Source organism: Tursiops truncatus, chromosome 13 (assembly GCF_011762595.2).
Source record: "Tursiops truncatus isolate mTurTru1 chromosome 13, mTurTru1.mat.Y, whole genome shotgun sequence".
NCBI classification, from domain to species: Eukaryota; Metazoa; Chordata; class Mammalia; order Artiodactyla; family Delphinidae; genus Tursiops; species Tursiops truncatus.
Window position 1 is genome coordinate 249,284 of NC_047046.1, and position 58,727 is coordinate 308,010.

General features: G+C 44.9%; 2 protein-coding genes across 16 annotated transcripts; one reads left to right on the forward strand and one right to left on the reverse strand.

Moving 5' to 3' along the window:
• Positions 1–2,365: 2,365 nt before the first annotated feature.
• Positions 2,366–15,099, reverse strand: ZNF26 (zinc finger protein 26). Of its 5 annotated transcripts, none has more exons than XM_033836647.2 (4): positions 14,966–15,099; positions 6,328–6,454; positions 5,963–6,058; positions 2,366–4,320 (listed from the first exon to the last, which is right to left on the reverse strand). In XM_033836647.2, exons 2-4 carry the CDS (start codon positions 6,425–6,427, stop codon positions 2,969–2,971), a joined length of 1,548 nt encoding a protein of 515 aa, XP_033692538.1. In that variant the 5' UTR covers positions 6,428–6,454; positions 14,966–15,099; the 3' UTR covers positions 2,366–2,968. The 5 variants fall into 5 exon arrangements, with proteins under 5 accessions (XP_033692538.1, XP_073646975.1, XP_004331495.1 ...); XM_073790874.1 differs by having other exon boundaries at positions 14,844–15,078; XM_004331447.4 differs by having other exon boundaries at positions 14,633–14,986.
• A 13,480-nt stretch (positions 15,100–28,579) lies between these two features.
• On the forward strand, positions 28,580–56,262 carry ZNF605 (zinc finger protein 605). Of its 11 annotated transcripts, XM_073790867.1 has the most exons (8): positions 28,612–28,656; positions 32,694–32,793; positions 32,893–33,022; positions 34,562–34,698; positions 35,032–35,199; positions 39,577–39,697; positions 39,928–40,020; positions 43,439–48,709. In XM_073790867.1, the coding sequence occupies exons 5-8, from the start codon at positions 35,185–35,187 to the stop codon at positions 45,232–45,234; spliced, it is 2,025 nt and encodes a 674-aa protein (XP_073646968.1). In that variant the 5' UTR covers positions 28,612–28,656; positions 32,694–32,793; positions 32,893–33,022; positions 34,562–34,698; positions 35,032–35,184; the 3' UTR covers positions 45,235–48,709. The 11 variants fall into 11 exon arrangements, with proteins under 11 accessions (XP_019798188.1, XP_073646968.1, XP_033692534.1 ...); XM_019942629.3 differs by lacking the exon at positions 32,694–32,793 and having other exon boundaries at positions 28,580–28,656; XM_033836643.2 differs by lacking the exons at positions 28,612–28,656; positions 32,694–32,793 and adding an exon at positions 28,691–28,853.
• Positions 56,263–58,727: the final 2,465 nt, after the last annotated feature.

Genomic DNA, 58,727 nt, shown 5'->3' on the forward strand with positions numbered 1-58,727 from the left:
TTCTGAGATTCTACAGGCAGGAAACAGGCTGGAAACAGGCTGTGAACATAGGTTATCCTTAAAGCAAAGGGAAGAATGACCCTGAGGGCAGGGCCACTTCCTTGGTTCCAGAAGGTGAAGCCTCCTTTTTAATTCCAGAGGGCTGGTCCACCATCCAGGGTTGAAGGGGCAGGGCCATCACCCCAGTGGGCTCAGAGGACAGAGTATTTAGCCAAAGAGGGTTATTCTCAAGCCTTAACATCTAATGGAATTTACCCTGCTAGTTTTTGGACTTGGTTGGGACTCATAACACCCTTTTTCCTGATTTCTTCCTTTTGGAATGGGAATGTCTATCCCATGCCTATCTGATTATTGTATTTTGGAAGCAGATATCTTATCTGGTGTCACAGATTCACAGATGAAGAGGAATATTGCCCCAGGATGAATCATATCCCAAGTCTCACCCATACCTGATTTAGATGAGATTATGGACTTAGAGTTGATGTTGGAGTGGATTAAGATTTGGGGGGATGTTGGGCAGGGGTGAATGTATTTTGCATGTGAAAAGCATATGAATTTGGTGGGGTGGGGAGGGGCAGGAGGGCAGACTGTTATGGGTTGAATTGCATCCTGTCAAAAAAGACGCTGGATTCCTAACCCCCAGTATCTCAGAATGAGAAGTTAATTAGAGACAGGGTCTTTACAGAGATAATCAAGTTTAAATTAGATCACAGGGTGAGAACTAAGCCAATATGACTGGCATCCTTAAAAGAACAGGAAATTTGGACACAGAGCTGGTAACAGCGAGGCATGGGGTACTGCAAGAATAAGCTGCCTCCTACAAGGTATGGTTCACTTTTTCACTGAAGGGAAGGGCCTCTACATCAGGAGTTAGTGGGTTCTGTGGGTAATACCGTGTCTGCCTCAACCATTCAACTCTGCCACTGCAGTGCAAAAGCAGCCGGATAGCAATACACAGATTGTGTCTGCCTGTGGTCCAAGGAAACTTGATGGATGGACACTGATATTTGAATTTCAAATAATTTTCTCATTTCATAAAAGTTTGGCTCTTTTTAACCATTTAAACATGTAAAAGCTTCTTACTTGCCATCCATACAAATATGGGCTGCAATCTGTATTTGGCCTGCAGTCTGTAGTTTGCCAACATCTAGACCATATCCCCGAGTGAAGAGCATACAGTGCAAAGTATACCACGAGTTTGCTAGGCTGAGTCCTCGGATACTTCTCAGATATCGCTACTCCAATTATCAATTATCAAGAGACAACTTTTCTAATGCATGTTTACATAAGGGATTAGTGCGCACTTAAGGTAGATGACTCTAATTCAGCAAGCCAACTGTGTATTTGGTGTCCACCATCTCAACGCTACAGCTCTGAGTAAGCAATTGTTTCAGCAATGTCAGAGCGTGGCTCAGTTCAGTACTCTGCCTTGAGATGAGATTCCAGGCCTTCAAGTCTGTCCTTGTTGTGTTTAAGAGCCGATGTAACCAGAATGAGCCATCTCATCTCCTGCCCCAGATTTCCTCATTAATTTAAAACTCTTCTAGGACAATAGTTCCTCAGTATTCCCAGAATCTTACCAACAGGGGCCACAAGGTTCTTGGTGTACACAAGCAATAACACTATTTCATACTATGTACTAAAAAGTATCCACCTTGGAATATAAACAGGAATCTGAAAGACTTTCTTCTTGTCTCAGGAAAAAACCTAAACCACACACCCAGCTATTCTTCAACAGTGTACTACCTACAGCTACTCCAGAACAACGACTTACCAGTTAAAGCCCTTCAGTGACAAAAAATAGGAACTCATTCTGCTTAACTTCAGCAGAAAACAATATTTATTGAAAAGATGAGGAAGCACACAGAAGACCAGAAAACCAGGTTCAAAAGGGGCAGTATCCAAAGTTATTCTGAGAAATCAAAACAGCAAGAACTAACTGATGGTCTCAGTAGAATTCTGGGACAAGAATGGGTTCCAATATTTCCCTGCTGGTTCATGGGAGACTGAAATCGAGATGCAAACTCCTGGAAAAGAGGCTCCCATTTCCCAACAACGGCAGAGTGCTCACCTGTGACTGGTGGAAAGGACACCCTGAAAGACCCACCGCAAGGGTGCACACACACAGGAGGGGTATTTCTTCAGAGAGATCTAAGCCGCTCTTACAAATCTTGCAGAACAGACACTGAACTGGTAAATATAATCAATGTTCATTATGGTGAGTGCTCTTAGGAAGCACCCCTGTTAACAACTGCCAGACCCACTTGCTGGATATGTAAATTCATTTGGAATGAGAACTGAATCCTTTCATTTATTAAAAACTATATTATTTTAGTTATATTGCTAAGAAATAAAGAGACAACACTGATCCTTAGCATTTAATGTGGAGAATATTAGAGGGTGTTATTCCACAAACTATCAAATATAACAAGTTACATTTTAAAATAAAATACCAAAAATTTTTAAAACACTATTCAGTGTTACTCAGGAAAGTCACACTCCATACCCCTTAACCTTCAGAGTATGTTCCTTGCCATTTTCCTGCTATTACTCTAGATACATATTAAAATAAAAAACAACTTTACTCTCTACCAAGACTTTCTTCAGCAACACATCTGGAATGCGACTCCCCATGTAACACAGCTTCCACGGGAAGTGCTTTCTTGATTTATTAAAGTTACAAGGGTTTCTCAATATGATTCCCCATGTTAAATCTTCATAATCAGGCTACCACTTCTGATACAGTTACTGCTCTGTACTCCTGCAACTATTCTCTTGTATATAAAGATTTGTATGACTTACTTCTGAAAGCTTTTGCACATTCATTCCAAATATGATTGGCCTCTCTCTCATATGACTAATTTGATAAAAGAGTATTTTTAGGACTTCCTGCCTCTATTATCCTCTGAAGTCTCCTGTGGATCAGCTTCTGTGAGAATGATTCTAACATCTACTCCGCTCTGATTTCTCACTTGTGAGTTTTTCGATGTATACGAAGCCCTGAATTCCAGCAGAAGGATTTCCCACATTCAGAGCATTTCCATGGCTTCTCTCCTGTATGAACTCTCTGATGTTCACTGAGAGACGACTTTTGAGTGAAGGCTTTCCCGCATTCACTGCATTTGTGGGGTTTTTCTCCTGAATGAGTCTTCTGGTGTATCTGAAGTGACGCCTTCCTAGGATAGGCTTTCTCACATTCGCTGCATTCATAGGGCTTCTCTGTTGAATGAGTTCTCTGATGTATAATTAGCTGTGATTTCCCACAAAAGGCTCTCTCACAGAAGCTACACTCATAGGGTCTCTCTCCTGTGTGTGCTCTCCGGTGTATAACGAGGTATGACTTGCTGCTGAAGGCTTTCCCACACTCACTGCACCCATAGGGCTTCTCTCCCGCATGAGCTCTCAGATGCGCGGTGAGCTGTTCCTTCCTACCGAAGGCCTTCCCACATTCACTGCACTGATAAGGATTATTTCCTGTGTGAATTCCCTGGTGCACAACAAGTTGTGTCTTCATGCTAAAGGCCTTCCCGCAATCCCTGCACTGATAGGGCTTCTCTCCCGTGTGCATCCTGATGTGAACGAGGAGATACGACTTACTCCTGAAGGCTTTCCCACAGTCACTGCATTTATGGGGTTTCACTCCTGTGTGAGTTCTCTGGTGCACAATGAATGGGGACTTCAGACTAAAGGCTTTCCCACATTCACTGCATTCATAGGGTTTCACTCCTGTATGGCTTCTCTGGTGTAAAATCAGCTGTGATTTCCAGCTGTAGGCTTTCCCACATTCACTGCAACCATAAGGTTTCCCTCCTGAGTGAATTTCCTGATGGACAATGAGCTGTGACCTGAATGAGAAGACTTTCCCACACTCGATACAGGAGTAGGGCTTCTCTCCTGTGTGGACTCTCTGATGAGCATTGAGGTTTGACTTGGCACTGAAGGCTCTCTCACATTTAGTGCATTCGTATGGTCTCTCTCCTGTATGAATTCTGAGATGTACAATGAGCTGTGATTTACAACGAAAAGCTTTCCCACATTCGTTACATACACAGTTTTTTTCTATACTATGAGTTCTTTGATGCTTAAGAAAATATGATTCATCATACCCATGAAACTGATCAGGATTCTGTCTTAGATAGCTTCTGGCTGAAGCTAAGTTTTGTGTCAAGCTTTTTCCAAGTGTATTATATTTAAGGAGACTTTGTCTTGAAGAAATGTGGCTTTTGCTCAGATGAAGCTTTCCAAATGCATTACAAGCATAGCTTCTCTCAACACTTTCGAGTTCATCTTGATTTTTCTGGTACCATTCTTTCCAACCTTCTAGAAAAAAAAAAAAAACACCATATATTTAAAATCATAACACAAACCGAATATAGAACTAAAGGGCTTTAGAACTGCCATGTAATGAGTGTTTTTCTTTTGGTCCAGGCCTCTGACACACTGGTTCAAAAGAAATACTTGCCAAGTGCACACACATCACATAACCAAGCATGAGGGCAAGGGGAAGTGAATCAAACCAAAATAAGTCCCTTTACAGAAATGGGTAGCCGATTAGCAGTGATCAAAAATGTTTTTTTAAAAATAGAAGTTTAAAAAATTTAGCCTGCACTTAGAAGCCAATGCCAACTATTTATGCCAATTTTATTATTGCAGGAGTTTACTCATAAAGTTAATTCACAGGATACAGAATAGCTAGGCATGACCTGTAGGTAGGTACAAAGAGACATTAAAAGAGAGACTGAGTGAGCCATAAGGAAAGTAAGGCAAAAGCATTCCAAACAGAAGGAAGAGCAAGTGCAAAGCTCCTGGGGAAGGAACCTGCGTGGCATGGTTAAGGAACAGAACAAAGGCCAGGACAGCTGAGACCCCCTGAGTGAACAGAGTGACTCTGAGTGAACAGAGTGAAGGCAGGAACCAGATTAGGCAAGGCCCCGTACACACTTCTGTGTGTCAGCACCCGTCAGACACATAGCCTCAGTCACCCCCGTACACGACTGCTGTGCTGGGGGCCTCAGTAGCTGTCCTGCTTTCTCAGGACTGCTTGCTAAACACTTTTCTCCCCAAAGTGGTGGGAAACTGGAGGAAGAAGAGCAATTTCAGAAGTGCCTTCCCATTTCTACCACTGAGAATGCAGAGTGGGAAAGCCCAGGGGCACTCTCCTGCAAGCATATAAAGCTGGGACCAGAGCACATGAGGAAAGGAGAAGGAGGATGGCGATTCTGCTGTTACAACACTGGGAGGAAAAAAGCTTTGATTTTCAGGACAGAAGAGCCTTTCCACAGTTACAATATAGAAGAGAAGCCCAAACTTGGACAACTCAAAAGGGAAGAGTAAGCGGGGTCAGGGAAATAAAAGCAGGGTGATAAAAACCACCTAAGATACAGGTGAGATTAGGCTAGGTTTCAGAATTCTTTTAAGAAAAGAGCCCAAGGGACTTCCCTGGTGGTCCAGTGGTTAAGAATCTGCACGTACACTGCAGGGAGCATGGGTTCCATCCCTGGTCGGGGAACTAAGATCCCACGTGCTGTGCGGTGTGGCCAAAAAAAGAAAAAGAAAAGTGCCCAAGAAAGTAACAGATGTAATTTCCAAGTGACTGGTGTGAGAAGAGAGAAGGAAGCAATGAAATCTCCTAAAACAGTCAAGGGGAGAGAATGAAATGAAAAACTATGGGTAAAGTCAAGGGACTTAACTGCAGAGGCAAGAGAGAAAACAAGGCCCATGACTACGGGAAGGAAGGCAAAGAAAAAAGGTGCCAGAAGGAAGGAAACTAACCCAGAAAGCAACCTTTCAGAGCCACGGGAGGAAACCGAGGGCCCCATCCTTACCTGAGGACTCACGGGCTCATCCCGAGTCCACCCGGTGGTTCAAGGACTTCAAAGAACAGTTCGCGCACACAACACTCCCTGAGTGCCAGCCCCGGTTCACTCCAGACCTCCCCTCTCCATGGTTTCTGCTCACCCACCTGGACAGCTCTGACGGGAAACTTCCGCGTTTATTATCCATGGCTCTTCTCCTTGCTCCAACTTGAAGACTAAATCAGGTTTGGTACCATGATACCCTGTTAAGGGAAAATCACAAAGGATGTGGGCCAAACTGCTGGGGACTAGAAAAGGAAGCTAGGAGCTCAGAAAGGAAGCAGCTCGTTTGCACTTGCAGAAAGATTACAATGAGGGGGTGAAGACAGAATAGGGACTAAGAACGTATGACCTCCAGAGCTCAAGTCCATAATCATTAATTACTTCAGAGACCCCGGGATAGAACAACAAAAGAAAAAGCAGTGGCAACTTATGACTCACGACCTGAGCCGAAAAGAGAAGCTGTACTTACCCACAGACACCAGGTTACTATAGTTTTCCAGAGTCACATCCCGGTACAGGTGCTTCTGCGCAGAATCCAATAACTGCCATTCTTCCCAGGTGAACTCCATAGATATATCCTTGAATGACGACAATCCCTGTAACAATACACACACCATTCCACAGGCTGCAATTATACTGGGAGACATGGAAAAGATGTAGAGGACCCAGGAAAGGAGAATGTCCCTCCACAGACTGCATCCTGAACCCACCACTTGCTTTGAGAGAGAATTAAAAAATAATAATAATAAGTGAGCCTCCGTGTGCTAGATACTCTTTTGGGTCCTGAAGACTTCAGGATGAGTGAAGCCCACTCTGGCCTTCAGAAGCTTTTAGTCTTGTAGAGGGAAATGAACAGCTATGCATGCAGACAAAATAAGGTGTTTCCAGTCTGATAAGAACCTATTCAGGGAGACCTTGCACGGGGTGGTGAGCACGACTCGAACTACAGGCACCAGACACACAAGGTCTGACCCTCCGGAAGTGCCTGCCATCTGGCCGGCTGCTCAGCCCACCTGAGTCTCAGTGGGAGCGAGCACATGAAGAAAACATTCCAGGGACTTCCCTGGTGGTGCAGTGGTTAGGAATCTCCCTGCCAATGCAGGGGACACAGGTTCGAGCCCTGGTCCGGGAAGATCCCACATGCTGCAGAGCAGCTAAGCCTGTGCGCCACAACAACCGAACCTGCACTCTAGAGCCCACGAGCCACAACTACTGAGCCCGCATGCCACAACTACTGAAGCCAGTGCACTCTAGGGCCCGCGTGCTGCAACTACTGAGCCCACATGCCACAACTACTGAAGCCGCGCTCCTAGAGCCCGTGCTCTGCAACGAGAGAAGCCACCACAATGAGAAGCTTGTGCACCGCAACGAAGACCCAACGCAGCCAAAAATAAATAAATTTTTTAAAAAAAGAAAGAAAGAAAAGAAAACGTGTCAAATAGGTAACTTCCCAGGCTTCTTCTAAGAAAATAAGTGGTCCACAACCGAGTCAACCAGGGGACACCCAGCACAGACTGTGAACCTAAAGCCCAGGTCGCGGAGCCACAGGCCACAAACCAGTGCAGGGGGGTCTGCTCCCCGAGGTGCGCGGGTCCTACCAGGTGGCCCTGAGGCAGTGTCAGCCATGCAGCCTGCATGACTGGTGCTTGATGCCTCTGAGAACTACCCAGTGTACTCACAATAAATTCCTCTCACAGGACCAAAAGATAGCAGCAAGCCACAGACCCTCAGGGGATCATTCAATAAGTGCTTATTAGGCACCAACTGTGGACACAGTCCCTGTCCTCAGTGGGTTTCCATTCCTGCAGGGGAGATGCCAGTAAACACACAGCCACCTAGCACGCAAGCGGTGACAGTGCTCTGACAGGCCTCCAGCAGCTTCATGGGAGAGAGGCGGGGAGGAAGACACAGGCGCTATCTCAGATGGGTCATCAGGAGCCCCCTGCTGAGGCGACATTTGGGCAGAAACACAAGCAGTGTGAGAACGAGCTCTGAGATTTCTTCGGGAAGAGCCTTCCACGCAGCATGAAAACAAAGGCACAGGCCTGCAGGGCTCAAGGACGTGGTAAGGACTTGGATTTCATTCCACAGGAGGAGAAGCCCCCGGAAGGCCTTGGACAGGGTGGTGCGCTCTGACCCCCACCTGAGACCATTCTGACTGCCACGGAGAGGGCAGGGGTCCTAGTTCCAGTGAAAGATGAAGGTCCCTGGGGCTGGAGTAAGAGCACTGGGGTAAGGAGCCGTGGTTGGGTCCCAGGCATCCAGTGAAGCCAGAGGCAGAGACGCCCCGGTGGAGACGACAGCGCAGAGAGAGAAGGACGTCGAGGAGAACGCAAGGATCTGGCCAAGCAAACGGAAGACACTGCCCTCTACAGGTTGGGAAGCCTGCAGGACGAGAAAGGGAGGGATGGGGGCTGAAGACAAGGAAGCAGCAGCTAGAGGAGCCCCGACTGATGCCCTAACAGGCTCCTCCCCAAGAGCGCTGCCTGCAGCGAGGGGGACCCCGGGGAAGACACAGTGAGTGCAACTCTGGGGGAGCCTCAGAGGCCAGTGGAAATACAGGGTAGAGCCCTGTCACAGGCTCCAAGCGATCCCTGTCGTGCTGGGGACTGACCGCCAGATGACAGGAGCTTCCCATCCCAACCCACGAGGAACTCCCACAGGGACAAAAAGTGAAGTGGGAATAAAGAGAAGAGCCTCCCATCTCCCACAGCCTGAGTCGGGGAAGAAGAGGGGTTGGAGTGTAGCCTGGACTTTCCAACGCCTCGAAGTTAACTGACATCCAAATACTTGGCTCTTGCCAAGATGACTGCCAGGGCCGGGGAGGGACAGCTGACAGGGCACGTCTGAGGTCGTGATGGAGAAAAATGAAGCCATGACATCAAGCCCAGGGCATTCATGCAGGGGGGAGGAGAAACAGGAAGCAAGGCCTGAGGCAGATGCCACAAGAGCAAACACAGACCAAAGAGACAGGATGGAAGAAGAAAGGGGTAGAGCAGAGAGTGTATTTTATTTTAAGCCTTTTGCTATTTTTAAGCTTGATAAGAATAAAAACAAAATACAAAGGAAATACTACAAAAAAATTTAATTGGGCAAGCATAATCAAGAAATGAGGAGACTTCCCTGGTGGTCCAGTGGTAAAGAATCCGCCTTCCAATACAGGGGAAGTGGGTTCGACCCTTGATCGGGGAACTAAGATCCCACATGCTGTGGGACAATTAAGCCCGAGCTCCGCAACTACAGAGCCCGCGTGCCCTGAAGCCCTCGCACCACAACTAGAGAGAAGCCCGGGAGCTTCCCTGCTGGCACAGTGGTTAAGAATCCGCCTGCCAGTGCAGGGGACACGGGTTCGAGCCCTGGTCGGGGAAGATCCCACATGCCACGAAGCAACTAAGCCCGTGTGCCACACCTGCTGAGCCTGCGCTCTAGAGCCCGTGAGCCACAACTACTGAGCCCGTGTGCCACAACTACTGAAGCCCGTGTGCCTAGAGCCTATGCTCTGCAGCAAAAGAAGCCACCACAATGAGAAGCCCACGCACTGCAATGAAGAATAGTCCCTGCTCCCCGCAACTAAAGAAAAGCCCTTGTGCAGCAGTGAAGACCCAACGCAGCCAAAAATGAATAAATAAATAAAATTAAAAAAAAAAAAGAGAAGCCCGCGTGCCACAAGGAAGAGCCTGCCCCACAATGAAAGATGCCGCAGCTAAGACCTAAAGCAGCCAAAAAGATAAAGAAAATAAATAAATTTTAAAAAAAGAAAAGAAAGAAAAGAGGGAATGACCAAGACAGGGTGCATAACTCTAAGATAGAAAAGGGATTTTAAAATTCATAAACGATCACTATACACAAGCAGTTCTGCTATAATGTGATGTTACCAAAAAAAAAAAAAAAAAATCACCACTATGCAAAGTCTCCGGCTTATGGGAAGAGCAGGGTTGGGGTGTGACACCTTTGTAGCACACATGAAAAAAGAAAATCAGGAACCTTAATAAAAACAGTAGCAGTTTTATACATGTTTGATTTGAGAAATACTACCATAAATATGGCACTGTACCTTGAAAAACGCCTGACGTTTGGGTGTCAGAAGGGCCGTAGGTTAGTATAAAGTGGTGAAAAGAGGCTTGCCTGAAATCAGTCAGAAAGCTCACATTGTTCCCTAAGATATCAATCATGTTGAAACAAATTTACATCCTTAAAGCAAACATGATAGCAGAACTGACTGTATTTACAAATTTCTTCCAGTAAATTTGAAAACTTAGAAGAAATGGAAAATTTCCTAGGAAAATAAAAGTAACCAAAATTTGCCCAGAAAGAATTAGGAAGACCAGACTGACTAGCCCATGGTCATAAAATAAACTGAAACAGTAATCAAAGGTATACCCTCTCCATAAACACAACAGTCCCACACTATCTTGAAAAGTAAGTTCTATCAGCATCCAAGGAACAGAAAATTTCTCCCATATCTAACCTGATGTAGAGCCAGGAAATGATAGGAAACCCATCACACAAAACCTGTATAACCCTACAGAGCAGGCAAGGACCGCACAAACTGTAGTCCAATCTCATTTATTAAAAATACCTAGATAAAGACACTAATAGAGTAAAACAAATCCTGTACATATATACATAGCAAACTATGAATGAAGTTTATCCAGAAATTTAAAGGACAGTCCAAACTTTAAAAAAACAAAACACAACCGTATCAAAGAAATAAGTAACGTTAGTACATTAATGGAGGACAATCATCTCAATAGATGAAATAAAGTACTATGAGGAAATTTAACGCTTTTAAAAATCAGAATTCAGTTTGTTACAGGTAAAAGTAATTTCCCTAAGCCTATAAAAAAAATCATACTTTGTGTGAAACTAAAATCAGGAACAAGACACGGACGCTCACATCAACTCTGCTAGTCAGCACTGTCCCAGAGGACCCAGCACAGCAGGAACAAAGCAAAATGCCAGCGATAAACACTAAGCAAGGAGAAGAAACTACTGTCATTATTTACAAACATCTGATTTTCTGACTAAAAAACCTAACAGAAACAGCTGGCATAACATGAGAACCGATAAGAAACATCAGCAGGGTGGCAGTTAAAAAAAAAAAAATCAACATGTAACAGCTCTTTCATACATCAACAGTAACCAACTTGAAAATGTAATAAGAACCACAACAAATCTAGAAAGTACTCAGGAATAAAGCTTAAAAATAGAGAAAAACAACGAAAAATACACATGTGATAAAATACATAAATGCAGAGGCAAAGAAAACACAATAGCCCAGATATGGAAGCAACGTAAGTGTCCAGTGATAGATACAGAATATGTGCTACACAAGCACACACACACACACACACACACACACATACACACGAACATTACTCAGCCATTAAGGAAAACCCAAAATCTTGCCATCTGTGACAACTAGAACTAGAGGGTATTATGCTAAGTGAAATAAATCAGACAGAAATACAAATACCATATGACCTCACTTATATGTGGAATCTAAAAAATTAAATGAACAAATAAACAAAACAAAAACAGACTCATAGACACAGAGAGCAAAAGGGTGGTTGCCAGAGGTAGAAGGGTGAGTGAAATAGGTAAAGGGGATTAAGAGGTACAAACCTTCATTTATAAAATAAATTAGCCACGGGGATGCAGCATAAGGAATATGGTCAATAATACTGTAATAACTTTGTACTGGGACAATTACCAGCCTTGGGGCAGTGATCATTTCATAATGTATGTAAATGTCAAATCAGTATGTAGTACACCTGAAGCTACCATAATATTGTATATCAACTAAATTTCAAACATTTTTATAGTTTTTAAAAAAAGAAAAAAAAAACAGAGGCCTGAGTAGTCGAGTAACATTTATGATATGTACACTCAATGTGGTATAAAGATATTAATTTTCAACAAATTAATTTATAAATTCAATGAATTCTCAATCAAAATGCTAAGAAGATATTTCTTTTCTAACACTTATTCACAATAAATAAAATCATACGTTTGGACTACCGCTGCTACAACTAAAAAATTAATGGTAAAGTACAATCCTCATGAACATCAGAGACCCACGGAAGCAAGGAGGACTAAATGAACCAAATTTCAGAGAGAGGAGAGCTCTTTCCAGGTGAGCTAAGAGCTGGCTGGCTGTTTACTTCGCCAAGGGCATTTGTCCAGCCTGAGAACAGGTGGGACGGGGTCAGCTGAGACAGAGGACGACACCAGGAGAAAGAGAAACCAGTGGAGCCTTCGATGTCCCCCTGGACAGCAGGCTGTCCCCCTGGGGCATTTTCTGAGTGCGGTCAGTACAGGAACTGGGCGGGAATGGCAGACTGACTCTCCCATAGTCTCAAGGCACTTAGGACACAAAGTACTGCGAGGGAGGTGCCTGCGATCGGCACACCCCGCTGAAAATACAGGTGAACCGAGTCGAACTAAAGCAGCACCCCAGCCCCAAACCAGCTCAATGTCTGTTTAGATGAGGTGATCAGTCACTCCCCAACTGCACAACAGAGGAGAGGGGAAAGAGGCTCTGGTAGAAAGTAACATTGAACTTCAGTCTCTGTGGCTGTTCCCTTTATACCAATTCATGTACACACACACACAAGTAAAGAGAGAACGACAGAGCTAATCTGGGGAATCTGGGTGAAGGGTGTGTTTTTTTTTTTAATACAATACAGATTATTTTATACTATTCTTGTAACTTCTCTAGTTTGGAAATTATTTCAAAATAAAACATAAAATGTAATAAACTTTAGGGCTTTCCAGATGATCCTTTGCCTACTGAAAGGGCCCTACACAATCTGGCCTTGCTCTCGCACGCTCCCTCCCCATTCCTGCCGCACGCCTTCTTTCCACTAGACAGGGCACCTGCTGGTTCTCACCTTAAGGCCACTGACTTAGCTGCTTCCTGTTCTGTGCCCCCATACTCCCATGATTATCCAGCTGTCATTCAGATTCTGCTTAAATGCTGCCTCAAGACAAGGTTGCCAGTCTGAAGTAGCCACCCAGCCTCTCAGTGCATGAGCATTCACAACTTTGTTTATGGTGTTCCCCTGGTATGTCTTACCGTCTCCCATACCCTTCATGGGGTCATGGGCCCTGTCAGTCTTGTTCACCCCTGCATGCCCTAGAAAATTACCTGGCATAATAGTCAATAAAGGCTTGCTAAACACGTGCACTCAAAAACAAGGAAATACTGTCTACATTTGTTCAAGTCTTTTAGGTCTTAAGAGGCAATAAGAGCACAGGCTCTGAAGACACTCTGCATGGGTCTGAATCTCAGCTCTGCCACCCTCGTGTCCTTGTTTCCCTTACTAGTTTGGGACCTGGCAGGCTCCCCAGTTTCCTCAGCTGTAAAATGGGGACATACTTGCCTCACAGGGCCGTGAGGTGCTAATGACATCACACACACAAAGTGGCTAGGCCAAGAGTGGTGCCTATTAATATTATTCAACAGTTGTGAAGTCTTCTTTTTTCAGGTCCTGTACCCTTATGGTCACTTATTTTACCTTTTCCAATTGCTATTGCAAATACGTTTTCTCTCGTTGTACTCTCTGTATAGTTATTGTTTAAAAGCAAAAAGTTCATTGATTTTGAGGTTAACTGTACCCCTCCGGCCGCCCCGGTGAAATCCCTTCTCCCCTGACACCCAAACTCTTCCTGTCACACTTGATCACCTAAAAAAGTGTCTATACTATTACTAATCGCTTCTCTACATCCTGCTGCCCACAGTCGCACGCAATCCCTTCGCCTCTCAGGAACTGACCACCTGCACCACCCCCGACATTCTCTCTGCTCTGGAAAAGCTGCTTAAGACCCACATTCTGAAGTCCAGGCGGCACCTTTCGGCCTCATGAAATACTTCTGAGGCATTTCGTATCATGGCTTCTAGGAAGCTCTCTTCTCAAATTTGCAGCGGAAGAAACCACTCTCCAAATGTTCTGTCACCTCCCTTGCACCCCAGCCCTTCGGCACCGCCGTCCTGGTTGCCCCCGAGTCCTCTACTGGTCCCTCCTGGGGCTCTACTCGTCGTACCCTGCGCTCCCCCGAACACAGGCGCCTTTAATCTGCACATGTTAGTTGAAAACCCCTACCCAAGCCTACAGACCCGACGACAGGCACTGCGCTTCGAACACCTACAAGCCCGCTCGGCCCCCGGATACCTCTTCCAACAGTGTTCTCCAGGCCGGAAACACGAGCAGCGCGCCAACGGCTCGGTCCACTGGCCCTCTCCCCTCGCGACGCGGATCCTTCCGGCTCTGAGCCCTCGAACCCGCCCGCCACCCTGCCCAGCGACCACCCTCCACAAGGGACCGCAGCTCCTCGAAAGCAAGAAACGTACGTAATTCTTCGCACTGCCAGCGCCAGTCTCAGCGTCAGCACACAAAGACACTCGGTGTATGAGCATCTCAACAAGTGAATGAACAAAGAGGAGGTTAATTTCCCTGATGGGGCCCGAAAGGGCTGGACACGAAGACAACTCCGTACTTGTGTGTGAGAAACCTGAAACGACAGAGGATCACTTCCTTCACGAGGACCCTCGCTGCCCTCAGAATTCAGGGGCCGCTGTAGACCATAAAACAGGGTACCTGCCGAAGGACAGGGCACCGGACACAAAATGCCCGAAGACGAGGAACGTTCCTGGAGACCCAGGCGGACGGCGGCGAACACGCGAGTTCAGGCCCTGGCGTGGCCGTCACGGGATGAACACGGCTACGCTCACGGCCCAGTCAGCTTGCGCAAGGGAGAAAGTCCCGACTCACCCAACACGAAGCTGTCCGGGACCTGCTGGCCATCCCGCGCTGTTTCGTGCAGGGTCTCCCGGCTGCTCCCACCCCGCCCACCCAGCAGGGGCTTCGCGCCCCACGGAGGGAGGGTCCGCGGGCACCAGGCACCTGCCCGTCGGGGCTGAGTCCCTCGCAGGGACGCGGGCTCCGGGACCGGGCGGAGGGAACCGGGGCGATGAGTTTGTACCGTTCCGCAGCCGTGAGGCGGGAGGGACCGAGGCCGGGCTGGCCGCCTCCACGCCCGGATCGACCGTGGGGGTTCAGGCGGCCAAGAGCCTGGTGCGCACAAGACGTTCCGGGCCAGGGTACCTTCGCGTCTCCGCCAGCTCCGCGGCCAAGGAAACAGTATGTCCCCGGCCCGCCTCTGTGCACAGTCGCCCCGCAGGCTGCAGCCCGCTAGGCGCGTACTCCGCTGAGGCGGGGGTGCGGCGCACGCGGAAGTACGTCACGCGACCAGGAGCGGCCGGCAGAAAACGACATCTCCCAGAACACTCTGCGGAGGAGGCGGAGGGCTTGGGGAGAGCGGCGGAGGCTGACGGGGAAGGCGGGCTGGCTGGCTTTGCAAGAGCCCGGTGTTCCTCCCTGCCAGCGCCTTCCCGGGCAGAGTCCCTCTCCGTGCAGGGGCTGGCGCTCGGGTTTGGACGCCACACCGGGTAGAGTTCCGACCGGAGGGCACAGCGGAGAAGAACACCGTGTGAGGCTGCAAGCTGCAGTGCACAGGGTTATAAAACAGTTGTGAATATCGGTAGATGAAAAGAGAGATAGAAGTACATCACTAATGGGAGACATGAACATGCTAACTCTCCGTCCGAGACAGAGCAAACAATAGCCGACTGAAAAAAAACGCACAACCTAAACGTTGAGACTTAATGTTTTATTTTATGGCCAAAACTGAGGACTTAATCTTGGGACACAGCATCTTAGCTCTGAGGGGCTGCTCCAAAGAGGCAAATGGGGAAGCCAGGATATTATAGGAGTTTTTGCAACAAAGAGCAGGTAGTCGGAACATCAAAAGATTACTGTTGATTAAAGAAAACCACACATCTCAAGTTAAGGAATTCAGGGCTTTTTCTTGTTGTTGTTGTTACTTTTACCATAAGGAAGAGATTTATTTATTTATTTGTTTTGGTAACTTTTACCATTAGGAAGAGATTTTTTATTTTTATTTTTTTAATTTTTATTTTATTTTTGAATTTTACTTTATTTTTTTATACAGCAGGTTCTTATTAGTCATCCATTTTATACATATTAGTGTATTCATGTCAATCACAATCTCCCAATTCATCATACCACCACCACCACTTTCCCCTCTTGGTGTCCATACGTTTGTTCGCTACATCTGTGTCTCAATTTCTGCCCTAAAACCGGTTCGTCTGTACCATTTTTCTAGGTTCCACATATATGCGTTAATATACGATATTTGTTTATCGCTTTCTGACATACTTCACTCTGTATGACAGTCTCTAGATCCATCCACGTCTCTACAAATGACCCAATTTCGTTCCTTTTTATGGCTGAGTAATATTCCATTGTATATATGTACCACATCTTTACCCATTCGTCTGTCGATGGGCATTTAGGTTGCTTCCATGACCCGGCTATCGTAAATAGTGCTGCAATGAACATTGGGGTGCATGTGTCTTTTTGAATTATGGTTTTCTCTGGGTGTATGCCCAGTAGTGGGATTGCTGGGTCATATGGTAATTAGATTTTCAGTTTTTTAAGGAACCTCCATACTGTTCTGCACAGTGGCTGTATCAATTTACATTCCCACCAACAGTGCAAGAGGGTTCCCTTTGCTCCACACCCTCTCCAGCATTTGTTTTTTTACATTTTCTGATGATGCCCATTCTAACTGGTGTGAGGTGATACCTGATTGTAGTTTTGATTTTCATTTCTCTAATAATTAGTGATGTTGAGCAGCTTTTCATGTGCCTCTTGGCCATCTGTATGTCTTCTTTGGAGAAATGTCTATTTAGGTCTTCTGCCCATTTTTGGATTGGGTTGTTTGTTTTGTTAATATTGAGCTGCATGAGCTGTTTATGTATTTTAGAGATTAATCCTTTGTTGATTCATTTGCAGATATTTTCTCCTATTCTGAGGGTTATCTTTTCATCTTCTTTATAGTTTCCTTTGCTGTGCAAAAGCTTTTAAGTTTCATTAGGTCCCATTTGTTTATTTTTGTTTTTATTTCCATTACTCTAGAGGGTGGGTCAAAAAAGATCTTGCTGTGAATTGTGTCAAAGAGTGTTTTTCCTGTATTTTCCTCTAAGAGTTTCATAGTGTCCAGTCTTACATTTAGGTCTCTAATCCATTTTGAGTTTATTTTTGTGTATGGTGTTAGGGAGTGTTCTAATTTCATTCTTTTACATGTAGCTTCCAGTTTTCCCAGCACCTCTTATTGAAGAGACTGTCTTTTCTCCATTGTATATCCTTGCCTCCTTTGTCATAGATTAGTTGACCATAGGTGCGTGGGTTTATCTCTGGGCTTTCTATCCTGTTCCATTGATCTATATTTCTGTTTTTGTGCCAGTACCATATTGTCTTGATTACTGTAGCTTTGTAGTATAGTCTGAAGTCAGGGAGTCTGATTCCTCCAGCTCCGTTTTTTTCCCTCAAGACCTCTTTGGCTATTCGGGGTCTTTTCTGTCTCCACACAAATTTTAAGATTTTTTTTCCCTAGTTCTGTAAAAAATACCATTGGTAATTTGATGGGGATTGCATTGAATCTGTAGATTGCTTTGGGTAGTATAGTCATTTTCACAATATTGATTCTTTCAGTCCAAGAACATGGTATACCTCTCCATCTGTTTGTGTCATCTTTGATTCTTTCATCCGTGACATACAGTTTTCTGAGTACAGGTCTTTTACCTCCTTAGGTAGGTGTATTCCTAGGTATTTTATTCTTTTTGTTGCAGTGGTGAATGGGATTGTTTCCTTAATTTCTCTTTCTGATCTTTTGTTGTTAGTGTATAGGAATGCAAGAGATTTCTGTGCATTAATTTTGTATCCTGCAACTTTACCAAATTCATTGATTAGTGCTAGTAGTTTTCTGGTGGCATCTTTAGGATTCTCTATGTATAGTATCATGTCATCTGTAAACAGTGACAGTTTTATTTCTTCTTTTCCAATTTGTATTCCTTTTATTTCTTTTTCTTCTCTGATTGCCATGGATAGGGCTTCAAAACTATGTTGAATAATAGTGGTGAGAGTGGACATCCTTGTCTTGTTCCTGATCTTAGAGGAAATGCTTTCAGTTTTTCACCATTGAGAATGATGTTTGCTGTCGGTTTGTTGTATATGGCCTTTATTATGTTGAGGTAGGTTCTCTCTATGCCCACTTTCTAGAGAGTTTTTATCATAAATCAGTGTTGAATTTTGTCAAAAGCTTTTTCTGCATCTCTTGAGATGATCATATGGTTTTTATTCTTCAATTTGTTAATATGGTGTATCACATTGATTGATTTGTTAATATTGAAGAATCCTTGCATCCCTGGGATAAATCCCACTTCATCATGGTGTATGATCCTTTTAATGTGTTGTTGGATTCTGTTTCCTAGTATTTTGTTGAAGATTTTTACATGTATATTCATTGGTGATATTGGTCTGTAATTTTCTCTTTTTGTAGTATCTTTGTCTGGTTTTGTTATCAGGGTGATGGTGGCCTCGTAGAATGAGATTGGGAGTGTTCCTTCCTCTGCAATTTTTTGGAAGTGTTTGAGAAGGATGGGTGTTGGCTCTTCTCTAAATGTTTGATAGAATTCACCTGTGAAGCCATCAGGTCCTGGACTTTTGTTTGTTGGCAGATTTTTAATCACTGTTTCAATTTCATTATTTGTGATTGGTCTGTTCATATTTTCTATTTCTTCCTGGTTCAGTCTTGGAGGGTTATACCTTTCTAATAATTTGTCGGTTTCTTGCAGGTTGTCCATTTTATTGGCATAGAGTCGCTTGTAGTAGTCTCTTAGGATGCTTTGTATTTCTGTGGTGTCTGTTGTAACTTCTCCTTTTTCATTTCTAATTTTATTGATTTGAGTCTTCTCTCCCTCTTTTTCTTGATGAGTCTGGCTAATTGTTTATCAATTTTTTTATCTTAAAGAACCAGCTTTTGGTTTTATTGATCTTTGCTATTGTTTTCTTTGTTTCTATTTCGTTTATTTCTGCTCTGATCTTTATGACTTCTTTCCTTCTACTAACTTTGGGTTTTGTTTGTTCTTCTTTCTCTAGTTCCTTTAGGTGTAAGATTAGATTGTTTATTTGAGATGTTTGTTGTTTCTTGAGGTAGGATTGTAATGCTATAAACTTCCCTCTTAGAACTGCTTTTGCTGTATTCCGTAGGTTTTAGATCGTCATGTTTTCATTGTCATTTGTCTCTAGGTATTTTTTTATTTCCTCTTTGATTTCTTCAGTGATCTCTTGGTTAGTTAGTAACATATTGTTTAGCCTCCATGTGTTTGTGGTTTTTATCTTTTTTGCCCTGTAATTGATTTCTAATCTCATAGCGTTGTGGTCAGAAAAGATGCTTGATATGGTTTCAATTTTCTTAAATTTACTGAGGCTTGATTTGTGACCCAAGATGTGACCTGTCCTGGAGAATGTTCCATGCACACTTGAGAAGAAAGTGTAATCTGCTGTTTTTGGATGGAATGTCCTATAAATATCAATTAAATCTATCTGGTCAATTGTGTCATTTAAAGCTTGTTTTTCCTTATTAATTTTCTGTTTGGATGATCCGTCCATTGGTATAAGTGTGGTGTTAAAGTCCTCCACTATTATTGTGTTACTGTCGATTTCCTCTTTTATAACTGTTAGCAGTTGCCTTATGTATTGAGGTGTTCCTATGTTGGGTGCATATATATTTATAATTGTTATATCTTCTTCTTGGATTGATCCCTTGACCATTATGTAATGTCCTTCCTTGTCTCTTGTAACATTCTTTATTTTAAAGTCTATTTTTTCTGATATGAGTATTGCTACTCCAGCTTTCTTTTGATTTCCATTTGCATGGAATATCTTTTTCCATCCCCTCACTTTCAGTCTGTATGTGTCCCTAGGTCTGAAGTGGGTCTCTTGTAGACAGCATGTATATGGGTCTTGTTTTTGTATCCATTCAGTGAGCCTGTGTCTTTTGGCTGGAACATTTAATCCATTCATGTTTAAGGTAGTTATTGATATGTATGTTCCTATTACCATTTTCTTAATTTTTGGGGGTTTGTTTTTGTAGGTCCTTTTCTTCTCTTGTGTTTCCCACTTAGACAAGTTCCTTTAGCATTTGTTGTAGAGCTGGTTTGGTGGCGTTGAATTCTCTTAGCTTTTGTTTGTCTATAAAGCTTTTGATTTCTCCATCGAATCTGAATGAGATCCTTCCTGGGTAGAGTAATCTTGGTTGTAGGTTATTCCCTTTCATCACTTTAAATATGTCATGCCACTCCCTTCTGGCTTGTAGAGTTTCTGCTGAGAAATCAGCTGTTAACATTATGGTAGTTCCCTTGTATGTTGTCATTTTTCCCTTGTTGCTTTTAATAAGTTTTCTTTGCCTTTAATTTTTGTCAATTTGATTACTATGTGTCTTGGTGTGTTTATCTTTGGGTTTATCCTGCCTGGGACTCTCTGCTCTTCCTGGAATTGGGTGGCTATTTCCTTTCCCATGTTAGGGAATTTTTCAACTATAATCTCTTCAAATATTTTCTCGGGTCCTTTCTTTCTCTTCTTTTTCTCGGACCCCTATAATGCAAATGTTATTGCGTTTAATGTTGTCACAGAGGCCTCTTAGGCTGTCTTCATTTCTTTTCATTCTTTTTTCTTTATTCTGTTCCATGGCAGTGAATTCCACCATTCTGTCTTCCAGGTCACTTATCCGTTCTTCTGTCTCAGTTATTCTGCTATTGATTCTTCTAGTGTATTTTTCATTTCAGTTATTTTATCGTTTTTCTCTGTTTGTTTGTTCTTTAATTCTTCAAGGTCTTTGTAAAACATTTCTTTCATCTTCTCAATGTTTGCCTCCATTATTTTTCCAAGGTCCTGGATCATCTTCACTATCATTATTCTGAATTCTTTTTCTGGAAGGTTGCCTATCTCCACTTCATTTAGTTGTTTTTCTGGGGTTTTATCTTGTTCCTTCATTTGGTACATAGCCCTCTGCCTTTTCATCTTGTCTATCTTTCTGTGAATGTGGTTTTTGTTCCATGGGCTGCAGGATTATAGTTCTTCTTGCTTCTGCTGTCTTCCCTCTCCAGTGCTTTTTTTATGTATGGGAAGATGCAAAGTCTGGACTCACTGAAATCGTTCTTTTGATATGCACCTCAGCTATCTGGGGCCAGGATCCTCCGTTTTCTCATCCTGAGTTTCCTCAAGGCTCACAATCAGGGCAGCTGTAATGTGATGGCTTGATGGCTACAACATCCTTTGTTTACTGATATGGCAGGCAATATTTAACTATAAATTAATAGCATAATTTCAAAAGGTCTTTCTGCCTGAAAATCTTTTTTTAAAAAAATCTTTCTATTCAACAAATTGTGAGGGAAATACAGACAAAACCGTATACAACCCGGTACAAGAATTTGTGGGAGAAACTTAAAGCGGTGATGACAGGGAATTTCATAATCTTAAGTAATTATAACAGTAAAAACAAAACAATAAGTGAGTTGAATTCTCAAAAAGCTAAAGAACAAAGTAAATCTAAAGAAGGCAAAGGAGAGGAACTATTAAAGATAAAAGCAAGAAACTATCCAAAATTAGCAGGAACAGAAAAGACTGAAATAATACTATGAATCCACTCAAAGTAACTAACAAATATAGAACACTGTCTCTAAAGATTGTTAAATATGCAAAAATTTTACATTTTTACATGTGCATGGATCATTCTGCAAGATAGGTCCTATGTTGGACCACAAAAAAGTCTTAATAAATTTGAAAGGATTGAACTCATAAAAATTATGTTTTCTGACAACAGTGGAACTAAATTAGAAATCAACCCCAGAAAAATTGTAGGAAATCCCCAGGTTTTTGGAAATTTAAAAAAAAAACATTTTTAAGCAATCCCTAACTCAAAGAAGAAATCATAGGAAAATTAGAAAATACTTTGAACCAAATTAAAATGCAAATGCAACATATCAAGAAGTCTAAATCACTAGAAATTCAAATCCTGAGCTCTTTCCTTTATTCCACTTACCTCCCATTTAATCCTCCCTTTCTATTTGAATCCAGACCTGCTCAGTCACTGTTATGGTTTCATAAAATTCCCAAGCAAATTGTATTTGTAACAAGTCCCAAACACATTCTATGCCCGGTTCTCTGATTGAAGGAAACTCAGCACTTAAGATCTTTCTTAGGCTGTCCTACCATTTGGTTTGCCATTTTATGTCATTTAAGTAAATTTAAATGGATAATCCCTAATCTTACTGTCTTTCCAGATCTTTCCATATTAGACCTTAGTCTCCTGTTAATCCAAGTCTCCTTATTCATAATTATGAAACTTTTGTTATGGTGTAAAGCTGCTACTGCCTTAAAACAATGCAGAACTATTTTTAGGGAAGAGGGTCTAGGATTGCTATTGGGTATGAGGGAACGGAAGGAGGTCTTGGAAAAGTGAGTGAGAGAAATAGACATCTGTAAGAGTAATTAATGACAGTGTATAGACAAGAGGAGACCAACGAGGACATTTCAGTGTGTAGGATATGACAGAATACAACACAAAGAAAACCATTCTGTTCATAGAAGATTAGGGACAGTAATCGGGGTAACTGCATGCAAGAAGGAAGTAGAGCTGCAGCAATGAATAAATACATACCTTTTTGTTTCTATATTTTTCAGTGATTTAGCTTAGGTTGTTGTTGTTTTTTTTAATTGGCATGGAAACTGATGCTGGAAATGAGGTGGGAGGTGGATGGGCTCTGGGGCTGAGCAGCTGGAATTTGTCAAGCTGAGTAAATTGGGGTTTGTCTCCCCCTGACACTTCAAGGAAAAAGTTAATGGCAGGAGCTGAGCTCTGTTGGAGTAAAGAGATAAATGACCACATCTACCACTCCGGAGGTCAAGGAGACCTCCCCAACTGCACAAGCACAGAAAGGCTCCTCAGGGGTCAGAAAGGGAGGGGCTGCTATCCCATAATAGGTGCAGTCTATCTCCCAGAGACCTCCACGGTGGAATCCATCTTGGCTAAAAATGCGCGCACATGGGAAGGGCCCTGGGCCAGGTCAGATGTTGGAAACAAAGCAAGATTATTGGCCAGAGGAAAACAAAGACTCAGAAACACTGCCCTCAGTGATTTAACTCACCTCTCTGGCGTGCTCCTCATTAAGGAGGATGCATGCACTCTTTTCCTGGTGCGTATTTCTGCCTTGCTTCTGCCTTAAGTAAATAAACTGCTTCTCTGTGTGCTCTCCCATATGTTGTGCTGTGTCTCTAATAATAAATTTTGTGCCTGTTTTCAAGTTTTTGTCTCCTTGAAAAACTTTTGTTTTCAAAGGGGACAGGAGCCAGGGCAGCTCTGCTTCTAGCCTCTAGCTTCTGGTGGTCTAGTGGTTAGAATTCCTGGTTTTCACCCCAGCTACTCAGGTTCAATTCCTGGGGAGGGAACTAAGATCCTGCTTCAAGCCACCACTCACTGCTGTCTCCCTGAGATCAGAAACACCATGCCTAATTAATGCAGTAAATTTGTATTAGGAGTCGTTTGGATACAAATGCCAGAAATATAGCTCAAACTAGTTTAAACTAATAGAGAAAATGTATTAGTTTTATAACTGAAGGGGACAAGCAGTGGGCTTCAGGAATGGCTGGACTCACAGCTTCATTCGCCATTACACTACTTTCTCCCTTTCTCTATTCTTCCCAGTTGGCCTTTTCTCATGTAATATCAAAGTAAAACTCACCCTACTTTCATAATCGTTCGGGAAAATATGCGGGGATGGACTCTCATAGGGTCAGATGCCCATCCCTGAACAAGAATCACAATGACTGATGGTCCAGCCCTTGCGCATTGTATAAAACCAATACTTCATTGTCTGAAGCTTTACTGAACCCACATAGACTAAGCATAGGAGAAAGGTTGTTTCCCAAAGAAAAACTGAGATGAATTATCAGAAGAAAGGGAATGGATGTAGGGAAGGCAAAAATAGATTTTCTCAGGTCCTCTAGTTCTAGAATTACTGACTCCCCTGATACATGAATTCACCCTGTTCCATGGGACAGTCACAGCATGAGGAAGCACTGTACACATTTTGAATTTGCTCAGGTCATATTGCAAAGCCTCCAAATTCATTCTTATCTATCCCAGTGAATTTTGATCCCACCATATTTATGAACTGTGGTAGGACTTGTAATTTGAACCATGTAAATTACTCCTATGGCCTTCATATCAAATATCATTCTTTGTTTCCTCCTTGTATATCTTTATTTTTTTCTCTACTTAAATTCTAAGCTTCGGGTAAGAAAGTGCTCCTATTTATTTTGCTCCCCATTTTGGAAACAGTAGTTTCTCTTTAGATATTGAATTGATTGGTTTATTTATATGGAAGATGCCTAGAAAAATTATTTCTCCATTTTCAAAATTGTCTTTTTCATAATAATTTCTTCTCAGTCTCAGCTTCCCTGATCTTCCATTCTCTTTCTGTGCTTTTATTTTGTGTGTGTGGGAAATCTACTATATAAGCCTAGGACTTTAATACTAAGGGACTCAGCAAAAGATGAGACAAATGTATTTCTCTAACAGACACTTATAAACTAACTGGAACAAGAAGTGTACACAGGTAGCAGGTTGAGTTTTGCAGCAAGCGGACTTTGTAATGGAGGTTTATGAGCAGGTGATTTGTAAGGGAATGAGGGAAGCAGGACTGGAAGGAAGGGAAATTTGAACAGAGATCCATTTACAAAGGAGGCCTCAGCTAACCCTGCAAAGGTCTCTGAAGCGGGCCCTTCAGATATATCCAAAATTGAGGCAAAGGGGTGGGGACTTTGTACCCCTATATTGACCAGTTGTTGGATACAGGCTGTCCCCAAGGAGGAGGCTAATCTTGGGTGAGGCAGCTCCTTCAGCTGAGGGCAATTTCTTGAGAGGGACTCATTTGTGGCCTCTTAGAAGGCACCACAATTGGTAGCTGGAGGGATCAGTGTCTCAGTCCTTAAGGAGGTTCTGGGTCGCACACCAGAGCACCCATGACAACATACAAGGCAGTAAGCCTCTGAGATAAGATTTTGCAGAAAAATCAGTCTATTGTTACAAAGTCAGCTTTTAAAAAGAACTAGGGGGACTTCCCTGGTGGCACAGTGGTTAAGAATATGCCTGCCAGTGCAGGGGACACGGGTTCGAGCCCTGGTCCGGGAAGATCCCACGTGCCACGGAGCAACTAAGCCCGTGTGCCACAACTCCTGAGCCCATGCGCCAAAACTACTGAAACCTGTGCTCTAGAGCCTGCGAGCCACAACTACTGAGCCCGTGTGCCTACAGCCCATGCTCCACCATGATGAGAAGCCCGCGCACCGCAACGAAGAGTAGCCCCCGCTCGCCACAACTAGAGAAAGCCCGCGCACAGCAACGAAGACCCAACACAGCCAAAACTAAATAAATAAATTTATAAAAAAGAACCAGTTGGGGCTTCCCTGGTGGAACAGTGGTTGAGAATCTGCGTGCTAATGCAGGGGACGCGGGTTCGAGCCCTGTTCTGGGAAGATCCCACATGCCGAGGAGCAACTGGGCCTGTGAGCCACAACTACTGAGCCTGCGCGTCTGGAGCCTGTGCTCCACAACAAGAGAGGCCGCAATAGTGAGAGGCCCACGCACTGTGATTAAGAGGGGCCCCCGCTTGCCACAACTAGAGAAAGCCCTCGCACAGAAATGAAGACCCAACACAGCCATAATAAATAAGTAAATTAATAAATTCATACCCCCAACATCTTCAAAAAAAAAAAAGGTTAGCACATTAAATAAAAAAGGAACCAGTTGTAGGAGTGTTAACTAAATTGCTTACTTAAAACACAAAACCAAACCTTCTTTGACACTTAAAAAGGCACTACGTAGTTGATCCAACTTACTTAGGAAATCAACTGATTTATCACAATAAATTAGCACCAAAGGAAGCTAGGTGAAAAATGAATACAAAATTAATAATTTTCACCATATCATCAACAAATTGTAACCAGGTGTTGGGCTCATTACAAAGAGTGATGGAGGCGCAAAGAACAATGTCAAGGTCGTCAAGATCGAGACTCTACAGGGTATCATAGTTAAGATGTAACTAGAGGGGCTTCCCTGGTGGCGCAGTGGTTGGGAGTCCGCCTGCTGATGCAGGGGACGCAGGTTCGTGCCCCGGTCCGGGAGGATCCCACATGCAGCGGAGCAGCTGGGCCCGTGAGCCATGGCCGTTGAACCTGCGCATCCGGAGCCTGCGCGTCCGGGACCTGTGCTCTGCAGCTGGAGAGGCCACAGCGGTGAGAGGCCTGCGAACCGCAAAAAAAAAAAAAAACCTTAATAAAAATAAAAATACTTAAAAAAAAAAAAGATGTAACTAGCAGCAGTAAACACTCTAAACTTTCACTGACAAAGAGGATGAAGTACATACCTAAGTGCTCAGGTCATCTTGTTCTGTTGATCTTGAGCAGAAGTTGTCCACTTCCTGCCGTCATCTGCTTCTGAAAATTTCCTAACACCCTTCAGTGTGAGGCCTCCAGCTGGTACTGTTTCCCAGTTATTTAAGAATGACAAGTCTTGGGACTCCCCTGGTGGTCCAGTGGTTAAGACTCCACGCTCCCAATGCAGGAGGCCCAGGTTCCACCCCTGGTCAGGGAACTAGATCCCGCATGCCACAACTAAGAACCCAACACAGCCAAATAAACGAATAAATATTAAAAAACAAAAACAAAACAAAAAAAGAATGAGCAGTCTTTACTTGAGACCAGGATCAACAACCTGGAGATTTAATGTTGAGTTTGTTAACAATACCGTTCATGTAAAGTTAAGACATAAAATGTATGACATATGATAAACACAGTCTGCGTGTAGTAAAAGTATACATGGAATGGCAGGCTATACAGCACATTCATTGCAATGATTGCCCCAAGAGGAATGGTAATAGGAAGAAAGAGACTAAAGGCTCAGAGAACAGCAACTGAATATACAGTGTTATAATTTTTGTTTTTTGATTAAAGAAGGATCTGAATCAAATATTACCAAATATTTGGTAATATTCATATTACCAAATATGAATATCTGATCATTTGACTGTTTATGATCTCATTCTCTATACTTTCGTGTATTTTTAAAATATTCTCAATTTAAGAAAACAATATTGGTGATAGTTTTATGATTTCTAATGATAATACTTCTTATAACGTTATCCATTTATGAGACATTTCACATGTTGTGGTAGTAGTATCTTAACACTTCTGTGTGCTTTTTTTTTTTAATGGACATTCTAGGACATTCTCCCTGACATGTGGGATCTTCCCAGACCGGGGCACGAACTCGTGTCCCCTGTATCGGCAGGCGGACTCTCAACCACTGCGCTACCAGGGAAGCCCTGTGTGCTTTTTTTTTTTAATGGACATTCTAGGTTGAATTTATTTAAAGATTTTTTTAAATTTGAATTTGAATTTGAATTTATTAAAGATTTTGCAGTATTTAATTAGATGATGATGCATGATCCCCTTTAATCTACTGATATGGTGAAAAGTCCTGCAATGACTTCTACTTGTTTATGATATGTTTTTAAATGTATTGCTTGATTCCATTTACTATTTTTTTTAATTTTTCACATGAATATAACTGAAACTGCTTTACACTTTGTTTGTTTTTTTAAATTTACTTTTGGTTATGGTATAACTATTTTGCTATCTTTGTGTTAAGAAAAGGGTTCGGTCTAGGTTTTTCTAGAAATTGTTTGGTAAGATTATACTCCTTGATAATGTGGAAGATTCACCAAGGAAAACATATGAGTCTGTAGCTAAGAACTGTTTTTTAAATTTTATTTTATTTTATTTTTGGCTGCATTGGGTCTTCGTTGCTGCGCACGGGCTTTCTCTAGTTGCGGCGAGCAGGGGCTACTCTTCGTTGCAGTGCGCGGGCTTCTCATCGTGGTGGCTTCTCTTGTTGCAGAGCATAGGCTCTAGGCCCGCGGGCTTCAGTAGTTGTGGTTCGCAGGCTCTACAGCGCAGATTCAGTAGTTGTGGCGCACGGGCTTAGTTGCTGTGTAGCATGTGGGATTCTCCTGGACCAGGGCTCGAACCTGTGTCCCCTGCATTGGCAGGTGGATTCTTAACCACTGCGCCACCAGGGAAGCCCACTAAAACATTTTTAACCATCACTCTAGGTCTAAAAAGATATTATTTTCTTAAGTTAATTACCTAACTATTCCTTTAAATCACGTACTTCATTAAGTTCTAAATTTATTAACATAGTTCCTAGATTACATATAATTGAGCAAAATATTCCTTCACAAATATTTTAATTTGTTCTTTTTGGCTAATTTTCTTTTTTCATTACCAGTTGTTTTTGCTGTTTCTTCTCACTTTTTGATAAAAATCTCTAGTATGATTTTATATTTTATTTTAAAAATTGGATTTATCAAGTTTAGTTTTTTCTATTTTAATTCCTTTTATATTCTGCTTTTATATTCTTTAATTTACTTCTCTTCCCGTAATTACATTTTTTTTCTCCCCAAATCCCTCATTTCATTTATTTTCATTCTTTTTGTTAGTACTGTTGGACTGGATAAAACGTACCTATACTACTACTTTGATTTTATAAATTACTTTTCTCTATGATCAAAACTGGAGCACATTGAGGGGTTGGGGGGAGCGCAGGCTACATCCCACCGTCTGAACCGGGAGCCCCAGGCAGCCGCAAAGAGGTTGGCACCAGGAAACCTCACCCCTGTTCATCAGGGAGGCGTGCCGCGGAGCCCTCTGGGAAATGTAGTTCTAAAGGGAACGGGGCTCCGGGAAATGTAGTTCTGCGCGGACACTCCCGCGGCCCGGCCGTGTCCGCGTCGGCGCCGTGGGCCAAAGGGGTAAGGGTGTGGGGGGCGGGGACGGGACGGGGGGGCTGCGGGCTGGCGGTGGCCTCAGCGTCCGACCGGGGCCGCGGTGACCCCGGCGCGGACCGGCTCGGGGCTAAGCCGGCGTGCGCACGAACCGGCTCCCGGAGCCGGGTGCGGGGAAGGCGCGAGAGGACGGCCCTGCCGCGCAGGCGCCGATTCCGGTCCAGGTCGGGGGGCGCTGTGGGGGAGGGGCGTGGGGCGGCAGAGGGGAGGGGCCGCGGGGGCCGCGGGGCGGCCGGGCAGCGGGGAGGCGGGAGGGAGGGCGACGGTGGGGAAACGCCTGGGGGACAGGGGTCTGGAGGGGCGGGTGTGGGCGGCAGTGATGTGGGAAGCAGGAGGGAGATTTGGGGGGCAGGGCAGGGCCTCCCGTGGTGGTGGGAGAGGAGGGGCTGTGCGGGGAGACGGTGGGGCTGATGAAGCTGGGGACACTTGGCGGGCGAGGTAGTGGAATGTCTGTGAAAATCAGTAATTCGGGGCCAGGGAGGGGTGAGTGGTTGTGAAGCCGGCGGAGGGAATTAAGTGGATGGTGGGGGCCTCTGGGAGGGGCCTTTGGGGGGACCTTAGCCTCGGGGGCTGGAGGCAGCAGGCCCTGGGGGTGAGGGAGCCCGGAGGCTCCCCTCGGGAGTGAGTGGAGGGCTGTGCGGGGCCGGCGTGTGCCCTGGGGATGTGGGTTCGGGTCTGTGTGCAGCAATAGTTAAGGCTCTAGCCATCCATGATTTGCGTGCTTTTGGCTTGGCGACGGGGCGCGAAGGGATGAACGACGGGGCTCTGTGGGCGCGTGGGGGGCATGTAGAGGCCCCGGAGTGGTTGCACTGAGGAATTCGTCGGCAGGAGGGGCCGCTGGTTGCTGCAGTGTTGGACTGTACCTGAGCCGTGTGCTCCTGGGAAGATCCCCCCCTCCTCGGGTTCCGGGAAACAGCTGGCTGCAAAGAACCCCCTTCCCACATGATGCCCTTGTTTACCTGTGACAAGGCCGTAGGTAAATATGACGCAGCCCCTCTCATCTTTTGCCTCATCAATGATCAGCTGAACCGTTTGTTCTCACTGATCAGAACGCTTAGAAACCAAATTTGGTTCAGCTTCTCTCCTTCCTGCAGTTCCCTGAACTCTGGGCAGTAGACTTGAGCAGCTGCAGCCCGCCACTGCGCCCAGAACTGGCCGACCTCCGGTGAGATGTCCTCTCGTCTGCTGTCTGGTCCCCCGCCCTTTGATCCAGCTTCCCCACACTCTGCGGAGATGCTGTGCCTCTTAGGGCCGCAGCGTCCTTCCTCTTCCAGCATCCCTACCCCCCACCCAAGAATAAATCCTCGGAGTAAAACATTTCTTTGCTACGTCTGTGTTTGGTTTGACTTGACAGTTTGATGGTAGCTTTTTCGGTGGAGGGCAGTGACCGGGGCGGCCCGTGTTTGGGGACCTTGTGGCTGAGGTATCTGGTCGGAGGCCGCGTGTCAGTGGCTGGGGTCTGCACACAGGTTGACGAGTGGCCTGTTGGGGGCTGTGAGGGGGAAGTGGGGGTGGTAATTGGCGCCGTTGGAGGGGCCGGGGTGTTTGTGAGGAGCTGGGGACCCTCGCAGGGTGATGAGCTCCGGGGGCGTCTGAGTGGTGGGTGAGCATGGCGTGGACTGGACAGTGGGTGTCTGGAGGTGAGTGGCTGGCAGCCCCGTGTGATGAGGGCCTGGTTTAGGGGGCGGGTGGTGGCGGGCTCTGTGAAGGTGAGTGGGTGGGCACTGCGAGAGGGAGGGGTTGGAGTTCTCTGGGGGTCCTTTGGGACTCAACATTTGGGGTTCCACTGACTCAGTGTCTAGTCAGTGGATAGACCGTGGAGGTTACCGAGTGGGGTTTGGAGGAGCCAGTGGTGGGGTTTCTTGGCCTTGGCATTGAGAAGCCTGTGGAGGTCAGACGGCTCTGGGGTCATAATCAACCAGGTGGTCCGTAAGGCGGCCTGTGGCTGGTGCGCAGGGCTGAGTGACGGAGAGCCCGCCGTGACCGGGAGTCAGGGGTTCTGTGGGTGTCTGATCGTGGGTTGGCTGTGGAGAGACTTTGGGGTTCTTTGATTCACACACTTCTGTGGATTGGTTTTGTCACTGGTGGTTGGTGATGGGGGGGGCCTTGCTAGAGGAGCCGATGGGGACTCACAGTGTGTGTAATTGACGGCCCAGACCCCCTGGGGGGGCACTGGGCACATGGGCTTTATGGAGTCGATGGTTGTGTGTCCTGGAGACTCGTGTGTCCAGTGATCTGGGGGCTGCGGGTTCTCGGGGGGTCAGTCAGTGTGATTGAGGCGGTCTTTGGAACCGCATTTGAGGGGCTTTGGGTGTTGGTGATTGCGGGGCCTTTAAGGGTGGTGTTTTGGGGTTTGGGTGAGTCCTTCGTTGGCCCAGGCAAGACAACGTGGTGACTTCCGTTCAGTAACCGTGTTGTCCTTTGCTCTTTGGCCCCTCTCACCCGGCGTGTGCACGGCTGTGTTGATCAGTGATGGCTCCTTTTACTTGAACATTGCCTTGTTGAAAAGTACTCAGAGACCCCACCAGCTAGGAGTCCCCCCCACCCGCTTGCTCCAGCCCTTTGTGTCGATGCTCGTTGCCGGGCGTGGCTGGCCTGTAGCCTTCCGGGGCCGGCCCCGCCTCCTCAGAGCTCGGCTCAAAGTCATCTGCAAGGAGTGCCCTCCACCCACCCACTCCTCTGGCGCATCTGAAGTTTCTTCTGCACGCTCTCACAGTCTGAAATTATTTTACTTACTTGTGTGTCTGTTTCCCATCCTAAAGAGCAGGGACTGTCTGTCCTGTTTAGTGGTCTCTCCCACGTGCCCGGAACAGGGCCTGGTAGTAAGAGGCCTTCAGCAAATTGCTGCTTTCCTGGCCCGTAAATGAGACTGTGAGTGTGTGTCTAGGTCTGCATTAGTGTGTGAGTGGGATCTGACGTGGATGTGAGAGCACAGTGCAGGAGTACGTTGGGGCCCTGGGGGAGGAACCAGGGTGACCGTTCGGGGTGTTAGTACAGTTGGCACGTCCCCTTTTCCAGAGGAGAAGCTACAGAAGGTCTCCTGTGCATCAACCCAAAAGGGGTCCAGACAAGATAGAAGCTTCCAGGGCAGGTGGGCCTGTGTCTCAGGGGGCCTCAGGTTTGGAAAGCAGTGACTCTGGGCTCTCTTTTCACTGGGCCTCCTAGACCATCGGGACCTGCCCATGCCCAGGAGCTCCCTGTGCATCTCGGGAAGAGGCGCTTCTCCTTTGGGTGTCGCTCTCTGCTCTCCCAGGACGTTTTTCGTGAGAGACCTGTTCTCGTGCACCACACTGTTCACTGGTCTCAGGAGAGTCCGGTTTCACTCAGGGAATCTGACCTTTGTGTCTGCTGCCCCCCACGCGTGGGCAGAACACATGCCATCCTTCTCCATTCCCACTTGTAGAGGTCTTCCTGCCCTGGACGCCCTCGCTCTGCCCTCTGCTACTGTTTCACGTCAAATTTCAGAATCCAGCCTGTCTGTCCAGATGGGCTGGTTCTTGACTCTCTGAAGGATCTTCAGCACCTGGGGAGCACTGGGACCTGCCCTCCCTCCCTGGCCTGTGTCCTCCCTCGGTTCGTTAAAGGACGAAGAGGGAGATGTTTAAGGCCCTCGAGAGACGGTGCCAGGAGCTGGTCCGTGGTCCGCCTGGCGTTGAGTAGCATTCCTGGGTTTCCTTTCCTCTTTCCCTTGCTGACCGAGGGTGTGGGGCTCCCGAGCAGGTGGTCTGATTCCAGCCCTCAGCCCAGCTCTAGGGGTGGGCAGGAAGGGCCTCAAAGGGGCCAGTGTTCTCTCCACTCTTGTTAGCTGCCCGGGAGCAAAACCTGGCAGTCTGCTAACACCAGGGCGTAACTTGCTTCCCTCATTTGTGGAGGACGAGTCCAGCCATCTCTCTTTGTTCCACTGGGACCCTGAGGATACCTCCCTCCTCTCCCCCCATTCTTTGTTAGAACAGGGGGCTCCTGCTCTAGATCTCCTGTAGCTATTACGTTCTCTCCTTGCTCAGCTTACTTCGCGGAAAGGTGCCCACTGGCCATCCACCATGTCGGCCTTCCTCTCAGCCTGTCCGCCTGTGGGGACCAAGCCGGGAGAACAAATTGCCACAGGTCTGGACCGCAGCGCTAGGCATCTCGGGTGGGAGGTGGAGTTTGTCCCTCGGGCCCCCAGGCTTACCGGTAACTGTATTTTTGGATATTTCCTTTCAGGTGTACCCTCATGAAGGAAGTCACATCCCTGTGTGACCCTGCTGTGAGCCCGTGGAGTCCTTGACCCTGATCCGGTATCCGGCTGGTGTAAGTGCCTGGTTCACTCCACAGCGGTGGAGACATTGAAAGTGTAAGTATTTGTGTGCATGAAGGCGTCGTGTTTTTTGTGACTGTGCTGATCTTAACTATTGGTTCATCTGTTCTGATAATTCTGCCTCAGGTGATCTCTGTAATGCAGTTTGTGATCTTTTAAAAAGTTTTTAAAATAGTGGTTGTACTCATTTATTTGGTTATTTGGCTCATTGGGGAAATAATTTCAACCAGTCTCCGCCAATCCAGAAGACTTTTCCACAAAAGTAGAAGAGAAAGAATAGGTGGTGGTTGTTTCTTAATTTTTTTTTTAATTAAAAAAAAATTTTTTTAGCTGCACGCGTGGCATGCAGTTTCTTAGTTCCCTGACCAGGGATCGAACCCGTGCCCCCTGCAGTGAAAGCATGGAGTCTTAACCACTGGACCACCAGGGAAGTCCCTTAGAATAGTTTTATTATTGAATAAAAATTGAACCAGAATTTGATGCCCACCTCAGGCAGTCTGCTAAAGACATTGCGAGAGACAGGAAGAGATCGTGCCCTTTTCTGTAGCTGGGCAGGTACAAGCCATTATACACACGATCTCAAGATAAGTGATCATTTGTCACATGTAGTCCATCCTAACCTTGCCTGGTAGTGGGGGTGGCTACTGTGTTGGCTACTTGCCTTCATCCAAAGGAAAAATACACTTGTCATACCTTTATGATGGGGGGTAATTTTACAATTTGGAGCCAGGTGCCAAAGTCAGGCTGGTTAGGCTCCTGTCCTCCCAGAGACCCAGAGAGAGGGCTGTACCTTCCTGGATGATTTTGGAGACGGCTCCCAGGTCCTTAAGAAAGGCATTCTTGAGTTGTTAAACTTAGTTTTAGGAAAGATTAACCTACATCCCAAAAGGGCAGAGAAAGACTTTGTAATTTTCTAGAGTAAATACTCTTTGAATAAGGTTCTGGGGAGTCTTTTTCTTTTTAATTTGTATTTGCCCTCACAGGCTCTGAGCTGTATCCCCCTAGAGGTGTTATCTGCTTTCCTACTCTGATAATTGCATTAGGGAAGGGCTGAGGCCAGGCCTTCAAAGTAAAGGGAAGGGAAGGGGCTCCAGGGCCAGCAGTGTGGACCTTAGAGCCACTGGATAGCCCCGTACCCACCACTTGTCTGAGCAGTTCCTCCGATCAGGGATCAGAGACCCTTAGGAAGAAGCAGGTGTGGAGCAGTTTCCTTGGGGTCCATGGGGTGGTGGGAGACAAGTGCCTGAAGGCAGCTGGGCCCTTGCCGTTTCTGTGATTCCTAAACTCAGCAGGGATTTTGAGCTGCCTTCTACTGTGGCCTAGGCCGTTCTGCTGATTTCCGAGGGAAGGGAAGGCAGTATTTGCGCCAGTGTGAGCTGAGAAAGACAGAACTGAAAAGATTTCCTTAGACCTCTCTTCTCGCTGCGTCTGCTCTGGGCTGTAGCGCGGCCGGCTCAGCCAGAAACCCACACCCGAGCGTCAGCTTCACCACGGCCTCCATCTCCCCCGGGGTCTCTCCTCTTCTTTTGGCCATTTCTTTTAGTTCCTCTGATCTATGCTTTCCTTTTGCTCCAGGGCTGATTTTGGAGTAGAGAGCCAGCACCCCAGGCCATTGCCTGTTCCCTGTCCTGCCTAGAAGTGAGTGGCGTTTTATTCTGTAGTACCTGTGCCAGTGGTTTCATCTAAGTGCCCCCGGGAAAAGGTGCTGCAGGGTGAGTGAGCCAAGACTGCATTTCCAGACTTTGTTGCCGTCTCTGCAGAGTGCTTTGAGGTGGTGGGGCTCCCCTGGGGTCTTTGGTTGAACCAGTGAGGCAGGTGGCTCCCGTCGGGCATTCCCAGGTGGGAGCCAGGCTGCAGAGCCCAGTGTGTGGTGCAGGCCTGGCCTGGCTGCGGTCGGCTCGGCTGACACACGCCAGTAGCTCACTTTCTATCCTGTTTCTTAGTGCTAGCACATAGCCTGTCTGAGTTCCCAGCTATAGAGAACCAAGATTGAGGTCCCCAAATGAATTACATCATCTAAAATAAAATTCCCACTGCACCTCCAGGCCATGGCCCTCAGGAGCACGAAAACTCTTGTGAAATAAGAAAGAAGAGGCCTCAGGACTCGGGGTGCATTCCCAGTCCACAGACCTTTGACCAGAGGCCTTTTTCCAGAGCACCAGGACAGAGCAGAGCAGATTTCCCAGGACCGGGGGAGAATGGTCAAGTCACAGGTGAGTTATTTGTCCTCTAGCGGTTTTATCTGTGGGTGTGATGAGGCTCACAGGCATCTCTACAACTAACAGGAAAGGGCTAAATACATTTAAATTGTAACCGGAGAAAATACAACCTTGGGAAGGAAGATGTCAAAAGAAGTACAAGGTGGATCACAGAATCATACAAAAGTCTTAAAGTTGGGGCACAGATACAAGAGAATTAAGGCCCTGCACTGTTGGAGTTGAGCCGCAAGCTTCCTCACATGTTCCTAGAAGCCGCCACAGAAAGAGAAACAGGAAGAGTTGCGTGGTTTCCTCCGTCAAAAAGCAGACCATTTGCTCGGTGGGAGCAAACATCTCCTGACGGTTTCCTGTAAAGAAAGCGTTTTACTAGCTGTTGATGTAGATGACGTGGCAGATGACATCCTGTAATGGATGAACACATTTCTGAGGCTGCTCCTCGCAGGTCCTCGGTGGGCGCGGGTGTAAAGAGCACAGCAATGGGCAGCAGGCCTGGGTCCATGTCCCACCTGAGCTCTGGGTTTAGGGAAGAAACCTGAATCATCCGGCACAACTGATTGTTACAAAACCTTCAAATGGCCCCATATATATTCCCTCAGTTGGAATTTCGATACATTTTAGGTAGAACTGTTTTTGCTTCTGCTGCACAGGAGGGTGTCTGCCCAGTTCCTTTTCCTGACCTTTTTTTTGAGGTATAGTTGGTTTACAATGTTGTGTTAGTTTCTGCTGTACAGCAAAGTGGTTCAGTTATATATATAAATATATATACACTGTTTTTCATATTCTTTTCCATTACGGTTTATCCCAGGAGATTAGATATAGTTCCCTGTGCTCTACAGTAGGGCCTTGTTGTTTATCCATTCGAGATATAATAGTTTGCATCTGCTAGTCCCAACCTCCTAATTCATCCCTCCCCCCACCACCCCGACTTTATTGACTCAAGAAACGACTGAGGTGTCCCTTCACTTTTCTTCTTCTTCTTTTTTTTTAATTAATTAATTTTTTGGCTGCATTGGGTCTTCGTTGCTGCGTGCGGGCTTTCTCTAGTTGCAGTGAGCGGGGTCTACTCTTCGTTGCGGTGCACGGGCTTCTCATTGCGGTGGCCTCTCTTGTTGCAGAGCACGGGCTCTAGGCACGCGGGCTTCAGTAGTTGTGGCACACGGGCTCAGTAGTTGCGGCTCACGGGCTCTAGAGCACAGGCTCAGTAGTTGTGGTGCAAGGGCTTAGCTGCTCTGCGGCATGTGGGATCTTCCCAGACCAGGGCTCAAACCCGTGTCCCCTGCATTGGCAGGCAGATTCTTAGCCACTGCGCCACCAGGGTAATCCCTCCCTTCACCTTTCAAAACAATTCCCACCCACCTAGCTGACCTCCTCCCTCTTTTCCTTCCTCTGTTCCTTTCTTTCTTTTAAAAATCCCGTTGTTTACAGCAGCGCACAGCACTGTAGCTTTTCCCCTTCGCTGCTGTGTTCTGTGCCAGGAGCTCAGCAGAGCTGAGAGGGCTGAGCTGCCAGGTGTCAGAGTAGCTGGTGACGGCGCAGCCAGGGTGGCAGTAGCCGAGAGTGCTGGCACGAGTGAGAGCCGGATGCCGCAGAAGGCGCCGACTCCCCATTACCTTTTCCTGAGGAGTGAACAGTGCCCTGGCCACGTGTCAGGTGTGTCAACACAGGTGTTCGCTGCCCAGGGAGCCCCGAACAAAAGGCTCCGGCAGATTTGTGGACTTGGGGGCCAGGAGGAGGGGAAGAGGACGAGGGAGTGGAAAGTACAGGGTACTGGGTCAGAGTGCGGACAGTGTCTTCAGGTCCCCCCTCTCACAAGGGGGTCTTAGAGAGGCACCTGAGAAAGGCTTCTGCCAAAGGCCTCAGGCAGAGACGCAGGCACACGAGATCCTCACCGGCCCCTTGGAGGCCATGGCACGCAGGCTGCACCCCAGGTCTGGGGGCAGGAGTGGGGACAGTGTCCCCCAGGAGCCCTGCGGGGTAACCCTTTGGGCCTGCCTGTGTTTGGACCTGAAGGTTCACATGTAGGTTTTTAACCAGGAGCCAGACTCCTCAGCCCATCCACTTGATTTTTCAGGACCTGAGTGAGAAACAGGCAACCCCATCATGGACCTGAACAGGTCAGACCTAGAGGGGCCGAGACAGGAACCAGGGGGTTCATCCGGGGCAGCCTCTCAGCCTGCATGTGGTCTCAGCCGTTTCCCAATCAGGAGGGCATGTGTCAGCCCATCAGGAGGCTGCTCAAGTGGCCGTGTGAACCTCTGTGACCTGGCACAAGGCAGTGGTTCGCATAGCACAGCTCTGGCAGCAGGCGGAGGCTGGCCTGAACGCCTGCCAGGGCTGAGGCACCGGGGTCACACGGCTGGGCGTGCGCACCAGAAGCACAGTCCCAGAGCCTCCAGGCAGCACGTGCTTTCATCAGGCAGTTAGGCTAACGGCCCCAGCGTGGCTTTCCGTTGCCCGGTCTGATTAATTTACTTCAGTCCTTGGTTTCTGAGGGGCTGCCTGGGGCGCTGAGTTCCAGGCCATTTGGTTTGTCCAGGCCCTGCCACCTCATGGGGTGCAGACGGCATCGGGCTGTTGTGTGGGAAGCACGGGGGCTGAGGCGCCCTGTGCTGCTGGCCGGCAGCCCCGTCGAGCAGGCAGGCTTCGGTCTACACCCAGAGCGGTCATGGGCGCGGAGAGAAGCACAGCGAGTCATTTTCTTTTGTTTCTTGTGTTTTTTCCAGGCGGAAGGAAAGTTTTCAGGAGTAGGTCTAAAACACAAAGGTCGTTAATGTCTTTCTCCCTCCCCTGTGCCTCCCCTGGTGCTGGGCTTTATTTTCCTTTCTCTCTGGTCATCATCAGTGTGTCCCATTTAGTAATCAAAACTTTAAAAGAAATCATCTCCGTTTTCATCCAGACCCTTTGTCTGGAAAGACACGTTGTCCCTATACAGAGGAACAGATATTTTTACATAATTTAACCAGAGAGATAGAGCGCATGTAAGAATTGCTTAGCAGAAACTCCTGAGTTTTTAAAAGATTTGAAAGTGGATGTACAGGATCTGGCAGTCACTGAGTCTTCAGGACGGGGTCGTAGGGGTGGAGGCTTCCGTGGGGTCTTCCGCAGAACATGACGGGTCAGTGACTGTGAGAGGAGGGCTGTGACTGGGGGCAGCCTGGCCGAGCCCCGGCACCGTGCAAAGGGCCGCTCCCTTCTGAGCTCTGTGCTCCAGGCTGGGGTCGCCATGAGCCTTCCTGTCAGCCCCTTAAGACTGTCCTCAAACTGTCCATTAAAACGCTCACTCAGCCCCTCTGCAAATACGGGGCTATTATCAGATGCAGTGAATTCGAACAGGAAGTAAATGTGGTCAGGTAAGGCCTGGAGTGTGTGACCCGTGCCTGGGGAGCCCATGAGGATGGCCAGACCAGACCCCAGGAAAGTGTCAGGGTCCAGTGAAACCCTCTGGTTGGGACCAGAGGACCAGTGAGGTCCATGTGTTGAGAGCATTGTGGCCCGCTGGCAAGGGAGCCTGTCCCTGGGCAGTGTTTTGGGTCTCGTCCAGTGGCTGGAAGGCAGGACAGCTTTCTGCGCTGTTGTGGCACCTTCTGACGACACGGCAGCACACGTACATGGGCCCAGCCTGGGACAGTATCGGTCTCTGTGGTGTCTTGTCCTTTGCCCAGATACCAGTGGCACCTTCTTTGAGAAACACTGCTTATTTAAAGACAGACTATTCCAACTTCTTATTCTATAGATAGATGGGTGGATAGGTGAATGAATTCATAATGATGAATATTTTAATAACATTTTTGTTTTCCTCTCAAAGTATAATGCACGACTAGGACATTATATTACTTACCCATTGCTATGTAACAAATTATCCCAAATCTCAGTGGCTGAAAATACAAACATGTATCTCAGTTTCTGTGAGTTAGGGGTCTGACAGCTGCTCACCCATTTGGTTCTGGTGGAGGGTCTCATGCGACCCTGTCATCAGGATGTTGAGAAGGGCTGTGGTCATCTCACGGGGCGGTAGGGAGGTGACCCCCTCCAAGATCACTCACGTGGGTGTTGGCAGGCCTCGGGTCTTTGCCACGTGGGCTTGTGCACAGGGCTGCCTCGCCATGTGGCCCAGGGAGAGCAGGAGAGGGTTCGCAACGTGGAAGTCACATGCTCTTACACCTGATCCAGCACTTCTACCCTGTTCCATTCAGTGGAAGTGAGTCAGTAAGTCCAGCCCATAGTCAGGATGGTGGGGATTAAACGAAAGCATGAACCCCAGGAGTTGGAGATCATGGGGCCAACTCGGAGGCCACCTGTCACTGTAGAGAAGAAAGCCTGTATTCAACAAAGAGAATGACTTCCGATTTAACAGGCATTGTGCTTTTTTAGATATCATTTGAGGATGTGGCTGTGGACTTCACGTTGGAGGAGTGGCAGCTGCTTAATCCTACTCAGAAGACCTTGTACAGGGATGTGATGTTGGAGAACTATAGCAATCTAGTTTTCTTGGGTAAGAACATTCTTGTGTGACACAGGGCACACTCAGCAACTGTGGGACCCCTAAGATATTACGGATTTCGGGTTTAAGTTTCAGATGTCAAAGGATTTTTTGATTGCTACACCCCGTTGAAAGGCTTTTATTTGCTTGTTTTGTTTTTTAGCCTCTGTAGTGAAATCTTCTTTATATTTAAGAGTCCCTCAGCCCAAGCAGTTGGGACTCTCTGTGTTTCCAATTGACAGGTTATCAAATGATCAAACCTGAGGCGATTTTCAAACTGGAGCAAGAAGAGCCGTGGATATTAGGTGAAGAAATCCTAAGTCAGAACTTTCCAGGTGAGAAATAATCAGGTATATGGCAGATAGTGAAAGTTAGGTCTCGGGTTTGGATGACAGGTTGGTACTTCTTAAATGTTATCTGTAAAACCGTGTTTAAAGTTCCTCCGTCCTTAGAGTTGACTCAGGACTAGTGACACAAGTCCTTCCTGACTTTTCATGTGCTCTCCATCCTGGTCTCCATGTCAGGATGCGTCCCCTTTGACGGAGCTGGTGATGAGGTGTGCCCCGTCTTCCGTACCCGGCAGCACAGTCATTTAGGACCTGCCTTCTTGGATACACCCCTTTTGCTAGCTTCCCCAGTCCCACCTGTACAGGTGGGCTTCCTTCCTCTTCTTTAAGAATTCATAGTTTTTTCCTGTTTGAGGTGACACTGATTGCCTTTGAGTTTCCTTTATTAATTTTCTTTTCTCTGCCTAATTGGTCAGATTTCTATTTCAAACCCACATAGAGTAGAAGGTGAGTCCATGGATACAGGAGAAAAGTCTAACGCCTTAAGCACTCTTCTGGCCTCCCTGCAGATAAGAACTTCAGGGTCAGTGTCCAGGGCTTCTTTCTGGTGCCTTTGGTATTCAGCTTATAAAGCTTCTCATTTATCCCTTCAAATGGTCTGCTGGGTTTAAGACCTGCTCTGTGATACTTTAATGCCATTTGTGTTGAAGACCCTCACGGTGTGGCAGCATCTTATCTCTGCAGTTTTTCCTGTGCCCAGAGGTCCTGGTTGACGCCACTCAAAGTAGTTCTTTCCTCATGTCTTTCACGTTTGTTTCTCTGCATGTGGGCCTTTGGTTGTCCTACACTTTCCCATTTAGACACCCTCCCCTTCTTCACTTTAAGCTCTTTTTCCACCTCCAGGGAGTGTTCCCTGACTCCCAGCATTTTCTGAAATCTCTACCCACTGAGCAGTATTGTAGGAACTCGGGTGTGATCACACATTATCTGTAATTCCTTAACCAATTAGGTCTTAAGGTTTTTTCCTACATAGAAAGATGGTGAGTAACTTCCTCTTCTCTGTTCTGTATGGAATTTATGCTGTGTAATTACTAAATACTTCATTAATTGGTTGCTGTGAGGCCAGGTATGGCAGGAGCTTTCTTATTTATCAAATATTTCTTTAGTACAAAGGTTTTCGTCTAAGTAAGTGTTTCAGCGTACCTTAGGAACTACTTCAAATTACAGATGTCTAGGCACCATTCATGCGGATTATTAGGACTGGCTATGTGTAGTTTAGAAAAGCTGTCAAGATAGACTTTATGTTCCCCCATTAATTTAGAACCACTGCTATTTTGTGGAATGAGAGGCGTTGAGATAAAATACGAGTCATGAAATGACCTTGCAGGACAAGAGAATTTTAATTTAGAAGAAAATATAAAACTAATTCAGTGTTTGAACATGAAGCATTTGTGTCAAAATGCGAAGTTAACTCTCAAGATTAACTATATAGAAAGGAATTGCTTTAGAAGTTTAATGACAAGTGAAGAGTATTTATCCTATATGTATTGAGGGCTGATTATGCGCTATGTAGTGGGGGTACCTCAGTGAAAAATACAAACCTGTTCCCTGCCCTCAGGGTTTACATTCTAGTGCGAGAGACAGAAGCAAGGTGATTACCTATTTGATACATGCTATGAAGGGAATAAACAGGGTGTTTGTTAGTGTGCCCTTAAAATAATGTGAGCCAGGAATGCTGGAAGCTGGGCAGGGAGAGCACATGCAAAGGGCCTACAGCAGGAAAAGGCCTTTGGGGTTTGGGATTGGGAGGAACCCAGTGTTGTGAGAGGGAGTGGGGGCTGGAAGGAGCCGGCACACAGGGGTGCGGAAGCCGTGATAAACGTCTGGGTTTATCAAAGGTTTCTAAGCAAAGGGTTAAAAGGCCTGAGTACATTTTCTAAATATTACGTGTTGCTGTGTGGAGACTAGAGTTGGGAGGAAGCAAGCCTAGAAGTGGGAATATCAATTGAAAATCGGGTGAAATTAAGGCAGAAAGGACAGGAGTGTAATGGAAACAGAGACGGGGAAACACATGTGTACCCGCACCTGAGGTGGCACCAGTGAAACCCGGTCCACGTGTTTGCCAAAGTGACAAGACTTTTTTAAAATTTCTTAAAGATTTTTTGGTACAGTTTAACTTCAATATTGTTTTATATCATTTAACTTATTAATTTGGATATATATCTTAATCTTATTTCCTGATTTGATTTGAATTAAAATTTGTAATTTTTCTTTAACATTTCCTGAAACAATTTTCTGTAAACCATTCAGGTGGATCTCACACTTCTGTGTCTACAGACGACTTTGTTTTTAACCCCCTAACTTCTCTCTCTAGTCTTTAAAATACCCACGAATAGCATTATCATCCACACTCACTGAAGCTCGGATCGTTGAATCCTTTGTTCTCCTCCATATCGGGCTCTAGTTGGTTCTTCCTCTGAAATTCTGGTATGTCTGAGAGTTAGATGTGGATTTTTTTCCCCAAAAAAATATTATCCTGCAGAAAAGGAGCGATAGCCTTACATCTGAGATCTTGCCATATCTTTCATCTTGGGAGTATTACCTCACAATTCCTAGTAAAGAATATCGTGAACTAAACATAAATAAATGGTCATATTGTGGAGATCACAAATAATCGTACTTACAGAGTAAAAACAAAAAAATCTGTCCTAATGTTATGCAAAGAATACTTGTGGTTTAGAATAATTTCCATCATATACAGATGCAATATATAGATGATCGATTCAACTAAAATGTCAAAAACCTAAATACAAGTGTTGATGTTGAGCTCTGGAGAACTCTTGGATAATTCCAAAAAGTAACTCTCATGATGGTAAAATTACTGATATCAGTGATTCGGGTGAGGATCTTGAATGAGAATGTTTTTTTAATGTACCAATAGTACAGCAAACTGACGTACCTCACCTTTCAGACATGAAGTTGATATCCTGCATTTGCTGTGCATCATATTCAGTGTTTCTTCCTGCCTGACGTTCAGCACTGTGTACTAATCTTGCTCTTCTGTGTACTGTGATTCTCAGCCTTCTCTGATGGGGGTACTTACCTGCCTTCCTCCCTGATTTCTGCTACTCACAGCGTCTGGGCACACAGTAGATGATCAGTAGGTCATTGTGGAATGAGTGCTTAACCACCCCCAGAAATTGCTTGTCTCTTTTACCTCATCGTGATCACTTGAGTATATTTCATTTTTCCTTATTTGAAACTTGTGTTTATAAACATTTGTAATTTCAAAATCTGTTTTCATTTCTATTAAAATTCTCAATGCCTAATAAGTAGACATTGTATTTGGGAGAATTTTTTTTTTTTTTTTATGGACTGGGATCTTAGGCTCCATTTCAGAAGACTTATTCAATAAGCATAATCATTGGGGAAATTTACACAGTATGGTTCATTTTTTCCTTTTTAGAAGAAGTCTGGCTAGATAATAATCTCAAAATGTGGCACCAGGATAATCAAGACAAGCTTAAAAGTATGGAGAGAGGCCATGAATATGACGTCTTTGGGAAAATGTTTCATTCAGGCATTAACTTTGATCATTTAGGAATGAGATCCCATAAATGTGGCACAGGTGAAAAAAGTTTGAAACATCCTTTTGATTTTCTTATTCCAAAAAGTAACTGTGAAAGAAAAAAACTTGATGAGCTTAATAAGAAATTACTATTCTGTATCAAGCCTGACAAAACCTGTGGTGGAATAAAATACTCTGATTGCAGTAAATGTAGAAAAGTCAGCAGTAAAGAGCCAGGGCTCATTACAAACCAAATAGCACATACAGGAGTCTGTTTATGCATGGAATGTGGTAAGGTTTTTAACAAAAAGTCACAGCTCATTATACATCAGAGAACTCATACAGGAGAGAAGCCCTATGGATGCCATGACTGTGGGAAAGCCTTCTCCCAGAAGTCATTACTCACTATTCATCAAAGGACTCATTCAGGAGAAAAGCCATATGGGTGTGGTGAATGTCAAAAAGCTTTCAGCAGGAAGTCACTGCTTGTTTTACATCAGAGAACTCATACGGGAGAGAAGCCCTATGGCTGCAGGGACTGTGGGAAGTCCTTTAGTAGGAAGTCACAGCTTCAAAGGCATCAGAGAACCCACACAGTAGAGAAGCCCTATGGCTGCAATGACTGTGGGAAGGCCTTCTCCCAGAAAATAAGGCTTATTACACATCAGAGGACACACACAGGGGAGAAGCCCTACAAATGTAGTGATTGCGGAAAAGCCTTCTTTTGGAAGTCACAGCTTATTACTCATCAGAGGGTTCATACAGGGAAGAAACCGTATGCATGTAGTGAGTGTAAAAAAGCCTTCAGCAGGAACTCACTCCTCATTAGGCATCAGAGGATCCACACAGGAGAGAAGCCCTATGAATGCAGTGAATGTGGTGAAGCCTTCATCAGAAAACCGCAACTTGTCAAACATCAAATGACTCACACAGGAGAGAAGAACTATCAGTGCAGGAACTGTGAAGAAGCCTTCTTTAAGAAGTCAGAACTAATTAGACATCAGAAAGCTCATTTAGGAGAAAAACCCTATGGATGTGTTGAATGTGGAAAAACCTTCTTTGGGAAGTCACAGCTCCTGACACATCAGAGAACTCACACCGGAGAGAAACCTTATGAATGCGGTGCCTGTGGGAAAGCCTTCACCCAAAAGTCCAGCCTGGTATCTCATCAGAGGACACACACAGGGGAGAAACCCTATGAGTGCAGCGAGTGTGGGAAAGCCTTCAGTGAGAAGTCAAGCCTCATTCACCATCAGAGAACCCACACTGGAGAGAAACCCTTCGAATGCAGTGAGTGTAGGAAAGCTTTTGCCTGGAAGCCACAGCTTCTTAGGCATCAGAGAATTCATACAGGGGAGAAACCCTATGAATGCAGTGAGTGTGGGAAGGCATTTGTTCAGAAAGTACAGCTCATTAAGCATCAGAGAAATCATACAGGAGAGAAGACCTATGGATGCAGTGATTGTACAAAAGCTTTCTTTGAGAAGGCGCAGCTCATTATACATCAGAGGATTCATACAGGAGAGAGACCCTATAAATGTGGGGAATGTGGGAAATCTTTCACTAGAAAGTCGCACCTTATGAGGCATCAGAGGATCCATACAGGAGACAAATGCTATAGATGCAGTGAATGTGGGACAGCCTTCCACAGGAAGGCACAGCTCCTGATACATCAGAGAAGTCATATGCTGTAGACACGGGGCGGGTGCGGTGAGTATGGGGAGTCTGCCATCAGGTGTCAGGCCCCTCACACTCCAAGGACACGTACAGGAGAGAAACCCTGTCACTGCAGTGACTGTCTCACCATACAGAATTCAGAAAGAGAACTTTTTTTAAGTAGGCAATATAGGAAAGCCTTCTCCCAGAAAACAAAACTTATTACATATTGATGGCTCCTCAGTGTGGAAATCTTATCAGTATTGTGATAAGTACAGACCTTTCAGTCAAAAGTGACAGCCTGTTAAATACTTAGAAGACCTAAACAGGAGAAAAACTCAATTGTTATAACAAGTAAGTGAAAGATTTCACCGGGAAAGGGTAACTCAGAGTACACTAGAGAATACATACACAAAGGAAATACTGAGTATTATATATTAGAGATCTCATGCAGAGGAGTAGTTCTAATAATTTGAAGAATTTGATAAGCATGATCCTATTAAAATAATTCTAAAAGGAAGATGTGTGCATTGTATATAAATTATTATAAGAAAATAGGCATTTTAAAGTGGTAGCTGTGTTTTACGTGTGAAAACTTCTGCTTTCTGCTATGGTGCTATAGGAAGAACCAGATAAACTCTACTGCCTTAAGCAGCTAGAAACCGTACCATTTATGAAATAGTGGTTTTTTAGACATATGTCAAACACAGGTTTGTGATCCCTGGCAGGAGGTGGACAAGGTGAGGAGAGCCCCACGACTGCCCAGCCTAGACCCTGGGGGCAGCATCCAGGCTGCAGGTCAGGGAGGGGAATGAACGTGGTCCTGCTGGACTGAAGAGAGTTGCCGAGTTGGCGTCTGGGGAGCCCTGGTGGCTAGAATTTGCAGGGAAAAGTGCTGGATAGGAAGGAGCTTCCCAGAGAGGGCCTGCAGAAATCCTCAATGAGTCCCCCCTTGAGTCTGTGGGCTTTAGTGCTGATTCACACGTGTGTGGAAGGAAGCTGAGACCATGAGAGTGGCACTGGGGAGCAGTGAGCTGGGCGAGCCCTGGAGCTCAGCGCAGGCGGGGACAGTTCACGTTCCCACCAGCCATACAAAAGCACGTGGGCATCAAGAGAGTTCCCAGAACAATATTGTCTTGGTGGGGAGGGTAACTAACCCTAGATTAAAAGCTACTCTACCCACAGTGACTGACGTCCAAACACTTACCTGGCATGCCAAGGGGCAGGAACATATGACTTGTAACCAGGAGGAAAATCAGGCAGTAGAAAGAGAAAAGACTGAAGTGATTGGAATTAGTAGACAAGGATGTTCAAATAGCTATTGTAAGTATAAAGTAGAGGAAAACATGAATTTGACGACACATGAGTGGAAGATATATTTTTAAAAGCTCAAATGGAACTTCTCAGGATGAAAACAACATCTGTAAATTAAAAAAAAACTGGATGGAATTAAGAACATATTAGACATAGAAGAAGGAAAACAATGAATTTGAACAGTAAGTATAAAAATTATCCAGGTGAATGATACACACAGAGAGAAAAAGACTGGGGGGAAAGGAGAACAGGGAATTAGTTACTGTGGCGTAACACACATGGAATGGGAGGTCCAGAAAGAGAGGAGGGAGAAAAAGGATTTGGATAAACGATGGCTGAAAAATATCCACATATGATGAAAAGTATAACTCGACATATTCAATAAGCTCAAAGGACCCAACACCTAAGAAACATAAAGATGCCAGTGGACATCATCGTCAAATTGATGAAAACCGGTGTTAAAGAGAACGATTGTAAAATGTCTGGAGAAAAAGACACAACACGTTCACAGAACAAAGAATAACAACATACTTCTGGTCAGAAACTATGCAAACTAAAAGACAGCAGAGTGACATCATTAAATTATGAAAGATATAAAAGAAACCCCTGCAACCTGGAGTTCGGTTGCCTGTCGAAAACATCTTCCAAAAGTGAAAGCAAAAAAGACTTCAAAGAAACAAAATCAGAGAGAGTTCCTGCCATAAGGAAACACTGAAGAAAGTTTGGGGTCAGCAAGAAAAGAACACTCTGGAAATGGTGAATGTGTGGATGAATATGGAAGATTTTTTTTCTCATTTAAAAATCTTTCAGAAAGTTAATGAACTGCTTAAAACCAAAGTAATGACAACATACTTGGGGTTATGATCTATTTAGAAGTAAAGTGTATGACTACGATAGCACTTAAGTGTGAATCTGTAAAAATAGTTGAACAGACTGTGTCGTCTGAGACGGGCTCGGGATGACTTGTGTTTGTAGCAACTGCACGATGGAAGCTGTCTGTGTTACGGATCTGTGCACGTCGCCACACCCATTCTCCTTTTTCTGCTCTGCATGCCCAGAGGAAGTGCACAACTGCTTCCTAGGGTTTCTGCTCAGGTTCACACAGGGAGGTATGTGTCAGCCCTCCCTCCCTCCTGCTGGTCTACAGACACCCAGATGGCTGCAGCTCCCTGCTCGTCAGATGTAAGGGTGTTAACTGCTTCTGGGGGCTTCACCATCCCTCCTGGTTGGTTTTCTTAATTGTGAACACAAATCTGTAAATAGTCCCTTTATTAAATGTTCCTGAGTTAATAATTTGAGTGTAACATTTGTTTTCTGTGATGTGTTAAATGATGAACGTTTGACTAAATTTTGAGTATCAGTTACTGGTCCACGGGGCATAGACTGACATCTGTCAAGATTTCTCACACTCTGGGCTTCCCTGGTGGCACAGTGGTTTAGAGTCCACCTGCCGATGCAGGGGACACGGGTTCGTGCCCCGGTCCGGGAAGATCCCACATGCCGCGGAGCGGCTGCGCCCGTCAGCCATGGCCGCTGAGCCTGCGCGTCCGGAGCCATTGCTCCACAATGGGAGAGGCCACAACAGTGAGAGGCCCGCGTACCGCAAAAAAAAAAAAAAAAAAAAGATTTTTCACACTCAACATCAGTGTTTTCTCTTTGTGTTTTAATAATTCAGTAGAAATTATAACAGAGTTCTTTGTGGTTTTTGTTTTGTTTTGCTGCAAACGTAAATGGCTCTGGAGATCATTACCATCTGCTCCATATGCCAGTGGTCTTGCGGTTATTACTAGACTTTCTTCACGGATAGAAACCGAAATGTTTATGAGGTCTTTATGCTGCCTCTGGGTTAGCTGAACGCCTTACAAGAAAGCATTGTTATTTATGTTAAATGTGTACAGACAAGAAAAAGGTATCCCATTACTGAGTGAAGAAAGAAAGGAATGATGTACTGTACTTCCGTGTACTCTCAGTTTAAAAACTTGTGCTGCACAATTAAAATACTCTTATTCAATATTCTGCTGTTTTTATTATAATTCACGTAATCTGTCATCCGTAGACAAGATTTCCCATCTCAGGAGTCAGAATCACCCCAGAGAAGCTCTTCAAAGTCTCCACACCAGTTCCCATCACAAACACCATGCCAAATTGAATATCAGCTTTTCTAAGATTAAAACAGAGGTGCTTCAGGTATAACCTCATGAAGCCTAATAAATTAGGTGGAAGTAGACTGTTAGAGAGGCCCGGTGTGGAGCACACTCCCCTGTCATTTATCAGACCCCCCCCCACCCCCCCCCCACCCCCCCCCCCCACCCCCCACCCCCCCCCCCCCCCCCGTCTTTCTCTCCTGCTGACATGCAAACCTCACTTGAAGGGAAATAATTGCCGTCAGGCTACACAGCGGCATTTTCTCTAACGGTTGGATTTGCATGTCAATCTGCATTTTGAAGAAGCTCTTCCTGCAGGTTTTCCATTTCATATAACTCCAGGAGGTACTGTTCACAATGCAGATTGTGTTAATAAACTTGTATATCACTCTGATCACTCTGGTCCTGTCTTTATGGAAATAGCTAGTGAATGAAATAAATCTTTTGAGGTTTGGGCATAATTGGAAAAGAGCATTGTGAGTTACCTGTAATAGTTTCTCTGTGTTCTGTTTATGATGTAAAGTGGCTTCCACCATCGGAATTCTCCCCTGGGCCCTTATTTGCCACATGGTGAAGGGAAAAGCCATCCTCACTCTGATAATCTTAGAAAATTTCATTTGTCTCCTGATGTCTGTCTGCAACTTAGAAGCAGGCAATGTAACATGTCATGATCAGCTCAAAAGAATGAAATTTAACTAAGTTAAAGTAAGCTTTTCTTCCACACAGCACAGATCCTTCCCAACACCACACACCCCATCGCCACATCAACTCACCTGAGTAGTGGATTTGTTCTGGGGCCAACTCTGCAGATTTAGTGATACCATGTATTCTGTCTTTTCTTTGCGGGCTCTTTACAGCTCGTTTCACAGTTGTTACACAATTCATCTGGGTAGTCTTGACACCTTGTCATTGAGACTCTTATTTTCAGAATGCTAAGATGAAATAAACCAGGAACACCAAATTTATTTAATACCTAAATGCCTAAATCATTTTATTTAGGTATTTAACAATACCTAAATCGTTAAAGGTGCCCAGCAAAGAGAATGTAGCTATGAAGCAGTCACTGGTGAAATGAGAGAAACACAGGTGACATTTGTAATTTGAAGTTCTCAAAGCACTAGAGTCGTTAAAATCATTCATTAAAAAACACATCAAGCTCAGACTCACAAAAAGCTGGGGGAAGGGGATTAACCCCTAATCCTCTGAGGTTTAAAAGAGTAGGATACTCATAGCTGTACCAAGAGCATAACTTTCAAGAAAAATAGAGATGAGACACAGAGTCTAAGACGGTTTACCCACACCTGCCCTGCGCCTTCTGAAGAGGAGGGTCTGGGCAGGGCCGTAGACAGTTCATGTTGGAAACTCCATCAGACACCAAATCCACGTCCCCACGAAACACAGGGGCAGTGCTGCCAGAGCAGACACAGCCAGGCCTCGATCCCACACCCCACGTCCGGGCTGTCACTGTGAGAGACAACAGTCCTCGGCTCCTGTCCTGCCTCGATGGCCCACTAGCGTCAATCAGGTCCCGTCTTTGACTCATGCCTGAGTGTGGGTGTTAAGTCTCACGAGTTCGCCTTGTTGAGAGGCTTCCCGATGGAAGGAATGAGAAGTCCCCGGGCGTGGTCAGTGCAGTGCTGGTGGCAGGTGAGCTCTGTGCCTGGCGCTTCCCGTGTTTCTCTTACTGTTTGCTTGCTCAGTGTTTAGCTCCACGCTCACTCTAAGCTACTTTGGTACCAGGGTCCCACCAGGTGGCAGGGCTGGGTTTGAACCCCTCTATCTCCCTAGAAATGAAGTGCTCTTTGTTACACTGCTGTTAATTATGCTGTTTTCATCACTGTATAAATCAGCTAATTTCTTTAGATATCTCAAAATCCTTACCGGCATTTGTCACAAACTAAAGCTGGAAAGACTGGGGGTCTGAAAGAATTAGGATCACAAAAGGCATACCTCATTTGCATTATTAGCCATTTTACTATTGCATAGGTTTTGACAAATTAAACTTTTTTGAGCTCCAGTTTCCAATCTGTACAACTAAAATGGGGTTATGTGGTCTTGCGGTGTCTGGCCAGTCCATTCATCCTGTGCTGGGGGGCCGGAATCCTGCCCCCCCCCCCCCACTGCAAATGCACTGCTCTGGCCTGCCTGACCGCGGCCATATTCTGTCCTGTCGGCCAGTGACGGCCCAGGTTTTGGGCATGTGAGTCAAGAAGTTGTATTTACCAAGACCCTATAAACGGGTGCCAAGTGGTGGCCTCCCTTGGAGGGTGGAGCTGCTCTGTGCATCCTCCCTACCTGGAGAACCCGATCTTCAGCCGGGGTGGAGGGTTCTAGACTTAAAATGAAGCAGAGACATGACTAGGAAGGTCCCAGTGATGTCATCTGAGGTCTGGACCCACTCGTCCCTGAGGGAGCTACACTCTCAAATTCTCTGTCTCCTAATCTTCTGCTTTAGTTGCATTCTGTCTCTTGCAATCAAAAGAGTTTTGACTAAAGTAGGTATTACACCTGCCTTAGCTATTTGCAAGATTCTTCATAAGATCAAAGTAAGAAATAAATAATGCATAGGCCTCTTTTTATTCATTTTTAAACACTGTGCTAACATGCATATAACATAAAATATACCACCCTATCTTAAGTGTGCACTCCAGTGTGTTAAATATATTCATAATATTGTGAATATATTACCATCATCCATCTCAATAGCTCTTTTCATCTTGCAGCACTAAAATTCTGTACCCATTAAACTCCCTGAAGCCCGTCCACCAGCCTCTGGTTACCAGCTTTCTACTTTCTGTCTGTACCTCATACAAGTGGGATCCTACAGTATCTGTCCTTATGTGACTGGCTTATTTCACTGAGCATAATGTCCTCAAGGTTTATCCATGTTGTAGCAGGTGTCAGAATTTCCTTCCTTTTAAGGCTGAATAACATTCCATTGTATATATACATCACATTTTGCTTATCCTTTCATCCATTGATGGACACTTGGGCTGTTTTCCACATTTTAGCTGTTGTGAATGATGTCACTGTGAACATGGGTGTACAAACGTCTCTTTGAGACCCTGCTTTTAATTATTTAGTTATTCCCAGAAGTGGAATTACAGGATCATGTGGTAATTCTGTTTTAAATTTTTTGAATACATAGGCCTCTCATCATTCTGAAATACACATTCTCTGCCTTTCCCAAGCTGCAAATCCTTCTGTCACTGGTAACAACATTCCTCCAGTCTCCCATTCTAGAAATCTCAGCCTTTTCCTTATTCTTGTTCCCTGATGTATAGTCTGGAACCAAGTCCTGTTCTTGTTTCAGTACATCGTGTTTAATTTCATGTGCATTCCCTCTCCCACTCCCTCTAATAATTCACTCGTGTACAGTTGCTGTCACCTAAGGAGCAGGGCTAACAGAGGTGGTGGTTCAGATGGCTGGTCTGCCTGGGCTCAGGTCCTGGCCACGTCACTCAACATATAACCTCAGACATGCCTTCTCAGCTCCTCGGTTTCCTAACACATGAGGATGATCATAATAGTACATGCTACGTATGATTGTTAGGAGGGCTGAATGCAATAGGAAGTGGAAAGCCTTGTATATAGTGAGGGCCCAATAAATACCATTATTAATGAGCCTTATTGCTACTGCCCGTTTCCCCTAGTCCTGAATGTGAGTCAGAAGGGCCTCTTAGGGCCATCCAGTTTAATCTTGCTGTTATGTAGGTAGGAAACAGAGGTGGTAACAGATGTCACTGGGGAGCCAGGACGTGAACCTTGCGTCCCAGTGCCCGCCTGTGCTCTGCCGTGTCCCCCACATGGACCTTTCAGTTGCACCTCTAGAATCATACCTGGTCTTCATTCCCAACTTTTAGTACCTTATTGTAACTTGCTTTCTACTATGATCTGAATATTTGTGTTTCCCCCAAATTCATATGTTGAAATCCTAAACCCCAAAGTGAAGGCATTAGGAGCTGGGGCTTTGGAGGTGTTTAGGTCATGAGGGCGGAGCCCTCCTGATTGGAACCAGTGCCCTCATAAAAGACCCGAGAAAGCTAGCTCATCTCTTCCCCCAGGTGAGGGTACACGAGAAGTCAGCGACCTGCGGGGTGGGGGGGGGGGGGCTCCCAGCAGAACCCGACCACGCTGGCACTCTGGTCTTCGCCTTCCAGCCTCCAGAACTGTCAGCAATAACTCCTGCTGTTTATAAGCCACGCAGTCTTGGTGTTACAGCAGCCTGAATGGAGTAAGACCATCCAGACTGCCGCTCTGCTGTCTACTCAGCCACAGCTGGCATAGACTTTTCCCAGCCAGGTTACTGTTGGTATTAATCTCCTGTTCAGTCAGTCCCCAGCGCCCCTACTTGCAAATCTACTCTCTTCTAATTTAAACCTTTCCCAGCTTTCAAGTCCCACCTTAGGGCCATTCCCTGGGAATCTCTCCCTCCCTTCTCAGCCCTTAGTGATCTCTGACTGAGGCTCCACATCAGACTCTCACACCTGGGGCAGCTTTTTTCTCTCCTAGTTTCCCATCTGGTGTGTTTACCTGCAGTGGGGATGTAAGCCTGGTCCTGGCCACAGCCTTTCCTTTGGGGTCCTCCACGCCTGTTAACTTGTTTCCTCCTTTTTAACCCTCCTGCTTTAGGACAATAAACAGCAGTCATTTGGTTCATCCCCATAGGCCGTTATGTGGGTGCATTTTTCAAAACTTTGGTAAATGTAATTAGAAGTTTCAAATAATATTAAAAGCTAGTGAGTTTTATTATGGTGGTAGGTATGTAATCACGCATTTGTCAAAACGTACACACGTTGATATAAAAAGAGTGACTTTTAGTTTATATAAATTATATCTCAATAAATCTTTACTTAGAAAATACCTAGTGGTATTCCTATCATTTGGAGTGTGGTTAGCCAACTGTACCAGTGCAGTGGATGTAATATGATTTCAACTGCTTGTCCTAGAGGAGTGTGATTAAAGGCAATTACTTTCTTTTTTGTATGTGTCTATTTTCTACATGATGAACCATGATCACATCTTGTTATAATTTGAAAAACAATCATTTTGTTAACAATTAAATAATTCTCCTTGTTCTTAATCACTGGAAAACAAAAGTGCTCAATGAAAAGGTGCAATTAGAACAACTGAATTCATTCACACTTACCCTAAAAGGAGCAGCCAGGGCCAAGGAGAGGGTTGAACAGAAGCTGGAGTCCTGGGGCTAGTAGGTGAGGCCACACGGGGACAGTAAGGTGCTGATTCAGGCTCTGGAAGAAACGGAGAGACAGGAACTAGTGGTGGAAGGGAAGGCTGAAGCTACTAGTAGTGGGTGTTGAAGATTTTGCCCACAGGCTTTGAAATATTTTTAAACAGCACATTAATTAAATTAGCTAAATGAGAAGAACGGAGAGAAAAATCACTGATATAGAAAAATAAACATGTAGTAGAGATTATCAACAAAATTATTAACATTCTTTGAAAATGCCAATTAAATGATGAATCTCTCAAAAAGATTGAGAAAAATAAAAAGTAAACAGCATCTAATGAAAAAAGAGTTTTGAAAAATTATTAGAGGAAACTACAAAATATGAAAATTTAGATCAAACACTTTTTTCAGAAAATATAGAGAAGAGATCAAACTCACTTTGAACATCAATAAAGAAATCCAAAATAACTTTAGCAAACTGAGTCTAGCAATATATTAAAAACAACAGTGACAAGTAAGTTCACACTAGGATTGAAACAGTTAACTTTGGAAAAATCTATTACTACTAATTAACACATTCAGATGAATAGATTTAAAGATAAGAAATAGAAGAAGTATGTGATAAAATTCAATTCCAATTCTTTCTTTAGGAAAAAAAAATGCTTGGGATAGAAAGGAGCTCCCTAAATCTGCTCCCAATCTGGCGTTTGGTGCTCATCAGATGTCAAACTCAGTGAAGAAACCTAACCTATTTAAAATCCCTTTAGTTAAAAAATTTAAACAAGACAAGAACTATCACCGTGGCTTTAAGTTTTTATGTTCATCAAACATACGCATGCTGTTATGCACTGAATGTCTATGCCCCCCACCACCCAAATTCATGTGTTGAAGCCCTAAGCCCCAAAGCGATGGTATTTGAGGCAGGGCCTTTGGAGGTAAGGTGGTATGAAATCAAGAAGGCGGGGCCCTCATGATGGGATTTGTGCCCTTCTAAGAAGAGGCACTGGAGGGCTTGAGCTCTCTCTCTTCCCCGTGAGGACACAGTGAGAACGCAGCCATCTGCCGACCAGGACCCAACCACCCTGGCTGGAACCCTGATCTGAGACTCCGAGCCTCCAGAACAGTGAGAAGATCAGTTTTCTTGTCTAAGCCACTCATTCTATGGCATTTTGTTACAGCAGCCCAAGCTGACAAAGACACATCATGCACTTGGTTTATGGAGGAGATCACCATGTCAGTTATGGGACAACGTGCTTTACCTCTGCTGTCCATCCTGCTTCTGTGATGAGGCACCAGCCATAGGTTTGTTATCAGGGTGAGGGGTTGGCTTCCACAAGTGCACACTCTTCCCACGTCCTCGTGCTTCCAAAGTAGTACCTTGTCACTGTGGTCAGGGCAATATTCAGCATTGATACACTGTGATTCTGTAAGCACATTTTCTTATGAGTTTGAATGCATTGCTCCATGATCTTGCTTCCAGCAGGAAGCTTTTCTGATTCCTAATCGTTTGTATGTGACCTTTTTCTTCCTGCAAGCCCATTAGATTTTGATTTTGTGCCCAGTGTTCTGGTTTTTCTCAATGATATGCATTTGTTTTGACCAACTTTTTTCTTTTTTGGGGAAAAAAACCCATTTTGTTTGGAAGTAATTTCAAACTTACAGAAAAGTTGTAGGAGTGAGAACAGTACATAGAACATCTGAATATCCTTTACCCAGATTCACCTATTGTAAACAATTCACCCCCACTTTTGCATTATTGTGTTATGTATTCTCTTTCTTTCTCCCATATGTGTATGTGTGTGTGATGTTATTTGAGAATTGCATAAATGTACCTTTACCCTTAAATACTTCAATGTGTATTTCCTAAGAAAAGGATATTTTCTTACATAACCCCCTTACAGTTATCAACTTTTAATAGTGATACAATTCTGTTAATCTATTGTCCATGTTCAAATTTCGTCAAATGACCCAATAACAAACAAAAATATGTACACAGAGATAAATCTAGATATATCTTATTGGTTCTGTTTCTCTGTTTCTCTAATACTCAACCCAGTTTAAAAATGGGCAAGAGACCTGAACAGACACATCACCAAAGATGATATAGAGATGGCAAATAAGCATATGAAAAGCTGCTCAGTATCATACATCACTAAGGAAGTGCAAATGAAAACAACAATGAGATACCACCAGGTACATATAGAATGGCTAAAATCCAAAACACTGAGAACACTAAATGCTGGCGAGGATGAGGAGCAACAGGAACTCTCATCAGTGCTGGTGGGGATGCAAAATGATGCAGCCACTTTGGAAGACAGTTTGGCATGTGTTTTAACAAAATTAAACATGCTCTTACCATGTAATCTAGAAGTCGTGCCCCTTGGTATTTATCCAAATAAATATGTCCAAATGAAATTTCATGAATATTTCATATCCACACGAAAACCTACACATGAATATTTATAGCAGCTTTTTTCATGAGTACTGAAACTTGGAAGCAATCCAGATGTCCTTCAACTGGTAAATATATAAACAAACTGTGTGCATCTATATAATGGAATATTATTCAGAAATTTTAAAATGAGCTGTAAAACGACATGGAGGAATCTTGAAAGCACATTGCTAAGTGAACGGAGCCAATGTGAAAAGGCTACCATATGATTTCAACTATATGATTTCAACTATATGACACTCTAGAAAAGGTGAAACTGTGGAGACAGTAAAAAGATCAGTGGTTGCTGAGATTTGGGGGGGCGGTTCTAGTTATGGAGAGAGGTGCAAATAGGTAGAGCATGGGAGATTTTTAGGGCAGTAAAACTAATCATGAGACTGTAATGGTGGATACAACTTTGTCAAAACTCGGGGAATGTAGAACACAAAAAGTGAATCCTGGGGTAAACTATGGACTTTAATAATAATCATAATGTATCGATATTAGTGCATCAATTGTAACGAATATACCCCAGTAATATAAGATGTAAATATAGGGAAAACTGTCTGCAGATGGGGGAATGGAGTATAAGAGAACTCTCTGTACTTTACAATCCATTTTTATGTAAAACTGACACTGCTCTAAAAAAAATGGTCTATTAATTTTAAAAAAACCAAAACTGAACATGGGCCATAAAAAAAAATTTTTACAAGTTGGTCTTACTCATGGATATAGATTTTTAAACCCTCAATTAAATGTGAACAAAAGTGGGGCTTCCCTGGTGGCGCAGTGGTTGATGCAGGGGACACAGGTTCGTGCCCCGGTCCGGGAAGATCCCACATGCGGTGGAGCGGCTGGGCCCGTGAGCCATGGCTGCTGAGCCTGTGCATCCGGAGCCTGTACTCTCCGCAACGGGAGAGGCCACAACAGTGAGAGGCCCGCGTACCGCAAAAAAAAAAAAAAAAAAAAAAAAAAAAAAAAGAACAAAAGTGAATCAGGCAATATACATGTATCTATAAATATGTGTTTTTATATGTACACAATAGACATATTTTTATGGACTTACATTTGATCATTTGGGTTTATCCCAGTACTACATAGGCAACTGGACATTAGGAAATCTTTTAACATAATTCACCAAATCAACAAATTATAAAATAGACAAGAACTGTATGACCCTCTTAATAGATGCAGAAAATAACATCCTAAAACTTTTGATATTCAATGTTAAAAAATGAAAAGGAAAGAAAATTATTTTTCAAAGTAGGAGTAGAAAGGAACTTCCTTAACCTGAAAAGGTACTTGTACTAAAAGCTTGCAATACATACCATTCTAAGATACAGCCTTTCCAGTCAGGAAAAAATCAAATCTGCCTGGTAGCACTGCTTCTATTCAACACTCTTGAGAAGAATTTCCCGTGCAAGTCAGAAAAAGTATTGTTCACAATAAAAAGTGATTAACAAATGTAAATATATTAAAATTCAAATTTGCTGTACAACAAAAAAATCACCATAAGCAAAATAGAAAGACTAGCATCACGTCAGAAGGAGCTTAACAATAATTACAGGGAATTAGTATCCAGAATACATTAAAGAAAGACCTCCTGTAAATCTATAAGCAAAAGTCAGAAAACTAAATAGGCAAAAGCTTTTCACAGAACATGTGAACAGGGGAGTAATGGGAGCCCTCATCCATTACTGGTAGATACGCGTCCACAGGAGGACAAGGAAATATGTGTAGGATTGTTCCTTGAAGTAATGCTGAATCAGTTGCAAAAGTAAAAATTACTTTGGATCAAGAAAGTAAACACTGGGTTTCCCTGGTGGCGCAGTGGTTGAGAGTCCGCCTGCCGATGCAGGGGACCCGGGTTCGTGCCCCGGTCCGGGAAGATCCCACATGCCACGGAGCGGCTGGGCCCGTGAGCCATGGCCGTTGAGCCTGCGCGTCCGGAGCCTGTGCTCCGCAACGGGAGAGGCCACAGCAGTGAGAGGCTCGCGTACCGCCAAAAAAAAAAAAAAAAAGAAGTAAACACTGCCCCTCATTAGGCTGGAAGGACAGACATAAATTAAGGCACCTGCAAAGTTAACAGGAAACAATGTTTCTCCCTAGGACAAGCTGTAAATTTTCATCAAGCCCTCTTACAGTGATTGCTGCTTTCTTCCTCACCGAGAAAACTTTATCTCTAAAATCATAAATCATCGTAAACTGTGCCCTTTGAAAATATATCAGTAAAAATGAAATATCTCACTCTTGCCTGGGGGATCTAAATGACTTTGACTCAGAGAAGCAAACTCTTTTCCAACCCAGGGGCAGAGCTTCAGGTAAGGGGTGTCCGGACACAGCCTTCCACAGTCAGCTTATCTTTGTAGTTTCTTAGGAAACCAGACCCTGGACCCACTTGGCATTCTGGACCTGATATTGTTCCCTTTACACACAGCCTTGTTGTGCTAT

Coding starts and splice junctions, on each gene's coding strand:
- ZNF26 (XM_033836646.2), bottom strand. CDS start 14,277: ATGCTCATACACCGAGTGTCTTTGTGTGCTGACGCTGAGACTGGCGCT. Junction 6,059..6,327: donor TAGTAACCTGGTGTCTGTGG/GTAAGTACAGCT, acceptor TTCCCTTAACAG/GGTATCATGGTACCAAACCT. Junction 4,321..5,962: donor TTCCCGTCAGAGCTGTCCAG/GTGGGTGAGCAG, acceptor TTTTTTTTCTAG/AAGGTTGGAAAGAATGGTAC.
- ZNF605 (XM_019942629.3), top strand. Junction 39,698..39,927: donor TAGCAATCTAGTTTTCTTGG/GTAAGAACATTC, acceptor TCCAATTGACAG/GTTATCAAATGATCAAACCT. Junction 40,021..43,438: donor CCTAAGTCAGAACTTTCCAG/GTGAGAAATAAT, acceptor TTTCCTTTTTAG/AAGAAGTCTGGCTAGATAAT.